This window comes from Amaranthus tricolor, chromosome 13, assembly GCF_026212465.1.
Source record: "Amaranthus tricolor cultivar Red isolate AtriRed21 chromosome 13, ASM2621246v1, whole genome shotgun sequence".
NCBI lineage: Eukaryota > Viridiplantae > Streptophyta > Magnoliopsida > Caryophyllales > Amaranthaceae > Amaranthus > Amaranthus tricolor.
In genome coordinates this window covers 7,625,311-7,691,674 of record NC_080059.1, presented here as the reverse complement: position 1 = coordinate 7,691,674, position 66,364 = coordinate 7,625,311, and the positions used below count along the sequence as shown (strand labels likewise).

General features: G+C 30.6%; 5 protein-coding genes across 8 annotated transcripts in view; 3 read left to right on the top strand and 2 right to left on the bottom strand.

Moving 5' to 3' along the window:
- The window catches only part of LOC130798668 (flocculation protein FLO11-like), an 8,713-nt gene extending 8,693 nt beyond the window's left edge, over nt 1-20 (bottom strand). The window contains exon 1 of the transcript XR_009039094.1: nt 1-20. This exon is cut by the window's left edge and continues 574 nt beyond it. The gene's annotated coding sequence lies outside the window, so the exon portion shown is untranslated.
- Nucleotides 21-5,511: 5,491 nt separating this feature from the next.
- LOC130798667 (cytochrome c1-2, heme protein, mitochondrial) lies at nt 5,512-14,415 on the top strand. The gene is made up of 8 exons (XM_057661758.1): nt 5,512-5,854; nt 6,043-6,118; nt 11,178-11,386; nt 11,474-11,753; nt 11,849-11,920; nt 13,560-13,676; nt 13,808-13,873; nt 13,951-14,415. The coding sequence occupies exons 2-8, from the start codon at nt 6,059-6,061 to the stop codon at nt 14,065-14,067; spliced, it is 921 nt and encodes a 306-aa protein (XP_057517741.1). The 5' UTR covers nt 5,512-5,854; nt 6,043-6,058; the 3' UTR covers nt 14,068-14,415.
- A 12,171-nt stretch (nt 14,416-26,586) lies between these two features.
- Nucleotides 26,587-29,859, top strand: LOC130798768 (PKS-NRPS hybrid synthetase cheA-like). The gene is made up of 5 exons (XM_057661866.1): nt 26,587-26,628; nt 27,027-27,978; nt 28,061-29,125; nt 29,203-29,663; nt 29,770-29,859. Exons 2-5 carry the CDS (start codon nt 27,567-27,569, stop codon nt 29,857-29,859), a joined length of 2,028 nt encoding a protein of 675 aa, XP_057517849.1. The 5' UTR covers nt 26,587-26,628; nt 27,027-27,566.
- Nucleotides 29,860-30,355: 496 nt separating this feature from the next.
- Nucleotides 30,356-31,025, bottom strand: LOC130798767 (protein MAIN-LIKE 1-like). Its single transcript, XM_057661864.1, has 3 exons — nt 30,717-31,025; nt 30,434-30,629; nt 30,356-30,378 (listed from the first exon to the last, which is right to left on the bottom strand). Exons 1-3 carry the CDS (start codon nt 31,023-31,025, stop codon nt 30,356-30,358), a joined length of 528 nt encoding a protein of 175 aa, XP_057517847.1.
- An 11,089-nt stretch (nt 31,026-42,114) lies between these two features.
- On the top strand, nt 42,115-50,193 carry LOC130798666 (nucleobase-ascorbate transporter 6-like). Of its 4 annotated transcripts, none has more exons than XM_057661756.1 (15): nt 42,115-42,454; nt 43,096-43,240; nt 44,015-44,112; nt 45,187-45,363; nt 45,690-45,790; nt 46,812-46,887; nt 46,985-47,044; nt 47,156-47,340; nt 48,057-48,153; nt 48,303-48,389; nt 48,507-48,565; nt 48,826-48,917; nt 49,005-49,082; nt 49,176-49,336; nt 49,434-50,193. In XM_057661756.1, the coding sequence occupies exons 2-15, from the start codon at nt 43,135-43,137 to the stop codon at nt 49,650-49,652; spliced, it is 1,596 nt and encodes a 531-aa protein (XP_057517739.1). In that variant the 5' UTR covers nt 42,115-42,454; nt 43,096-43,134; the 3' UTR covers nt 49,653-50,193. The 4 variants fall into 4 exon arrangements, with proteins under 4 accessions (XP_057517739.1, XP_057517738.1, XP_057517740.1 ...); XM_057661755.1 differs by having other exon boundaries at nt 42,115-42,461; XM_057661757.1 differs by lacking the exon at nt 42,115-42,454 and adding an exon at nt 42,549-42,567.
- Nucleotides 50,194-66,364: the final 16,171 nt, after the last annotated feature.

The following is a 66,364-nucleotide window of genomic DNA, read 5'->3' as shown; positions in this document are numbered from 1 at the left end:
ACTCACCTCACAAACAAAACAGAATGTGACTTCGTCTTGTCTTATTTTCACATGTTAGAAATATTAAATAATTGCCACGTGGACAGTTGACTGAGACATTCTTATTTCTCAACTTTTTACAAAAAAATAAATAAAAATTAAATAATAAAAGTATTGAAATTTTTAAAATTTTTGAAAAAACGGAAAATAAATTGCTGCTGAAATTTGGGGTCAGTGAAGAAAATGATTTTTGTTCCATTATGCAGGTGTAGGTTTTTCTTAGTGATGTGGGGTCCTTATAAATAAGAGCAAGAGGGGTATAAGGGTAAGTATGGGCCTACTCACACCCTTCATGTCATTCCTTCTATAATAGTACAACTAGTCTTTTGACAACTAGTCTTTTGAAAGACGTATTTCAAATTCAACCTATTAAAAATTAATGTGTATTTGTCGTATTTTTAATATTTACTTATATTATCCTTAATGATATTTAACGTATATTAATGTCTACTTTTAATATCTCAAATGTTTACTTATATCATTCTTAATTCCTACTTATTATATTTTAAAAAATATATACTGAACCGACCCAATTAAATATGGTCTCTCAAAGAGACCGTTTCTCACAAGAATTTATGATAATAGTATGTCCCTTTAACTTTATAACGTTTATATTTTAGGCGGTGTTTTTTTAAGTTATTATTCACAAATTTCTCACTTTTAATTCTACTCAAATATTTAAATGGTCTCTATCAATTTATTAATTCTTGTATTAATTAGTAATATTGTTAAATTAAGCTAGATTTATTATCAATTCCAACATATATGGAAAACACGAGGTGCACACACTTCATAAGCAAAGAGGATTTCATCCCAAAAACATATAGGAATGGGAAAAATGACTCTAATAACTTAGAGAATGTGTATGTCATCTTTAATTCATCGATGTAGAATAAATTATCCTAACAAATATTGCAATCACTTTAAGAATAGAGGAAAAACATTTTCCAAGTTCCAACTATATAAACTCCTCAAATGTGTTGTTTTAAATAGTATTTTCTTGTTTTTGTTAGTGTGCAATTTACACTATATAACTCAACAAATTATTATATATTTGAGTGGTATGATGTATCCATGATATGGTTTTGTTTTACTTTCTTCACATGTGTGAGAGAGTTGATGTTGTCTTAATTTATCTTCACTACGTAAGTAATGAGTTTTGCATTTTATCTCAGCCATGATTAGTGTGTGTTGTTATTAGTATATATATTTTTGGTTTATGTTATTATTAGTCTTTGTTATGTTATTTTTCAGGTTTTGCCTTAGACTTATTATTTGTCTGGTTTATAGTTTTTTTTGATCTTTTATTTTTCTTTTTCAGGTCATTTTTTAGCTATACGTCGCTACTTTTATTTTTCTTTGTTAAGGGTTGTCGCTATCCAATCTTCTTTATATCTTGATCATACTTTAATAAACGAGATATACTGAATATGATAATGATGAACTAGTAATGAGTTTAGATAAAATATATTCTCATATAACTTATTATATTAAATTAAAACATTGTAGAATAAAAAAATTCACAAAGATAGATTTTTTTTTTATAAATAAGAAATTTATATTTACATGGATGATAAACAAGAATTATTGATAAATGGATAAATATATGCACACGAAAATAGGTGATTATAAGCTTATAGCTCTTTGAGGTACAAGATTCCAAGAGCAACTACTATGTAAAAGTATTTTAATTGTTAAGAACACACTTTTATTGTAAAAATTAATTACTTTAGTGGTTATGTTTTTTTTCTTTTTATCATTGTTTGAGAGTTTGATTTTTATCATCAATAAAAAGTTTATATTTATTTTTTCGACTCGTATATAAAATTCTCTATGTACCAAATAAAAATAACATATTTGAGGTGTAAAATAGAAGTATGACATTTGGAATACTTGACAAGTCAATCCTAGAGAAGAAAAGGAAAAGGAAAAGGAACAAAACCTTTGAGGAAAATTATATTAGTATATAGTATAAAATTAAGTGAGGTGGTGTCTTTTTCAAAGAGAAGTTTGATTTTATGCAAAAACTTGTTGCATTGTCCCACTATCTAATTATTAAGTATTTGGCATATGAGAATACTCCTAATGGGCAGTAGCTAATGTCGCTTGCCTATTCATACACAACACAAGTCACTTTCTATAGGAGCTTGGGTTGTTTATAATCCCATCTTTCATTGTCCATCCACTTAAATATTGATTGATTCATGAAAGGTATTTCTTGACAATAATGGAAACTTGCTTTTATCAATTAGGAGACATTTTTGGTGTGTTTGGGACATTTTTCTTGGTGGGCTATAAAATAATTTTTATAATTTATTATGTCAGTTTTAATTATGTTTGTGTTATTAGTAATTGATCAAATAGTTCACGTTGGAAATAACTTTTTTCAAAAAACTTGGGTATCAAATTGTTTTAACATTTAACGTTGTATTAATAAATATATATTGCTTGTTACGTTATTGTTATCTTAAGATCATGTAAATATAGTTCTATTAGTTAGAAAATGAATAGTTGTAGGTTGTTATGAAGTTCAACCTATAATCTAAAAAAACTTAAAATAATTTATATTTGTAGTTTTTAAAAAAAAGTAAAGCTACTCTTAAAAAGTAGCTAGTTTGAAATAAACTTATATGCCATTTATTTTCTTTACTTTTTTATTTTTGTTACATCTTCTATTTTAGGTTGTCCATCATATAATTTTATATATGCAACATCGATTTTCTTATTTCTTAAACAACATTGACAATATCTTTATTTTGACAACTGGTAGTAATTATAACAAATCTTTACCATTAAGGTAGTAGTATGAACCCTTTTGACCCACATTGTACCCTTTTTCAATAAAATTTCACAAGCATTTCAAGACAACAACTTTATTCCAAAGCACAATATTTTTGAAATTAAGCCCGCCCCCCCCCCCCCCCCCCCCCCCAAGGCAGATTTGAGACCAGAAGACTATAACTTTGCGAGAAGTGGTATCCCTTTCAGTCCAAAGGAGGAACCTCTATAGATCATAATTCATTTAGGAAGCTTCTTGGGAAGACAAAGGATTTGAGCCTAAAAATTCACAATACTACCAATAAACAATTCTGACAAGTTATACTCGTCCAACATAGGAAAGAAGCTTAGAAGTCTAAGAATGAAGTTACATAATAATATTAATAATCTTTCATCACAATCAGCAAAATTGAGTTTTTGGAGTGTAGAATATACCAAGGTATCAAAAGGAAAAAGTTTCTTTTTTTTCATATGCTGGAAATCAAGTAACATATTCAAGTCCTCCGTATTCACCCAACCATGTAAATATTGCTTGAACTCATTTCCAGCTAAATTGTTTTTAGACATTGTTAAATGTAAATAAAATCAATATCGACTTTGCAGAACAATAATATAACCTCCCACCCTAGCACAATAACAAAGAAGAAGAAGCTCACATTGTGGATGCTTAAGTTTGCTAATGACTTCCATAAGATCATGTGTTTTGGAAACTCTCTTTAAGGACAGGGATATTTTAGGTTGAAAAACGCCAGCCTCGTTACTTCTTGGATCCTCATTAGGACAGAAAATTTTTGTCTTGTCCTCATTAATAAATCAATTAAGAGGCCTCTCATCTTTTCAAATAGTATGTAGGGTCTTAGTGACCACAAAACTTTCATCATCGAGGTATCATTCTTGGATGTTAACTTACAAGATTGTTAATTTATAAAACTAAAGGATACAGAATAAGGGTGAAGAGTAGAATACCTAATTGATCTCCTTGTTGTACACGTTGGAACGATTAGGGAGCAACGTCCCGAAAATACAATCTAGCAGGATGAGAATAACAAAACTCCACCCAAGAAGCAAGACAATGGTCCTAACCTAGTTTAAACAACACAACACTCCGGTCAACAAGGTTAAATGCATTCTTTAAATCCGGCAAAAAACATACCAACAACATCATCTTTGCATTCAACATGCCTATTAAACAGAATGAAGTATAGCCCTATCCTTCTTTGTGTGTCAATACCAGTCTAAAATTTCTCACGATAGACATTTAAGGATTTCCCAATAACTCAAGTAGTAATCTTAAAAACAAGCCTATGCCATACCGTACCAACGGATGACGCCCCTAACGTGACCAAAGAAATTAGAGGATTTATAGTTATATACTCCCCAAGATCGATGAGAGATTTCCCCTTAGAAAATAGATTGACTATCCTAATGATATAACACAATAAGTCATTAGCAATCGCGAAAAGTAGCACATCTAACATATCCAAAAGATGTTGATGTCTAAACCCTATTGACCATACAAGTTTCCTTTCAAGAAAGCTATAAGTCCTACTCAACACCAAATCTTTGGTCATAAAAAGTGCCTCCTTATTAAGAGGAATAGACACTACAAGTAAAATCTTTTTTAGTGACAGTAATATAACCAGAGGGGTGAAATGGTGTTTTGACTTTAGATCTTAAAGGGTGTCAAAAGAAAAAGGTGCTACACTAGATGAAAACAACACCTTAATGGTGACTAGTAAAATGCCCTCGCTCTAGTTTACGTTTGCATGAATAAAAGATTTATTTCTTTAAGGCTTCTAACGTTCTTAGCATTGACAAAAGAGAAGACACCTTAGATAAACGATCTAATATCAAAGAAACTTTGTCGCTGGGTACCCTACACCTAGGAATGGCACATGAAATGCAATCAAAATGACAGTGTTCCCTTACACCCCCCTCCATTTGGATCTGATTTAGGAAGGAATATACTCAAAATACAAAAGGACAAAATATGAAGTTGCACCCATGCAAATAAAACACTCGAACATGCTAGGACCACATCAAAAACATTAAGGAAAACCCTAGCAAAACCAAGCCACAGTCTAGGAGGCTCATAGTCCGAAATGGTTTTGAATCACATTTTTAAGAAGGTCAACATTAAAACCAGACGAGGTGCCAATTGAAGATGCCAAGGAACCTTGCCGACCTCACAAGACAAGAAAGTCAGGGGATTGATAGATCGTTTATCATATGGGAAAGGGCAAGGGTCACCATGTCATTATCATACTTACAATTCTTACTTAAGTGAGTACAAAAACACTCACCTGGAAGTCAAATACCTGCTTTTTTAAACGTTACATCCAGAGATGAGAACAAACAAAGGTCACTCACAATGATGAGACCATGACATAAACTAGAATAATTAACATATGAATAATTCTAATGCCTAAAATCTTTTATGTTATCATAATTCATAATACTAATTAATTTAGCAGTGAAATATTTGTACACTTATTAGTGTCAACTATTCGTATTCATATGGACATTTGCATAGTTTATCTTTGACATGATAATCCAAGATACAATTTAATTGTCCACATCATTTTCTTGATATTTGTGCAATTACGGAGTGTTGCAATGTCAAGGCCATAAAAAAGTCATTATGTAGATTGAATGGCAATCTTAGATAAATGAAATATCTTTGCTAAAAGTTGAGCTTATTACCACTCCTTCTGCCTTAGTTGGCCAAGAATAGCCCGTGCCACGCATGAGCTCTCCTCATCACATTTTACTTACAACCACTCGGGCCTCAACCTTCCCTGCGATCGGGCCGCCTGAGTTCGAATACCGTCCAAACCAATTTTTAATTTTCCAAATTTTCCCCTCTAAGATTGTAGAACTTACTGAACCCTAAAATAAATAAAATCCTCTAAACCAATTAACCAATCCTCATTTTTGCATACTTCTTCCTTCCCAAATCTCTCGACTATTTTTCATTCCATCGCCGTGAATTCCACCCTTCTGTTTCTCCGGCGACTTTTCCCTCTTTTTTCGCCGAGTAATTTTCTCTCTTTCTCTCTCTTGCGTTCTTATTGATTTATGATCTGGAAAATTAGAGTGTATTCCGATCTAGGTTTTTGATCCGAAATGGATGATAAAGTTTTATTGATAATATCTTTTGTTTGATTATTCTGTGTAAATTTGATTTGAAAATGATTTTTTTTGTTGGATTCGGTTTGATTACAGAGAGGTTAGCTGCGAAATGGCTGGAGCTCGATTAGTTCAGCAGATTTTGAGGAGGAACCTCCAGTCTCATTCAACTGTAATTATCTTTTTATTTTTTTCTTTAATTGTTCTGTCAATTGTGGGGTGAAAATGTGCTATTTTGACTGCTTTATTTGTGTTAATAGTTTAGGTTGGTGTTGTGATTTACTCTTGTTGATTTAGATGAACAAAGTTAGCTTTTGTGGTCTATGAGTTTTTCTAGGTTGCCAGAATGTTATGTTAAGGATGCAGCGATGTTGAACTTTCACTGTTACTCGATAATATGGTCTATGAACCCGAACATTTTATGCGTCAATACTCAGGAACTTTCATCTTTTTTGTTGGTGTATTCCATATTATATATTGTAAAATTTTAGTTAACATAATTAGAATTCTGTTGATTAAAACTCGAGCTTCCTCCATCAACTATAAAAAATATCTGATCTATTGATCTACAAGTTGATGATCAGGTGAAATTTCGCTCTTCATTTTTGCAAATCAATATCTATTATTAACTTTGGTCTTCATATGACACTTTGTCTAATTACAGAAACATTATTATATGTAGTGTTACTTCGTTCCGATGTTTATCGATTTCTAAATTTTCTGGATCCCAAACTGTATCTTCAATAGGTTGTTTTGATTGATTATTGTCGTTTTTTTTTATTTACGTTGTAGGATGATGCTTATGTTTTATAATTTAATAGTATGGTTAGTGATGTATATGGTCTTTGTTCTTACTAGAAGCACATATTGATTGTTGGTATCATACTGGTCACAGATCTTTGTAAGTAGGTGGCTCCTCTTTGTTACTTGTTGAAACTATTCCTTTTTGCTTAAGGTCACCCTATAAGTATAAAACAAATACTTCAAATCAATCGACCACCAGTGCTCTTAAGTGCTAAAAATTTCAAAAACCAAATCAACTTGTAGGGTGGACTCCTTCCTCAATTAAATCAAAATAAATACAAAAATAAATTTGAATAGAAGATATAGTTTACTTATGTTTTTTTGTATGTTTGGATGAGATTATTTTGCTGATTTTGGGTCTTTGTGCTTTTAGTTGTCGTTGACTTTCCAGTCTCAAATTTTGTCGCCCACTAGGTTAGGCTCAAAGAACAAAATAACATAGTTAGCTTACGCTGAGTACACAAATATATAGCTTAATTTTGTAACTATATTATATTTATATATAGTTATTTCATTCAATTTCATTGTTTTGATTATAAATCCTAGGAGATAGATTAGTGTCCTAGTAATAGCTTAATTTTCCTCATAGCTGACTAATTGGTTGTAAAGGTTTGAGGTCCTCACCGCAGAAGTTTAGCACTTGCAACTTTGCAAGCGTGCCAAGCTAGTCTCTCCATATTCGCATGTAGCCTAGGGTTCTTATGACCAAAACACACTCTCACTCAAGTTCATAAAAGAATACCATCGCTTTGGACCGATACTTTTCGTCTGGGTGTGCTCGCATTTTGCCCCACATAGGTAAATTGACACGTTTGGTCCCACTGGAAAAGCCCGAACACGTTCGGTCCCATTGGAAAAGCCCGAAGTACTGTAATTCTAAAGTTAACATTCCTTTACGACCTCGACCTTGAACTGATATTATTGTCTTTTTGTGAAAGTTTTCGTTTTCTTGTAGTTCTCTACATGTGTTTATGTCTTTTAATAATAATTCTAGAACAATATTCACTCTCTTGAGTTCTTTATTTATTGCTTGAATTAAATTTTTTGATGATATGGATTCATACTTGACTATAGTCCCTTTATTATTAAGTCTTTAACATTCAAATCATTTCTTCATACATTCTATTTATCCAATACCAATTATCTCAAATATCAATTGTTCTAAGTACTTAATTCAATGTTTCTTTTAAATCCTTCTTCTATGTCACATACTACCACTAATATCATACACATACTAGTAAACAAAATAATACTTATAATTTCTTTCATTTTCTCGCAAATCGTGAATTGAAAATTTTTTAATTATGGTTGGTATTTTTGAGAAGTTTTAAGTGAATCTTGTATTCAAAAAACGAATTTACTAGCAAATTATGGAACACTAGTCCTAAGTAGGGGTAGGCCGGAGGGGCCACCACCCAGGGCCCAATTTTTTAAGTCAGAAATTATGTGTGTATAGGGGCCCATTCAGGATAGTAACAAGTGAAGAAAGCACCATAAAAATTGTTCCAATAAGTGAAAGGAGAAAAATCGTTAAAGAAAACTTCAAAGACACCTTGGGAAGTAAAATCATTCGACCTTTACTTTTCGTCTTAATTTCGAGGAAGAATGAGTCTCTTCATTTTCATTCCTCTTTTACTTTGGAAGTTCATTGGTTTCTCACTTCCATATCAAAATTAACTCCTTGAAAACTTAGCTCTCTCCTTCTTGAAAATTAAAACACATTAACTCTCCTCTCTACATTTTAGGAGATATGAGGGGTTTTAAAAAATTACATCTCTCTTCTTGAAACAACCATTTTTTTGAAGAAATCCTTGGATCTAAATTAACCTTTAGCTTTTTCAACATCGATTTTCTTCAACAAGTTTTTATTATTATCTTGTCAATGTGTTTGGTAGTATTAATTCTGGGCGATTTATCTTTGGTTTGAAAACACCTCTATTCAGTATCAATCTTGGACTCAATCCATCTAACACGATTGATTGGTGCTCGGGGAGAAGAGAGGCGATTTGAAATCTTATGGAGCAGGGGAGCCCAAAACCTTGATCCTATCTATCTTGAAGAAAAATGAGAACTAGAAGTAACCATTAAAGCTCATATATGTATGTATGTTTGTGTTTACTATAGTACTATTAAATGGCTAAGTTCACTGTTCGTTTCTTCAACTTTGATTTCCATATTCCAGTGGCATGTAGCTTATTTGCTTAGTCTAAGCTGATGAACATCTACAGACTACTACCATTATTTGCATATGTCATGTCACTATTTTTTTTTTTGGTTGTTTTAATTTTTGAGTCATGTTTCTATCAATTTAATTGTATGTTTGGGTGTATGTAATTTGGTATTGTTTGTATCAAAGTAGCAACACCTAACGCTTAACCAAGCTTGCTTTGAAATATTCCCCACACTACATTTTGTATAGCTTTTATCTTTATGTTTACGTTAAATTCATATTACTTGAATAAATCTTTTCTTTTAACTCTTATGACTTGTTTGGTTGTTGGTGCTTAATGGTAATAAAGAAAATGAGTTTTTAGTGTAAATTTTTATAATGAGTATCATGTCATTTTCATAAAAATTAGCGGTGGTCAAGGGGTTAGATCCCCATTTTGAGCCCTAAACCGGCATGTTTTTATAAGGGCTCTGTAAAGGTTGGGTTGAAAATAGGCAGGGCTGAAAACGAGCTCTACTACATTTGAAATGGAGCGGACTATAAAAGGACTTAATAAGAGCTGAAAATGTGCTTTTATTAACAGAAAAAATGAGCTCTACTACAATTATTATAAATGACAATGCCAATGAGGATTATTAACGTTTCTACAATTTAATTATTATAAACAATAATTTAATTATTATAAGGGAAAAGTGTCAAAAAATACCTAATAAATTTTTTTTTTCTCAAAAGTACCTAATAAAAAAAGTTTTGTCAAAAAATACCTAACAGAGTTTTTTCTTTTCCAAAGAGTACCAATTAACGTTTTCCTTTAGTTGACCGTCAAATTTAACGGTTGACTGGTCAAAATTGAAAATTCTTCTTTATCTTCAATTTCTTTTTCAATTCAATTTTCTCACTTGTTTTCTTCCAATTCTTTTTACTCAAAATCGAAGTTAAATGGGAAAAGAAATTGAAGATGAGGAAGAAAAATTTTTGATTTTGACCAGTCAATCGTTTTATTTAATGGTCAACTGAAGAAAAACATTATTTGGTACTCTTTGGAAAAGAAAAAAATTTTGTTAGATATTTTTTATCTAAACTTTTCTTATAAGGTACCTTTTGGGAAAAAAAATTTTATTACATACTTTTTGACACTTTTCTCTTGTTATAAATTGATCAATATGGATAATAATGATTTCTATTTATGAAAACTAGCCGGGCCAACCTTTTCAAGCCCGGACCAAATAAAGCCCAAATTAAATTTTAAAGGCCCTTATTCGGCCCGGACCATAATTAATTAGGCCCTGCCTTGCCCGTATTCGGCCTATTGAACACCCCAATGGTGATATAACTTTGATCACAAAAAGGTTTTTTTGTTCACAAATTTCATTAACACCTAATACCACCTCTCCAAATGGTAATACAATATGATGAATTTTGTAAAGAAAATGAGATGATTGAAGCAGGAGTATGACTATCAAACTTGAAATACAAGATTTTCCAACCTAAGGTACACTAACTTTACATTACCATTTTCTCCATTTAATATCAATCACCAAATGGACCGTTAGAGTTCTAGAGATTAGAAAATATGGGAATTCGACAGAAATTTTTCTAAATATGTATAACTGGAATATTAACGATTGAATTGCTGTTGGGGCGTGTGCAATTGTACTTGGATGCCAGTAAAAAAGAATAAATAGAGGAAGTATGTTTTAATATATTTTTAGAGGGCCTGACATTATTATTTTATCCAGGGCCTCTATAATGTTAAAGACAACCCTGGTCGTAAGAAGCTGTACTGGTAAATTAAGGTTATCTTCTGATGGAAGTTATGCTTCTTGAACCGCAATAATCCTTACTTCTTTCACTATTGTGAGTTGATGACAGTTTTGAGATGATGGATGTTGGAGATGGATTGTTTTTTGGAAAAATTATACATTTTCCATGCAAGTTCTTTGCTGGTCAAACTAACCTTTTTGCTTGGAGGCAATTATTAATGCATTCCAGAAGGTTTTGGTACATATAAAATTATATAGATATTGGGTATGTAGAGTTTTCTTGCGAGTGTGCTTATTTCGGGGGGTGGGTGGTTGTTACTGATTTATGATCAGTTCATTGCAATGTAAAGGATGTGCTTCGTTCTCGTTTTGATTTGATAAATTAATAGTGCTTAGCTATTTGTCACTCTATGGTTTGCCGACTGCAAAATTTTCATTTATTAATCAATGCGATCACTGTATGTATTTTTATTGCGGTTTCCATGTTTGATCAGGCAATTCCAGCTGTATCGTCCATTGCAGCAAAAGACCAAGACAGCTCTGGTTCAAAAGTGCTGAGAGCGTTTGCTCTCCTTGGAGCTGGTGCTACAGGTCTTTTGAGCTTTGCCACTGTCGCATCTGCAGATGAAGCTGAACATGGCCTGGAAAGCCCAAATTACCCTTGGCCTCACAGTGGCATCCTCAGTTCATACGACCATGCCTCGTGAGTTCATTTCGCTTTTCAGAATGCTTTTTATTGTTTTTGTTTTTCAATTTGTGGTTGATTAACAGAAAATTTGTCGATGTATAGGATTCGTCGTGGGCATCAGGTCTACACTCAGGTCTGTGCCTCATGCCACTCAATGTCTCTGATTTCATACCGTGATCTGGTGGGTGTAGCATACACAGAGGAGGAGACTAAAGCTATGGCTGCTGAGATAGAGGTGGTTGATGGACCTAATGATGAGGGTGAAATGTTTACTCGTCCCGGAAAACTCAGTGACAGATTTCCTCAGCCATATTCTAATGAAGCAGCTGCTAGGTTTGCTAACGGTGGGGCCTATCCTCCTGATCTAAGTCTTATTACCAAGGTATTTGATTCGTTTCAGATATCCCTTGAACATATGCAGTTGTTGCGGGATAGGTAGCGTTGGCTATATGTTGACCTTTTATTTTGCTTTTGCAGGCACGACACAATGGTCAGAATTATGTATTCGCCCTTCTTACAGGCTACCGTGACCCACCTGCTGGTGTTTCGGTTTGTCCATCTATCTTTAATATCATTTTAGTCTGGTGAACATTATGCAATAACTGTCTAGAATTCGGTTGATCAATAGCTAGATTTTCTACTAGAGTTTTATCAGGCATATAGCACAGTATAGCCTAACAGGGGAAAACAAAAGATCAGTTTGTATCTTTGTTTTCTTTCCTGCCAATGCTTGAGACATGGAGTTGAAGCTTGTGTCTTATTTGCATTTCTTTGTAGCTTAACATCTTCAGAGTTGCTCTGTGTGAACTTCTTACCTGCTGAGACATGCTCTGCTGAAGTGGAAAATTGAAAGTGTACAGGCTACTATGGAGAGGATTATGAATTTATGATAGTGTTGGGAATGGGATAAAACAAGAGCGTAAAAGGGCTAAATTTTCTCTTGGGGTTGATACAAATGCTTAAGTGTTAGATTTTTCTGATAAATGGAAAGGAGTTGAGTGATTTGCTGGATTAGTTGATTAGAGAGAGGATAGTGGGCCAAAAAAGGGAAAATACGAAGATGTATGAAGCTCACTACAAATGAAATTGTTTTTCTCTCCTTGGATAAGTAAAATGCGTTATTAGTGACCAAATGAAATTGTGTTTCAATCCTTGTTCAAGAAAAATGCATCATTTTTTAGGATTGTTTCTGAATGTCTAGAAAGAATTTGGCTGTTGATCCGCCTTGAAATGTTGGAGAAATGTGATTCCACATTTCCGCCACCTGCTGATGTATTTTCTGAATCGTAAAACTTATGAACATATAGATGCTTTTACTCCCATCATGTGTTCTCCTAATTGCATCGATTATAAGTTGTTGAGGGCTGAGGCTCTTTTCATACTCTTTTGCCTTTTATATCTATGGCAACTAGTAGCAGCTAGAATATTACTGGAGAACAATGGCTTTCGGAATTAGTAGAATTGTACCAAAAAGTGTGATACTTATTGAGTACATGTATGGAAATTTATAGAAAAGCCAAAATTCTGAAATCATTAGTTTTTGCTTGTTTGTTTATTTACTGAGAAAAACTATCAAAAAATAGTAAAAATTACCTAGTTTTTCATTTGGTATCTTCAATTACACTCTTGTCATTTTAAGAGAAATCAGTAGTAGTGAATTATAAGTACTTAGTTTTTCAGAATTTGTCTATTAGTGTTATTTTCCACATATTTTTGTAAATTTACTTTTCCAGTGTTTTCACTTTTAACTAACAAACATATTAAACCTGAGGAATCCATATCTTTCATCACTTTGTTTGGTTCTCATCATTAAGATCAAGTTGTCAAACACTGTAAATCATTTTATGGAAGAGTTTGAAGAATTGTGGGAAGCTCTTTATTTGCGGAGTGCAATGTTAGGGTTATCTTTGTGCTTTTTTTATAAATTTAAAAGTATGAAATCACGTGGTACTCAAAATGGATTTTTTTCCGTCAATTGTTGTAGAGTTGTGCATTTTCTGGTTTTTTTTCTGATTAAATGCATAGTTGTCCTATCAGTATTGTCACCAATGTCATACAAAGCATATGATAGGTCCAGGTTTCTTAAGGCTATCATCTTAGTTTGGTTATGTATTGGTATTGTCATGCTTAACCCCTATTGTTTTGAGTACTTATCATCGTTTATTGAGCCTTGTTCACGGTATTGTAGATCCGAGAAGGGTTGCACTACAACCCATACTTCCCTGGGGGTGCAATTGCTATGCCAAAGATGCTCAATGATGGTGCGGTTGAGTATGAAGATGGTACTCCGGCTACAGAAGCTCAGGTAGGATTTTTACCCTTTCCAGAATCTTGTTTGCTTGTACCCGTGATAGTGAACATAGAACTTTTACATTGCTGTGTGGCCATGTTTGCATGAAATGCACTCAAGTCTTTTGCTATTGAGTATTGATACAGATGGGGAAAGATATTGTTACATTCTTGGCATGGGCAGCAGAGCCGGAAATGGAAGAGAGGAAGCTGGTATGCAACGTTCTTCATAGCTTTTCTTAATGGTTCAATCTCTTGACTGTCTTGCTAATCTTTAGATCCATATGCAGATGGGATTCAAGTGGATCTTTGTACTTTCTCTGGCTCTACTTCAAGCCGCGTACTACCGACGGTTGAAGTGGTCGGTTATCAAGTCTCGTAAGTTGGTCCTTGATGTTATCAATTAGAGACCGACCCTTTTTTCCCTGTATTGATTGTGGTTAGTTTCAAGTGGAAGAATAATGTTTCATCGGATATTATATCGACTGCCATGGCTGATTTGCTTCAATGAAGTAGCTTGGGGCGTTATATTTTGATTGCCAGGGAAGATAATAAACTTCCCCACATAGTAGATTATTCTTTGTTATAGACTATTTTGATTGTACTTCTGCATGTTCAACATGTCCATGTGTTATTCGTACGTTTTGGCGCCATATTACTGCATGCTTCAACTTTGTTTAGCCAATTTTGCATCTGTAAAACAAACTGTTAAGAATAAATCTGAAGAACTAAGGCTATTTTCGGTTCTTACGAAACTGAAACTATTGTGAACTTACGAAAGTAATTCATTGTTTGATATATTTCAGGGGTGTTTGATGTCTTTTTTATTAGCTTTTGATTTTTGATGAGTCAGAATAATTAATAAAAGTGTTTGTAAATGACTTTTAAGCTAGCTCAGTCAAAACCAAAAAGTTACTCTTTGCAGTCTTTTCATTGGTTTTTGGGAGTTGGCTTAATTTTTTTTGTAATAAACAATTAACATCTAACAAATGTTTTTTTGAGCGGGTCATTGATAAATACAAAAATACAATGGTATTTACGATAAAAATATCATATTCTTCATTTGTTTTGCACTTAGTTTTTATTTTGGATTGTCTCATTAATTTGTACTTTTTCTCTTTTGATAATGATTTTCACTATTCTTTTAATTTTATTTATAAATTTAATTTTTCCTTAATTTCATTAATTTATTTCATGATCCCACTTGATAAATCAATTATAAGTTAACATTTGCACTCGTATAAAAGCAGTGCAAATCCAATGGAACAGAGTGACTATCTATTTTTATAAGATAATGAAAGAATAGATAAAGCATTAGACCGTTGTTAGTTTGATACCCAACAGGGACGCACATTTTCTAAATCCAATTGGTGTGTTTATGTTGTAGCAGTTAACAAACTAATTTTTACAATGATAATTGAAAACTTTACCACTTAATGAAGTCTTTAACAGTGGATCTGGCAATAGAGTATGAGTTTTTTTATTTATGGTGGAAATCTTTGTTTAGCTTTTCTGTCTCCCAAGTCTACCTCAAAAGTCCAAAAGATAGTCCCTAAAACAGTATTTAAAATTAATTATTTTGATAACCATTTTCATTGGACTTTAACAACACTTCTATTTTTTATATCCTTATAAATTTTGAATGAAAATATCATTATTAATGACGAATTTAAACGTGCTCTCATCTTAAAGTAACAGAGAACATGCACAATCCAAATGTTTCTCCATACAAACCTTTACACCGGCATATCCATTTTTTTTTAGGCTATAATATCTCTACAGATAAGTGGGGACGTAATTAGTCTTTCAATTTAATATTATATCTTATTCTATTTTTTTTATTATTTTTTTTTACTATAGTTCACTAAAAAAGATAGACTATTTTTGTTTTTTTGATTTTACAACATTTGTTATATTATTGTATGCCCCTTATTTCAATGAACCAAAAATATAATGTTCTTTGATTTTGGATTGAAAAGGATCATTAAATCATATGTACTTTATATTTTTATAAAATTAGAGATGATGTTTGCTACAAACAACTTTTTTGTTATTGTTAATAAGGGTAAAATTGCTTATATTTAATGTATAAATTTCATTGAAGTGAAAGCTACTTAATAATCTCTAGGCCATGAGTTATTATTTTAGAATGCTCAAAGTTAGCAATGCCTCTAAAACTAAATATTGGTCTCATTTTTTTCAATAATCACGAGTAAGGTTAATGGTTAATGGTTTTCTCTTTTATTTTTGTATAAGGGGTTCAATTCTTATTAATTAGAATTACTTATCCTATAGGTAAGATTCATTTTTCACCTTGTTAGTATTTCTAGCCTATCTTTGAATAAAATTTATTCATTTAATTTACACAAATTCTTGTATGAGACGGAGATATGTCTTATAATTGGGTTAAAATAGCCTAACAATAGAAATTTTACGCATAAATTTTGAGACGGTTTAATACTCTTGCATTGAAAGAAGTGATCGAACATAATCTATTAATATGATTATATGATGTTAAAAGCAGCAAAGGGATGGATTGATAAGAAAGAAAGCGACGCAACAGCAACGCAAAGTGCCCTTAAAAACGTCAGAAAGAAGGTAGAAGGAAAAGAAAACTCAAGAAGTTGCATTGAGAGTTGAAACGTATATTGGACCACATTTGGATGCATCTTAGAACCTATAGATTGATAATCCAGCCCATTTTGGGCCCCATTTTCATACATATTTCTCGGACTATCTTCTATTTGAATAATTTATAAAAACTGCTATAAATTTTATGTTATTTATAAATTATAGAAGAAAATTTATTATTTATAAGCAATAAACGGTAATATTATAGTTATGTTGTCAGATTTCGATGACGATGGCCCGTTAAAATTTAAAATTACTTAAAAGTTTCTCAAAATTAACCTAATCCAACCTTTAACCCAACTATTCTCAAGGTTAGATAATGTGCTTCAAATTTTTTTGTATTTTAGTAGTGAATGTTATTAGAAGACCATATTACCTACTAATTTAGTTAATTATGAACTTCTTAGTTTTAGGGTAAACTTGTTTGTAAGCCTATTATATGTAGATTGCCGTAGGTTTGTTTTTAATGGATTAATGCAATCTTAGTTTCCTTCATTTTAATATTTTACTCTCTTTGCAAATAATCCCATTAAATTGGTATCAGAGTCAAGTTTTTTATAAGTTTATCTCTTTTTTTATTTTTTCGTGGTATCTAATCATTTTTCAATCTCCATCTTGAATTTAATGGAGAAAATTATCACTCTAAGATGAAAGCATATAAGCCATGAGTTTATGAAATGTTATTGAAAAGGATGAAAATCCAACGTCCTTTCCACATAATCGAACACTCATGACCTTCTCACAGTTGACTCTACCGCATGAACAACATGAGCAACGACTCATGCATGGTCCAAAAGAATTAATATATCTGATTTTCAATTAAATCTTAAATATTAGCAACACATGTAAATCTTCATATAATTTATGTCAATACTTTTTCATAATTAATGACGATTGATTAGCTTGATAATGACTATTTATTTGATAATAATTATTGATTTTGAATTTCTGGCTAATAGGTACGGTTTGACTTATTTTTTCATTGATAAATTCAATTTAAGTGAGTAGTGCTATTATTCTTATAAAAAAATAGTGCTGTTATAATCTTGTTGTGTTTTCTTCTTTAATTATTTTAATTGAATAAATTAGAACTTTATTTTATAAAAATAAAATAGTATAGTTTATTATTGTCAGTCAACTAATGAAGATACACGTTTGTAATCAATAAGTTCATATTTAACTTTGTTTCACTCATGACCCGAAAACCACTTTGCCTTCGCATATTCATCATTTTTTCAACGTTAAAGCTTAAACAATATCAACTTCGCTCTACTCATACTCTTCAATCTCAACGATCTCTCTTGTTATTCTCTTCCTTCTAAATCAAAACCTCAGAGCCCTTAATATTTAATGCGATTACTAATGAAAATAAAATTACATATATTAGACCCTTTTAAACTTAACCTTAAATCAACAAAACGGACAAACTTGTTCAAAATATGGGCTGGAGTAAAAATTAGAAAATTTTTAAAAAAATTTTAAAAAATATGATATTTTTCTAATAATTTTGTATCCTTAAACACTAAATATATAATATATAATTTAATATTAAAATTTTAATCTTTAAAATCCTATATAATCAAACATATTAAATATGCTGAGAACGTCAGTTTAAAAATGCAATATGCATGAAAATGTCCATATTGGAGGCTCCTTTATTTGATTAGGTACTGACAGCAATGACCATGTTATGCCGCTTGTCTTCTTCTTCACTATGCAGCTTCCTCTCTCTAACTACTTCACCGTTATCGAGTATCCACTCCAGCAGCGCACACTCCCACTACTTTCGTTGTCTCATGCTATTCTAATTATTCTAATATGTCTTATTTGACCTTTTCCCATTTTTTAGGTGGTCTAATAAAATTGTATGTGTAAGAAAAAAATATAGTATTTTAATTTAATAAGAGTAAAGTGGGATTAATAGGTATAAAAGCGTGAAAAAGTTAAGTTTAGTAATAGTAAAGTAATCAATAGACAAAATAGATTTGATATATTTAGGATGACTTAACTAAATAAAGAAATAAGACATTTAAAGTGAATTGGAGAACGTATTTTAAAGTAATTAAAGAATGAAATCAAAATTATTTTGATTAAAGATATGTACCCTCCAATTATTTTTTATAATATTATAATTGTTAATTAAAAAATACATAATATAATGTGAAAGATAAATTGCTAAATGATAGAGTGATGTATTTTTAGGTGTAATTATTATTAAACTTATTGAATATTTTTTTTTTTTGAAGTTTGATAATCAGAGACAACAATTTGTTATAATTTACAAATCTATTGTTTTAAATAAAGTGGGAGTAACTTGTATATTCTTTCTAAAAACTTTTGCGATAATTTATGGTGCTAACATATAACAAATTACAATAACAAAACTTGTGATAAAAACAAAGAAGTGAAGCTTCAATCCTTAGACATATGTATTTAAAAATATTAACTTAATCATGATCCCAACAGTTATTAAACAGTTTAATATTATCGTAACCGCGACAATAACAATTATATTAGGTTTTTAAGGTGACATTATATACATTATATCAGTTAAAAAAAGTTTGAGGACACAACGTTACCTCTCCCTAAAAATTACACTATAACTAATACTTCTTCATATTTAGCTTATGTGTCTCATTTTATTTTATGGTCAAGTCATTTTAATTGTCCTATTTTTTTTTTTGGTATAGGTTTTTGACTTTTATGCCTTTAGTAGCTTTATCCTATTTTCAATTATACCCTTCATTACCCATGCTAATTTTCTTCCCTTACATTAAAAAACTCATAATACCACTCTCTTTCCTATCCTTAGGGTTCCACTTTTGACTCTCCTTAAAATCCGTAAAAAGTCAAATGAAACTCCTAAGGTAAATAAGAGGGAGTATTAAGTATGTCTTCGTTACAACCTTTTCATTTTGCACCCACAATTTGAAAATCTTGAATCCATCAACGTTAATGAGTCGTGCACGTGGTGCATTATATGCCATGGTAAAATTGACCTGATAACTCAATAAGGGTATGTTATGCCTAAGTGAGTTTCATAAGGCTGAATAATACGTTTACTTCGTCATTACAAAAATCCTCTAAGTTATCTTTCATATTTTTTTAAAAAATTTATTTGAAGTTATAATAAAATAAATTGCTTAAAAAAGTAATATAAATTGTAATGTGACTTGGCATAGATCAAGTCACACATTTTGCACGAATTGCATTTTTTATTTTTTTTCAAAAACATTATAAAATTTAGTTAATAACTTAAAATTAATGCTTACCTCGATATTTTTGGGTTTATATAGTGTATTTTAAAAAGAAATTAGAGAGAAAGCATGGTCAATTTTAAAAATTTAATAAATAAAAGTTGGCGATACTGTCATCTTTTATGTTGCTACTAGACCAGATGATCCTAGTAGAAATAACCTCATTTTGTAGTTGAGCTTGGTGGTGCGGTTTTATTTGACTGTTTGTTTTTGTTGGTTTGGTTGTTTTTATGGCTTTCTTGTTTGGTGTTGCTTTTCTTGCGTGTTTTAGAGAAGTGTTTCTTTTATAGCGTATTGTTTAGAGTTAATGTATTTTTCAACAAAAAAAAATGTCAATACAATAAAAAATGCCAACAAAAATCAAATTCCAAAATAAAATAGCAAATTGGTAAAACCATGAATATCACTAGCAAGTTGTTTGATACTTCTATCTGTTTTATAATATTTGTTATATTTTCCTTTTTAGTCTATTTTATTATATTTGTTATATTAATATATATATTTAATAAAACAACTTACAAACTATAATATTTACCTCTTTTTATTCTTACTCAATATTACATTTATAATGTTGTACGTCATATTTAATGATAATAATAATAATTTATTATGAATGAATCGTTTCATTAGTACTCGTGTGAGTATTATGTAACAAATGAATGAATGTGACTTAACATTGAAATCTAACCAACATCAAGTAAACATTAATTGTGCAAATCTATTGCCGTCACAACCTCCTAGAAAGAATAGAAAATAGTACTAGTATTTTGTCTCTATAGTTTAAATGTTCAATCAATTAAAAAGTTTCTTTAATTGCAATTTTCCTTATTAATTTTTTATTTATTTATTTTCCTTATTAATTTTAATTATTCTTTATGATGTGGGGTTAATTAATCTTGTTTGTTGATTAGGAGTAGAATAATGACAATTAACCTTAAGATAATTGTCAGGATAAGAGAGTTTGATTCGACAAATTATGCCTTTGGGCTTTGGCTCTTGCATCTTCACTATTTGTTTTTTTTGGTTGATTTTATTTATTTATTTATTTTTTTTGCCTTTAACCTTTTGGTAACAAAGGGGCAAATGGGTTTTCAAAATGCCTTATTGAAGTGATTTTAGGTCACGCAAAAAATTATTTCAATAATCATATTCATCTTAAAAATTAACATATTGAAAAATTATGAAATTATATTATATTCTATTACGTCCTGTCATTTGAACCCTTTAGACTAAAAGTATGAATACAGCTCATATTTTTCTTATACGTGGTGCTTAATATTTCATTTAAAATGAGGAGTGAATGAAATTCAAGCTTGTGACTTTTTTTCACCATGTTAATGATCACTTAACCAAAAGTTAAAATTAACGGTTGAAGTCTGGAAATATCATACAGGTTAAAATGTGATTGCATCATTTAAAAGAATTTTAATACATTAGTATGATTTTAAGTATTAAAAGATAAATTTTCTGAACAATTTTATTACGTCAAATATGTATAATTAATTAGAATTTTTTAAAAGACTTTACATAGCAATGCATAATTTGATGACAACTCGTTTACAAGCAAAACTGATTATAAAATATAAGCTATTTTACTTAACAATGCATATCTTTTGTAATATAAACTATTTTATACAATTTAAAGAATTTCAGCATCATACATATTATTAATTTTGTTGGAAAATAACAATGACATGTTCTAAGAGTTTTGTCACCTATTTTAATTTTACTGGGAATGAGTAAATTTTGCAAGCATGTCCATTTCAATGCTGAAAATTTTCAAAAATCGTCAATTTATGAAAATAACTAAATTTGAGCGTAATATGTATGTAGTTAACAATCAACAATTATTTATTCAATCATGTAATCATTATGTTGCTATAAACAATTTATATGAATTATTACATTTTAATAGAAATATATTTTGTAACAAGAATATGTAATTGTATTTTTTGTTTAAATTTATATCTATATGTACATCATTCCACACTAATAAATTCGGCTATCTTATACTAGTATAATCTATTGTAAAACTATGGTAAACTCCATAAATTATTGCCTATCTCTAATTATATCTAATGTTATCATAAAAGGAACGTACTGCATACTATTTATTTATTCTAGGAAAATTTTACGTGGTAATTCTAAGATTTTGAATTTTCCACATGGTAACCAAAACTTTTAAAAAATTCACACGGTAACCCCAGAGGTTTACCAAGTTGTTGCACTGTGACCTTTTTGCACATAAAACGTTAGCAAACGTTAATTTCGAAGCTTTAAGGCTATTATACGCCTATGTATGCGACTCACCATCAGTTTCAATCTTTTCCCCCAAAATATAAACCATAACTCTACCAACTTTGGATTTTGGGGAAAAAAATATGAATTGGATTAAAAATGGTTGAGTTGGGGTTTATGTTTTGGGAAAAAAAGATTAAACTGATGGCATTTGAAATGGTGAATCGCATAAACACTACAAAAAAAGTATTTTGGGCTATACCTAAGTATGTCGCCCAATCTTCCATTTATGTCGCCCAAAGTTAGGGCGACAAATCTAAAAAGTGACACGACAAGTGTCGCCCTATCAACTTCGCACATATTTAGGCGACACACTTTAGGTACTGACGCGGTGACGCCCATGCTTACTTTTGGGTGACACATATTTATGTAGCCCATAGTTGAATGTTGAGCAACGCTTAGGTCAACGAAGCCCATAGTTACTGACTTTGGGCAATAGATCTATATGCAACCCATATTCGAGTGTTGGGCGACACTTAGTTCTATGCAGCTCATAGTTAACTACTTTGGGCGACATATTTTATGTGTAGCCAATAGTTATATGTTTTAGTCGACACAGTATATGTGTAGCCCATAGTTATATGTTTTGGGCGACACAATAATATGTGTAGCCCATAATAAATATAGCACATAAATCACTTTATAATTATTACTTATATTGTAGCTTGATTATCATAAAGCCCATAATTATTAATTGCACAATAATAATAATAATAATATATTGCTTCTTATACAAAATAGCAAGTAATTTGCTTGTATGCATACACATTTAATTTGAGTTCTTTTCATAAAAATTCGACTCACAAAAATATACAAAAATTATAATGGCCATGTACTTGCTCAAGTTGGACACCATTTTGTGCAATTTCCTTATGATGAAGATCCTTTAATGCTTGAAGATTGGCCTTTGCTTCAGGGTCTAATCCGGTGTTTGCATGCCTATTATTATATAGGGATATATTTAAATTCACACCTGGTTTTTTGGATCACTCCAATAGTGATCAATTAGCCAATTCCATTCATTAGCATCAATCTCAGGAGGCTTATTAGCTTTTGCTGTTGCTTTTGTATAACCAGTATAATATCTCTCCTTCACCCGATACCGCCAACCTCGATACAAAGCTGCACATTGACTGTTCAATATTTCTTTCACGTCGACTCCATCAACATATTTTGGCAAAGCCCACTCTCCCTATAAATATATCAAATCTTAGTTCAAGCATTTAGCAAACCAAAACATTAACAAATAAATGTATTGTATCACTGCTATGTTCTTCTCCATTTGCTCAAGAACTTCCTTCTTAACATCAAAGAACGCAGGAACAAATATCCTTTCAAGTTTACTGAGTACTGTCACTGCTATGTTCTTCTCCATTTGCTCAAAAACTTCTATCTTTAATGTTTTAAGACTATAAAAAGTTATCACTTTAAAAATAAATATATATATGGCTAACTCAATTAAAATGGTCTCACCGTGAAACTGTCTTATATGAGAATTTGTGGTAGATTAAAGTTTGTGAATCTGAACCATTAGATTTGAGTTGGTTAGCTAGATCCAACTACAATTAAAAGCCATTTCTCATTCTTAAACACTATGTTTTTAGGGCATTACTATACTTCGCAGCCCTTTTCATTTTGTCGCCACCCCTTCTATATTGAACTTTCAAAATTGTCCCTGGTTACTTATCAAACCTTCAATCTCTAACATCTTTCTAAAAACTCTCTCCGAACACTCATTGAACTAAAATAAGCTTAAAATGAAAAACAAATTACTATGAAAAATGAAAATAATCACCAAAATGATTCGGTAAGCATCAATACCGATCGTTAATTTAAAAAAACGTGTGTTGAAATTTGATACATGTTCATTTTTTTGCTACAAATTTTAATTGGAAAATTACATAATTGCAATGTTTGCGGAATTAGAACCTAGACTTCAAGATCTTTCCAATGATATATTATATGCTCAATTCTAATAACCGAGCGAGAAATGACGATCGTTTAAAGTTTGTTTGTGCTGAAATTTGATATATGTTCAATCTTTTAGGAATACCTTTTTATAGAAAAATTTTATTAATGCAAGGTTTGCATCATTAGAAACTAAGCTTCGAGAGCTTTCCAATGGCATATTATATGCCTAATTCCGACAACCGAGCAAGAAATGACAACCATTTAAAGTTTGCAGGGATATTTATAATCGATCCGTTCACGCACAACTAGATGTTAGACATCACTGCAAAGTTTAAATGATCGTCATTTCTTGCTCTATAGTTTTGAAATTAAGGTTTTGAACGACATATTTTTATTTATGCGTAGCCCATACTTTCATATTTGGACGACACATTATATTTGTCGCCTAAACCCACCTTTGTGCTTCATGCATTGTGGGTGACGCCTTAAGTAACTCATGTGCCACACACTTGTATATGGCGCCCAAAAGCTGATGAAGTTGACGCCCAATATTATTTTTCTGATAGTGAAATAGGCGTATAACAGTCTTAAAGCTTCGAAATTAACGTTTGCTGACATTTTTATGTGCAAAAAGGTCACGGTAGAACAATTACGTAAACCTCAAGGTTATCGCATGAATTTTTTAAAAGTTTTAGTTACCACGTAGAAAACCCAAAACCTTAGAGTTACCACGTGGAATTTTTCTTGTTTTATTTTTAACAATTCGTTTAACCTATGTCACAAGATATAGGTCAAAGCATTAATATCTTTTTAATTAAGAGAATTCTTTGGGATATTCTCTTCTCTTGAATAAAGTAATTTCTTCTCTATGTAATCAATGTAATACACAATATATTCAAGAGAATGTCCAATAGAATCATCTTAATGGAGGTTGGTTAATGAAGGTTTTTGATGTCTTTAACTTATTCCTATAAACCTTATTTTTAATGGTGCACCTTTCTTAATTAAATTGAACTTACTTTTATTTAGATAGAATTTTTGTAAACTAAATTAAACTTATTCATATGGATAAAAATTGTATTTGTTTATATTGGACTATACTAACTAACGTCCAGGCGATAATATATATAATTATATTTTAAATAAAAAATTGTACCTTTGTTAAATTTAATTAGAATTATATAAGTAATAATCATATTATCTAATATAATTTAAAATTCAATTATAACCAAAGCAAATATAAAAATATAATACTATGTTATTTATTCTTTTATTGTGTTTTTAAGTTTGCACTTTGAAATATTTTATTATTCTTGTTAATAATGTCATGAGAGCGTCTGTTAGCTTTTGCCTTATATATTATTTATATTCATTGAATTAAGTTTTTTGTTGCTGAACAATCTAATGTTTTTTATAAATATTATTAGTTTAAGGTGAATTATCTAAACATTAAAACCATCTATTTCTGATTATAACTCATGTTATATATAATTATATTGATATTTTGAAGATTGTGAGTAGGTTGAGAGGATGAGAGGTCTGGGTGATAATCAAATACTTTCATTTTTAATTGTTTTTTTTCTATACCACAATTTCCTATTACGAAAATATTGATATTTTTTTAAAAAATTCTATCCACATATATATTTCAACTTTTCTTTAATATTATCTACACAATTCAACTAGTCTTATAATTTTTTAATCTTTATGTAATATATAATTGTGGTATTTTTTTTTATAAGAATAGAGAGTATATTTTATCAACGTTCAAACGTGTATCCTTTTAATGTGTTTTGTCAAAAAGGCACATTGTTTTGCTGGAAGCAACTCATCCATCTTCTTCACGTAGTATTGTTTGCTATAAATAGTAGCTATCTGTCATATGATGAGTTTTATGAGGAAATTTTCACCTGTCGCACTTTAGGACATTTATTAAAGTTGGATTGGTAGTTTGATATTTCATTCGTTATAAATTAGTTGCAATGTCAGTAAAAATGACATGTTTAATTTTTAATTTGTGATTAATTTTTTATCTATAAGTTAAAATATAGTCAAGTGAGATTTTGCTTGATTCGTCTCATTATCAAGATTATTAATATTAAATTTTTATAAATTTTCATTATACATGATTAGAGATATTAAGGATTGAATTAGTGCATCGGACTGCGTAAAAAAGCAAGCATTGCGAGTAAATTGAAACGGAGAAAATATTCTTAATGATGGGAATGGTAATACATTTTTAGTGTAATTTTAGTTGAAAAGTCTCGTAATAAGTTTAGTGATCATATTTATTTAATTTAATTATCTCGTTTTTTTAAAAAAATAAATTACAATGTATCACAATTTCTAAATATAGTATCAGATAGTAATAAAACTTGTGAACTAAAATATTTTTTATGATGAAATTTTAATCACCATAAAAATTAAATTAATTGGAAGAACAAGATGTAAACATCATATCATTATATCAATCAAATTGTCCAAGATTTTTAGTTTTCCAACAATCAAATCACAAATTCAATACTTCTAGGAAATTATTATTTGTCGCCACCTTTTTCATTTTATCGCCACCCCCCCTTCTAACAAAATTACCATATTACCTCTAGATTAAAAAAAATTACAAAAATGCCACTTAAGTTAAAAAATGTTTAAGAAATGTAAATGGCACTTAATAACATTGTTATCGCTTAATAACATTATTATCGGAATTATATATATATTGAATTTTCAGAGGCTTTATGGTAGTATATTCGAATTCAAACACGATACCTTCTCTCTAAAAACTCTCTAAAAACAATACGTAAAGTTAAACAAGCTAGAACTCTATATCGAACATCAATGGCATACCAAGACGTGCATGATAACGATCCGGTAAGTAATTAATCGGTTCGATTTTTGCAAAAAAAAAAAAAAAAATAGGAACGTAGTCGCACAAACCAGTCGCACAAAACGTGCGACTGGGAGTCGCACGTTTTGTGCGACTGGTTCGTGCGACTGCTTCATAATTTTTTTTTTTTTTTTTTTGTATTTGAATAAAAAAATAAAATAAATAGAAGTCGCACAAAACGTTTTGTGCGACTTCTATTTATTTTTTTTTTTTTAACTTCGAATTATAAAATTTATTTTGTTTAATTAAATTATTTTATTTTAATCTATTGTTGTGCTATAATAATGGTATTTTATTATAATTATTTTGTAGAAATAATTATTTTTTAAGTTATTATTATTTTGATATATTATGATAATGTTATTATAATTATTATTTGCAGGACTTTGAAAATTTAGGAGATAATATAGATTATTCTGATAGATTTGTTACCGATAGAGAATTTGATTCTGTAGATGATTTACATACTTGGGCTAATGAGATAGCACTAACAATTGGATTTCAATTTACACGTGCTTCATATAAAAAAAAAGAAGGGCGTTCTAGAGTGAGTCTGTACTTAAGATGTCACCGTTACGATAAAAGAAGTGTTGATTTGCATAACTTAGACAATGCTCCCCGACCAGGTTCCAAAAGTAGGGGTTGTGGGTGTAAATTTATGATTTTAGGAACTAGTCGTAACCCAAAGGAAAGACCTTGGACGGTTAGAGTGTTTCCTGGTGAAAAAGGAATACATAACCATCCGTTCTTCATGTACATAGATGGTCAAATAAGAGTAAATAGGATGACTGTGGATATCAGGCAGCACATACGAGATCTAAGTGCAACTGGCATGCAACCAGCATTTATAATGTCTTCAATTAGAAGAAATTTTCCTCGTTTTTATGCTAGTATGAATCAAATTTACAATGAGAGATAGTCAATGAGGAGAGAAGAGATGGATGGTAGGACTCCTCTTCAACACTGTCTGTATATGGCCACGGAGCATAATTATGTAGTTTGGAGGGACTTGGATAGTGAGGATCAGTTGACTAGATTATTGATTGCGAATCCAACTTCTATCCAGATGCTACGTTCGTGGCCCCATGTTGTGTTGATAGACACAACGTACAAAACGAATAAGCAAAAGTGGCCCCTTTGCGAAATCATTGGAATGACGCCAACGAATCATAATTTCTTGGTTGCATTATGTTTGATGCGAGATGAGGCGGCTGTGTCTTATTCTTGGGTGTTGGAGAGGTTGAGGGATATTTACGGGACAGTGCAGACGCCGGATGTAATCGTAACGGATCGGGATGAGGGTTTGTCTGCAGCTATTCATGCTGTCTTTCCAGGTAAACATGTTTTAATTATTAATTATCGTCAATCTATGTATTATATATTTCTGAATTAATTTTAAATTTATGTTTAATGCAGATGTACGACATCTATTATGCGTATGGCATATTGGCAATGACGTGGAGAACATGGTCGATAAATTGTGTGGCGGCAAGAAAAATCAACAGGGCCAGTTATTCAGGCAAACAAAATGGAACCCCTTGGTTAACAGTATGACGATCGCCGATTTTGAAAACAGATGGGAAGGGATTGTGTCCACTTGGTCGACTAGGAACCGGAGAGTCGTGCAATATTTGGCAGGAACATGGATTCCTCACAAAGAGAAATTTGTGCGTGCGTGGACGAATGATTGTTTGCACTTGGGTAACCAGACTACCAGTAGAGTTGAAAGTCAACACTCTTCCTTCAAGTACTACTTGGGTAGCGGTAATAGCTCATTCGATACGCTGTTTAAAAGGGCGCACGCACAAATTACGAATCAACAATCAAAAATAAGACAAGCTCTTGAGGAATCTAAGAATTCCATTTCAAGAACGTCGCGACTAAATTTTCTACGACCGTTGTATCGTCATGTTTCTATATTTGCCTTGGAACTATTGATGATGGAGCACAACCGGATGCTAACCCTGGGCAGTTGTCTTTTAGAAAAATGCGGTTGTGTCATTCAAAAAACCCACGGATTACCATGCGCGTGTTACTGTTACTTGTCTATCAGGTCTAATGGTGCTTTGTACTTGGACGATATACATCCGTTTTGGAAAACGTTAAAGTATTTAGATGCAGAAGAAGACGCGAACGAAGAAGTACGGCACGCAAACGCCGATGATAAAGAGTACTTTCAATCGTTGGTGGATGAAGTTTTAAAATCCGACCCCTCAGTACTACGACGCGTCTCTCAGGTACTTGAACATGAGCTGCACCCCGATGGTGACGACATACCTGAGCCCGAAGCAAGTCCACCGAGGAAAGGAAGACCAATGACAAGCAGAACCTTGAGGAGAAACAAAAGTGCGTTTGAGTACAGTAGATCGTCCTCAAGGGGTCGCGGATCAAGATCATCATCACGCGGGAGATCCAGTGGTAGATCAAGCAGCCGGTCGCATCAATCGTCAGTTGGAATTAACTTCAGTTTCAACTTATCAGGTACTCTTATTTCTTTTCATTTAATCTTATATGTTTTATATCAATATTGGCGTAATGATATATTGTTATTTATTCAGATGGTGCAGCAGGTCGTGATTTTTCACTTTTTCCGTGGCCAGATCACATTCCATTTATTCTTCCGCCATATCTGTTTGATTGGATTGATGTTATAGGTGACGGTAATTGTGGATTTAGAGCTATTGCCGCCACAGAGTTAGGGGGTGAGGAAGCATGGCCTCTGTTACGACGTGCAATGAGTTTGGAAATGGAAACGCATAGAGAACAATATGCACGCTTATATTTATCAGCAGATTCGGTGGAGGAAGCTATATTCAGAGTTGGTGCCCACAATAAAGGACCTGCTCCGTACGATCACTGGTTGGAAGCGACAACACTGTATTCTGCAGCAACATTTTTAAACATAGCAATTGCGTATTATGGCTCTGCGGATGGTCATCCAATGTACAATTGTTTAGTGCTTCCTTTAAGAAGAACAGGGGGAATGCATGGCGTAAATAAACTTATACATATTCATTGGGTAAACGGGAATCATTATGTTCAGCTTTTAATGAACGATGATTCATCTCCACTGCCGCCAGTCCAACAAAATTGGAGAGCAGCTAACAATTCATGTGTAGATTTAGAAAGACAATATCGTAATAGGATATCACTTTGGAGTAGAATGTGCAACATACAACGACAACAGCATAATAACACCGCCGGAGACGCGGTGAATTTAGATTCTCCATAGTGTTTATATATAATTCAATTGTTCAAACGATTAAAAAGTTGTTCATACATAAAGATTAAATACAACAATTGTTCATGCATTACAAAACAGGTAAATGTCTATTAGGGGCTGCGCCCTCTACACTGTTGCCATTCGGAAAACAACTCTCTAAGATCCTCTAAATACATATCAGCAGCATCTCTTTCCCGAGGCGTCATTTGAGCAATAGCTGGCATCCTGAGCAATGGTGCAAGTCGAGTTGGAAATTCAGCAGCAAACTGTAAAACCAGACAATTGCAAAGTCAATACATGTTATGAAACATAAAAATAAAATACATAATTAGGAATACTAACATATTCGACTCTGTTATCAGCAGCACCAAACGCAGCAGCAGGTCCTTCACCTGGGATGAGAAAACAGTGGGAAGACACTCTAAACCAGTCCACGTAATCCGGGGCAGCCTCTGATGGAACTGATGCGCGACGCTGTGCCTGCTCCACTACGCGGGCACAGTAAGGGAACCTACTCCACATCTCCGTAAACATACAGAAAGAAGCGAATGTAACTGAGTAGGAGCCCTGTGCTGGTCGCAGAGCTTGGGTAGGTCTCAGCGGAGCCGAGGGAATCTCCTGTGCAAAACCGAGCTGCCTCACTGTCCTCTCAGGCAAATAGACCTCCACGATATCGAAACAGGTGATACCACCGATATACGAGGTACGTGGGTGCTCGTTCAATAAAGACCTATCATAAGTCAAGTACGGAGTCCACTCCACCTGCTCACAATGAATATAATACATAATCAACATAACATCTCTGCCCTTGACAAGTTAAACAATTAAGTTTGAAGTCATGTACAAAACCTGTGCCTCTGTCATGGCATCCAGTATGCTCCTACAGTCTATCAGTCTGCTCAGCTCGCGGATTGGCTTCGGCGGGGACCACATCTCTGCCCTTGTCTTGTTCGGCATGTCAGCTTGACGCGGATGGGGGCGGAAGGCTGGGAAGTACTCGTAAATCCATGTCTGCAACAGTGTCAGGCAACCAGCAATAGTCTTGCACCCAGTCCTTGTCGCCATACCCAGTTGGCGATACATGTGAGCAAGCGTTACTGCACCCCAATCAATATCAGCCTCATCAGCGGTAACAGTAACAACAGGGTGAGGACGCATCCCGACTCTAGTCTTATCCACGAGCAACGTGGAACCTACTATAGCCATGTAGTAGGCGGTACGTTGAGTATCCATAGACTGAGAACGGTGGCATAGCTGCAACAGTGCACCAACATTAATGCTGCCGCTTGTGAAGTGCCCCTTCGCACGCAGCTCCGACAATGGCATACCAAAAAGGCCGGCCAGGCCAAGCTGCCATTCATTATCAGACGGTTGCACGGGAAGTGAACCGTCAATGCCAATTCCCAAGATGCGTTGCACGTCATGCAACATTATGGTCATCTCCCCCCACGGCATGTGGAAGGTGTTGGTGTCAGGCTGCCACCTTTCCACAAATGCCGTAATGAGAGCACTGTCGATGTGCTGGTGCATTATATACGGCAGCCGACCAAGGGGAGTACCAGGTAACACTCTGTACAATTCATCAGACATGTCCTGAAGTCTAATGATTGAATCCAACGTTTTCTTCCGAGCACGACATTCCAAAATCGGAGGGGTGCGCTCCGATCCCTCAAATATAGCCTTTGCTACGTGCCCACCGTAGCTGGGTATTAAAGTAGTATCAACAGGGCCCCCGGGCTGGGCTGATGTGATTAACCAGTCCGTGTCCGCGGACTGCGATCGCCTCCTCCCCCGTGGAGCCGCATCCTCAGCCTGGCTTACTCCTGCCCGATCAGAAGTGCCACTCGAGCCCTGCCCTCTACTCTTGAACTTAATAGCATGGCCTCTTACGATCGTCCAATCAACAGGATGACATGCAGACTCATCCTGACTAAGAGACTCTTCCCGACTAAGAGACTCGTCGTAATCAGTATCATCGTCACCTGAGCCGACCGTATGACTATGTAGGCTACTTTGGCGCTCAAAGCGACTACGCACTTGCTCTAGGGTACTTGAACGTTGGGCCTGACTATGTATGGCCGCTTGTTCTTGCCTTGCTCGCCTTGCAGATCCCGTAACCCCCCTCTCATGGGGATCACCTCTCAGTAAAGTAGGCCTAGATCTATTGCCGCTTAATAAACCTCTAAAAAACCCTTTTCCTTTACCTTGATTTCCAGCCATTTACTAGAATTTTCATAATTTAAATTAAGACAACATTTTAAATTACTTAAAATCAAATAAATTAAAAACAAGCAACACGTAAAATATTTCACATTTACAAATAATTAAACAATTATTATATTCATAAATATTTAAACAACTCAAATTTAATAAATTAATTACACTAAACAAATTCATTACAATAAAAAAAAAAAAAAAATTAAAACCGGTCGCACGAACCGGTCGCACAAAATGTGCGACTGTACAGTCGCACATTTTGTGCGACCGGTTCGTGCGACCGGTTTTATTTATTTTTTTTTTTCTTTTTCGAATACGTAAATCAATAACTACTTCTTACAACAACATTATCATAATACATATTATTACAACATTTACTAAATAACATTAACTAACAACAAACTCTTTCAAAAATTTTAAAAAAAAAAAAAAAAAAAAAATTTGTTTTCGGCCCAGTCGCACAAAACGTGCGACTGTACAGTCGCACGTTTTGTGCGACTGGGCCGAATCCAAAATTTTTTTTTTTTTTTTGCTTCGATTGATTTAAAAAAAACTTACCTCGAATTTTTGTTGACGATTTCGATTCCAAAGTTTTAGCTCCGCTTAATTTTATGTGAAGAATTTGATTTTATGGAAGTGATGAAAGTGTTATTGAGTGGATTTGAAGTGTTTTTATATAAGTTATAAGCTTAGTGGCATTTTCGTAATTTTTTAAATTTCAGGGGTAAAGTCGTAATTTCATTCAAGGGGGGGTGGCGATAAAATGAAATTGGTGGCGACAAATAAGAAATGGTTACTTCTATTTAGAAAAACTGCTTAGTAGCAAATTCAAAGGCCAAAGATGTATGATGGACTTATATAATCGAACTTGATTCAATCTAAAATCAAATTAGGACTGATAATTATATAAAAATAAATATGGATACAAGATTCGATTTTAAATCGACTCGAAAAATCTGATATGAAATTACCCCAATGACCCAAGTGAATGTCTTTTTTATTACACAGCATTCTCATAACTTCTTACTATAATTTTTATAAAATAATAAGCAGTAATTTATGTTTTTACACTATCCAATACTTCGTATATATGATGAATTAATATTTAGATAAAAATTATAATATATTAATATTATAAAAGTATGTAATAGAAAAATCTAACCAAGGTTAGATAAATATAGATTATTAGAAAGATAAATACCGTACAAATACAACTAAAAATGAATCGTGGAAGTGTATATGATTCTGAATTTATGTTTTTCAATTAATTAAATGTTTATTTGAATTGAGAGTAAATATTTACGGGGTAAAAAAGTCAAATTAATAGAACAAAGATAATTATAGATGCTAATAAAGTAACTGAAATAATTGTGAAAGAGATAAAATGAAAATAAACTAAAAAAGATGAATAAAAAAGAGATGATTTTCCTCATTTGGAGGAAAAGAATTTGTTGAGTCAAGCCTCAAATCTCAACATGATGGAGGTGAGTTCGATCACCTCGTAGCTTACTCCTTGGCTTGCAGTGAGTGCAAGGAAGTATGAGGGCATATGTTTTGGGTCACTTGATCAAGTGATAACTGATGATGAGTTGATGTGTTGTCTTATGGAAGCAAAGACTCGAAGAATGGAAGGGTTTGAAGGTTGCTCAACCCATCGAGCATGAGTGGCTCGATTGAGCCAAGCAGCAGGAAACAGGCAGAAGGTTCTAGTCAGTGGCTCGACCAGGCGAGCAAGAACAGCTCGACCCGAGCGAGGTCCAGCCACGTATCAGAATGCGTTTCTGTTTTATGTTCGGTTTTGTTTGGGCTTTAAGCCCTTTTGTCCTAGGTTATTCTAATATGTTTTAAGGCTATATAAGAAGTCTTAGAACATCATTAGAGATAGGGAGAGGCATATACAAGAGAGTAAAACTAGGATTCACACCATAAGAGTTCTTCCTCTTTATATTTGCATGTTTGTGAGAGATTGAAGTAAAGGTTCAATCTTTGCTTTGGGAGATTGTTCTTAAAGCTTTGCAAGGTGAGTCATTAGTGTAATGAGTTTATATTGATGATAAGATACTTATTTTGAGGGGGAGGTAATCAATAGATACCTCATATATTCTTATGTTTTTCCATTGTTGTTGATTGCTCTGTTTTTATGGTTTACTTTGCATTAGTTTGTTTGTTGTTCTTCATCAAATATCATAGCTCATCCCCAACAGAATTCCTCCATAAAAAAGTGAGAAAACTAATTGCTATTTTATCCGTTTTTCTTTACTAACTAACCAATTCTTCCACTTCTCTAACGATCATATTCCTTTAATTATCTTTCTAACTTTATTTTTCTACTTTGACTTTTATAACCATTAAATATTTAGAATCAATCCAAATTGACCTTACTAAAAGTATTAATTGAGTACTTTTTTCTATTGTTAAATTAGTTCAACCTAATTTTAATACAAATAAATTATTTTCATTTCCTCACATTTATTTAGGTGAGCCGTTTAGTCAAGATCAAATTTATCCATTGTTGACGTTGAATTGGGCAATTTTTTCTATGTAGCAAAATATACTGGATTTGATAAAATTGATGATGATAATGATAATCTAGTTTGAATTAAAAGATTCCAAAGTAAAGGAAAATAAGGGATTTAAAGGGATTGGAGTAACACAATATTCTTTGCATAAATAACAAATTTTAAAGAGAGGGATTTAGAAGGAAGAGATTAAAGCAATTAGATTTGTAAATTTGGTAGAAAACCAATATATTCTTTCTTAAAATAGAAAGGTTTAAAAGAATAATGACATATCCTTTACTTTCTAATTCTTTTCCTCTTGAACAAACAAGATAAGCTGTTCTTATTATACCCTCCCTTCCTCCCCCATTCCCTATTTTTTAAATACCTCCTAAATTCTTATTTACATGTGGTGTTAGTGGGGCATGTTCTAGCTTCCATAAAAGAGGGCAATATCGAAGACGAGAAAATGGAGCAAAGAACTTGCGTGTATATTGCTCGAATAGTGGATTGCTCGATTGCGCAGAGGTGTGCTCGATCGAGTAGAATTACATATTATTCACAAAAGGTTAACTTGACTTAAGATGCTTAGTCGAGCAAGTGATTTGCGCAATCGAGCAACATGCATGTCAAAACATCAATCCTCTTGAGAATTTCTTTCTTAGTCGCATCTTAACACCTCGAGTCTTTAAAGAATGTCTTTTGGGTCAGAGAGGATCATGAAAAATTGGAGATAGGGCAAACACATTGGAATTAAATTGTTGAATATAAATAACGTTTAAGACCCTATTAGACCCGCATATATTTGTGAAGTTTTGGATCTAATTTATTGAGAATCATCGGACCTAGATCCATAAAAATTAAATAGAAGTAAGTTCGGGTCTAGGTCTGTGCAAACCCAAACTCTTTATAGATTCATTTAAGATTCAGATCCACTAAGCCTACTAGATCAATTTATCTTTATCTATTTGCATTTTATACTTCTATTATTCAATCTTTATATAATCTCCACTTATAATTGAATTAAAATATAAATATTTCTACTATCTTCTTTAATATTTCTTCCGTTATGAAATACTTGCTACGTAATGTTTTTCGATACTATTCATCATTCAAGCTTATTTTATATATTGTGGCTAATGTGTAGAAAAAAATATAGTCAAGTGGGATCTTGTTTCAATCGTCTTAATTTTTAGATGTGTATAGTGCAATATATATATCACGTTGGATTGCATAAAAAGTCAAATGTAGCAAGTATATTGGAACAAAGGAAGTAATACTCTAATTAAAAAGATTTAATTTTTTTAAATTTCTGTAAAATTCCTTATGATATCGATACTCCCTCCAATTCACTAGTAATGTTCCCATTTGCTTTTTGGATATTATTCATCTCTTACTCTTAATTTGTATTTTATTATTAATCTATAAGTTAAAACATAGTTAAGTGGAATTTTGTTTGATTCGTCTCAATATAAAAATTATTCATATCAACTCTTCATAATTTTAATTATGCATAATTAGATATATTAAGAATTGAATAATTAAATTAAATAAAATATATGGAGCAAATAAAATATAAATAGTGGATTGGAGTAAGTATTTAACAACAAATAGAGACAATTAGTGCCTTAGTCGAAAACAAAGTGATTACGTGGCTTTGATTTGAAAGAATAAAAAAAGTGATATGTGGCCTATTGATGATGACAATACGTTACTCGATTTACATGCATGTGTCATGTGTGATGAGTGATGAATACTCGAATTTGTAAATCAATCAATCTTCTTTAGTGTAAATAAAGGGTGTTATTAAATATGGATATTCTTTTTATTTTATCTTTACCCCTCCCTCAATGAAATTATGAATTTACTTTTGGATTATAAAAAATTATGAATTTGTCACTTGATTTAAAATTTGCTTAATAAATCTAAATCGCACTTAATAATACTATTATAACTTTAATTCCGAACATTTTTATCGGGACCCTATATATATTAAATTTTCAGACACGCCCTTGTATGATATACGATTTCAAACACGATACTATCTCTCTAAAAACGTTCTTTAATCGATTTGAAGCGGTGTATTTAAAAAAAAAAAAAGTGGCAAAAACTGGGCGAGTGAACCGTTGTCCAGTCGCACGTTTTGTGCATTGAACCGTGGTCCATTAACGGTTTTTGCACGACTTTTTTTTATTTACATTATTATTTAAATTATTATACATCCTAGTAAGTTATTATTATTAATATTATTATAATATTATTATTAATAATAGTAATATTATTTGTATTTTATTATTATTATTATTATTATTATTATTATTATTATTATTATTATTATTATTATTATTATTAATGTAAGTAATTTATATTATTAACATTACTATTATTTTGTTATTATTTATTTAAATAATTTATAATTATATGTTATTATTATTATATTATTATTATTTAATATTAATTTGTTTTATTATTATTACAATTATTTATTATATTTTTTGTATTGTTATCATTTTAATATTAATTATTTAAGTAATTGTTAAAGTAATTTATAATTTTTATTTATTATTGGATGTTTTTATTATTAATGTTTGTATGTATAATTTTTAATGACCTAATGTATGGTTTGTTTCATATTTCAAATTTACAGGACTTTGAAAATTTAGGAGACAACATAGATTACTCTGGTAGCTTTGTTACGGATAGGGAATTTAATTCCTTAGATGAATTACATAGTTGGGCCGATGCGATAGCAATAATAATTGGTTTTCAATTTACGCGTGCTTCTTATAAACAAAAAGAAGGACATTCTAGAGTAAGTGTGTATTTAAGATGTCACCGCAATGATAATATTAGGGGTTATTTACATAATTTAGATAATACTGCCCGACCTGGTTCTAAAAGTAGAAGTTGTGGGTGTAAATTTTTGATTGTAGCAAGTAGTCATAAACCAAGAGAAAGACCTTGGACGGTAAGGGTGTGTCCTGGTGAAAAAGGAAGACATGACCATCCGTTCTTAGTGTACAGAGATGGTCATGTAAGGGCAAATAGGATCAATGTAGATATTCGGAAGTACATACGACAGCTTAGTGCAACCGAAATGCAACCGGCCTTTATCATGACTTCTATTAGAGAAAATTTACCTGGCTTTTTTTACTAGTATGAATCATATATATAATGTTAGGCAATCAATAAGGAGAGAAGAGATGGACGGTAGGGACTCCCCTTTAACACTGTCTTTATATGGCCACAGAACTTACTTACGTGGTTTGGACAGAGCTGGATAGCGAAGGGGAATTGAGCAGATTATTAGTTGCAAATCCTACCTCTATCCAAATGATACGTACGTGGCCGTATGTTGTGTTGATAGATACAACGTACAAAACAAAAAAAAACAAAAGTGGCCACTATGTGAAGTGATCGGAATGACGCCAACCAATCACAACTTCTTGGTTGCGTTCTGTTTGATGCGAGATGAGGCGGCTGTGTCGTATTCGTGGGTGTTGCAGGGATTGAGAGATATTTTTGGCACAGCTCAGGCTCCTAGCGTCATTGTAACCGATCGAGACGAAGGTTTATCTGCAGCTATTCTTGACGTCTCCAGGTAAAAAGGTTTTGTTGATTAATTATTGTCGTTCTATCTATTGAGGCGCGTATCTGTAGGCCCCGGGCTGGGGCGATGTGACTAACCAGTCCGTTCCAGCGGACTGTGAGCGCCTGCTCCCCCGTGACGGCTCATTATCGACGAGACTACATCTGGCGCATTCTGATGCGCCTGAAGAACTAGGGCGGGACGTGTGAATCTCCCGTTGGACCCCCGGACAACAGTTCAGTCCACTGGGCGAACAACATCGCCTAGGTACTCAACATCATCAGCATCATCATCATCACTAGAAACCCCCCAACTACTCTGGAGGCTGCTAGCCTGGTCATCAAAAGGAGAATGCACTTGGTTCAGCGTACTCGACCGTTGGGCCTCACTGTGTCTGGCAGCCTCTTCCTGCCTAGCCCTCCTAGCAGAACCCGTTACCCCTCCTCTCATGAGGGTCCCCTCTGAGCAGGGTAAGCCTAGAAGTACTACCACTCAACAAGTGTCTAAAAAACCCTTTTCTTTTCCTTGATTACCAGCCATTTACTACAATTTTTGATAATTTAATGAACTATTATTAATAAATAAACATAATGAAACGTTAAGTTAAATTAACCACATGAACAAAAGACAATAATTAATTAACAACAACAATATTTAACTAATCATTATCAACAAATATAATAATTATTATTATTGTTAATATTATTGTAATTAATTTTCTAAATTGACAATAATCATAATAATAATAACAATATTAACAAAAATAATAACATTACTAATAATCATAACAATAATAACACAAACAATAATAATAATAATCATAACAATAATAACACAAACAATAATAATAATAATCATAACACTGATAACAAAAATAATATTTAAAAATAAAATTAAAGAAAATTTTACTAACAATGACAATAACAACAACAACATCACCAACAAAAATAATAAAAATAATATTCAAAGGAATATAAAAAAGTTAATAATAATAATAATAATAATAATAATAATAATAATAATAATAATAATAATAATAATAATGAAAATATTTTAAAAAATAAATTACATATAATAATTATAACAAAAATAAAAATTAAATAATAATAATAATAACAATCACAATAATAATAATAATAATAATAATAATAATAATAATAATTATAATAATAATAATAATAACAATAATAATAACAATAATAATAACAATAATAATAATAATAATAATAATAATAATAATAATAATAATAATAATAATAATAATAATAATAATAACAATAATAATATAAATAAAATTAATAATAATTATTCATGAAAAAAAAAAACTGAAAGTCGCAGGAAAACCGCGAGCCAGCCGCGGTTCAGTTGCAGGAAAGCGACTGCAAAAATTTTCTTTTTTTTAAAAAAAATTTTAATAATACGATTCGAATAAAAATTACCTCGATTAATTGTTTGCGGATTGAATTTCTTAGTTTTTGCTCTAAAAATTTTATGATGTAATTTTGTTTTTTGAGTATGATAAAGGAGTTGTTTAGTGAGATTGGAGTATATATAGGAAATTTTAAGTCCAGTGGTAAATTTGTAATTTTTTAAAGTCCAGAGGTAAATTTGTAATTTTATTAGAAGGTGGCGATAAAATGAAAAGGGTGGCTAATGTTTAAAAATTGGATAAAAATATTGATGTTGTGCCAACAATGATAAATGTTCCCATTAAAGAAGTTATCAATCATGAGTTTTGCAACCCATGATTGACAAATGGATCATTAACTTTGTAGTTCTACTCCAATATAAATAATCATCTAATAATGTAATGTACTAATCGATATCTTTTTCATTGCGTTATTATCATAAATAATATAAATAATCATCGAATTTTAATTTATCAAATTATAAATTAATATTATCATAAATTTATTGAATTTTTAATTAAAAATTTTTGGAAACAGGTTAAGTCGTACAGAATGTGCAATTGCATTTAGGTATAGTAGCACGTTTTATGAGACTTGACTCTCTATAAATAAATAATTTTAATTTTACATTTTTACGAAATTTAATGGAAATTAATCAACAAGATTTATAAAATTGTGTTTAAAACATTTACGAAAAATCATATAGATAGCGTTTATGTTGAGCGAGCATTGAGTTTGATAAATTGGGAAAAAATCAAGCTTTTTACGGTGAGAGAGGTAAAATTAAAAATTTTATGAAAAAAATATGAATGCACTTAGATATTATTTAGTATGAATGTTAGCGCAATTAACAAATTTTCTAATAATAATTTTAATGAAATCTAATATATATTCAAAGATTATATGCTGAAGCAATGTACAGACAATTTACAATCACAAACACATTTACATTATTTAATGACCTTAATAATGTTTAACAAATTTTGTATTATTTGTTGTTGAGGGTGATATTAAATTTATCCTTTGACGATCATAATTAAAATTTGAAGCATATAGAAGTAATATAAAAAGAATATAAGTTTTTAGACGTATTTACTAAAGAAAATTTCCCAAACCAATCAGATTATCACATTAACATCATAACATGCTTATCACACCTCAATAAGCTCTCTCTTTTAAAAATTAAACATATTAATTGTGAATTGATATTTTATAATCTCAAACAAGAAAAATAAAATGGCCAATTGGACTAACAAATTTTATTTTTTTTTAAATTAGTAGTCCAAAATCCTATTCACTCTAGCTATTCGGTTGTATTTGCTATAAAAATAAAATTTAAGCAAATTATAATAAAAGAGATAAAAATAATTAAAAAAATATATTTTACGAGAAAGTGTTGAATAGATAATCTTATTGTGTAGATGATAATTAAAAATAAAATGTAAATCATGACAAAAATAGAATTGTAAAATGTATAATATAGCCTATAAAGTATAATATAATTAGAAAAAAATGTCATAATCACCCAAATAAAAATGGGATTAAAAAATACTACTCTTAGTAAACAATATCACACGAAAGTTGAAGTTGGTACATGGGACTTTACTTGAGTCTTACATAATTAAGCTACCAGGATCCAGGAATTAAGCTCAGAATTTTGGAAAACAATTTTAAATCTTTTAACTTTATTACTTAATTCACTTTCTCAATTACTTTTGTTAGCTAGATTACGGTTATTGACATTACTTATCATTCAAGTATAATTTATATATTATGGACTACAACTAATGTGTAATAAAAAATATGGTCAAGTGAAATCTAATTTGAATCGGAATTATATACTTTCATAATATTAATATTTTATAATTATTAGCTACGCATAATTTAATATATAAATAATTAAAAAATTTAAAATAATACATTAGATAGTGTATAAAAAAACAAATGTAACTAATACTTCCTTTGGATTTTACTACAGTCATTGTAGTAATTACTGTACATCAATTGATCTTATTTGACATATTATTCTCTATATTATAATGTAAAATATTATCATGTGAGGTCTTGTTTGATTCGTATTAATACATTTTTTTATAATATTAATTTTTTAAAATTTTTTTATAATATAAATTAAAAATTAAAATATATATTAGATAGCGCTAAAGCATAAATATAACAACTATTAAAATACGAGAAAATATATATAATGAAATGAAACTGAGAAATATTTATTTTTAAACGATAGTCCATTAAGACACTTACATGTACCGAATAATAATATTCTTCCATACCAAAATGGTACGAATGAGTAGAAATAATTACAACTGTCAGAATAGTCAAGATTTTGCCAATTACAATCCAATAATGTAGTTTGTTAAACCAATTTTGTCAAAAGGATAAAACTGTCATTTGCAATATTTAGTTTGTCGAATAATTTTAGTTTATATAGTTAAAAATAGATGATTCAGTGGTCAAACCAGCTCTATTAACTCGTGTAAAATAACTGATCGAAATAATTCATTATTATGAATGAACTAATTTACAACAAACAACTGCTACTCGTGTGTCCATTTGTTAAATTATTTGGTCTCACTCTAATCTGCTATGAATCGTTTGAGAAACACTCATTTAAATTATTCTCCTACGGCGTCGTTTTCATATAGAGCGGTGTCTGCTTTATTAGTTTCTGCTGGTGCTCCAAAAATATTCCGTCCAGATTAAATGTAAAAACAAAGGAATTTAATTTAATTTAATTTAATAAATTTAACTAGAAAAATTCAAATCAGGAACTCAACACATGGGTCATTTCTCGAGAGAGAAAATATTGTCTTTCTAAGCTAAGCTGAGCTGAGAAGAACATACTTCTACATTGTTGTAACTTGTAAGCTACACAAGCTTTTTTTTTGTTTTTTATTTTTTATTTATTTTTTCAAGTAAAGAGAAACCCAGAAAGAAGAACAGCTATACAAGTTGAAATCTTTTGTGGGGTACTGAAAGTTTTGACCTTTTTATATCTCATCTTTCCAATTTTTTCATTACCACTTTATTTTGCTTCTTTTTAAGTTATTATCAAAAACTTAATTCAAGCTTTCTTTACATACTACATTTTCAATTATTATTTTTCACCATTTTTTTGTTAAATTATTTGATTTTTAATGTCTTTTTACTCTTTTTTACTCCACTTTTTTTTTTTTTTTTTTTTTTTTTTTTTTTTTTTTTGAGAAGATTAGCAATCAATTGTAGTGCTTATACATGTGGGTATGTTCCCTTAGAGTCAAGTATGTGACTTTTTTGATTAGTTAGGTAAGAAAATGGAGTTTTCTAGCTCTTACTATTTTCTGGGTAGTGAAAGTTCTATTCTTGGTTCTTGCCTTCTTGGTGTTTGATAAATGTTCTCAAACTGTTGTACTACTAAACTATTGAAATGGGTTTCTAAAATAGGAAACTTTTGGATCTGGGTTTTGCTTAGATTTACAATTTTCACTGATTTGTGGCTGTTTTCATGTCTGTTTTAGTGATTGTTGAGTTAGAAGTGAGTAAGAAAGTGTGAAGAAATGGCAGGAGGTGCAGCACCAGCAAAGGCAGAAGAGCCAGCTCCACACCCACCAAAAGATCAGTTGCCCAATGTGTCTTACTGCATTACAAGTCCTCCTCCATGGCGTAAGTTTCTATATTTGTTCTTTCCAATTTTGGGTTGCATTTCTATTTTTAGTTGATGTTCTTTCTGCATTAATCGTAGTTGTATTATATAAAGTAAAGTAATTAGGAGTTTTGTGAATGTGATCTATGTTTATGCCAAATTTGTCATGAATTATTGAAGCTTGCTTTCTTCTTTTGATTAAAGTATAACATACTTTTCTTTATATCCTTCATGTTGATAGATACTCTTGTTTATTTTTGGTGGGTTCTCCTATTTGCTTTACTATCTTTATACTAATAGTGAAATTAAATGTTTATGACTTGTTTTTATAACCTTCTTTATTTGGAAGATGTTGGTGAAGGTCTAAATGTGGTTGTCTTGTTGATAAAAGAATTTTGTATGTTGTAGACTTATTCTGGGTTTTTTTTGCATAATTCAAGATATAAATGATCAAAATTACCCATTAAATTGCATAATGGAACGGTGGAAGTATTTAGGATTGCTTGTGGCCTTGGTATTTGGCCACCACTTGAAATCCCATACCTTATCACCTAGTAGCTAGTTGATGATATACCCAATACTCCTCAAATGATGCCTTTTTTGGGACCATGTTCATGCAAAGAGTATCTTTTTTTCTGGGTGAACATGGAAATTTCGAGAGAAATATTAGCACTTCTGACAAAGTGTGTTAAATTTGTGTCTTTGGCTTTAAACGAGAGGTTTTAACAAATAATGATCTTTTTGAAAGAATGTGCACTGCTTTTTATCTAATGAAGTTCGTCATTGTTTTCCAGCGGAGGCCATCTTGCTGGGTTTCCAACACTACATTGTGATGCTTGGCACAACTGTTCTCATTCCTAGTTCTCTTGTACCTCAAATGGGAGGTGGAAAGGTAGGTCATAAGGATGATATTACTAATACCTTTGCAATGAGGTTCTCGATGAATTACTGTTTATCAATCGACACATTTGATAGTTGAATGTGTGTAGGCACTAAAATTTTATCAGTGTACTATCATAAAATACATAAATTAAATTTTGGTTGTTTGAAATATATTAAGCCCACTTTATTTAATTTTAGCCTTATTAAATGAAAAATCCAAACAAGCCCATATAAAAGTACTCCCCCCGTTTTCATGTTTTTCTCAAATAGAATTACGAATTTTAGTATTAAACTTTGACTATGATTTCTCATTGATCTATTTGAAAAAATATTCATGTGAGATCTTGATAGATTCGTCTCAATATATACTTTCTAAATATCAACGTTTAAAATTTTTTTAAAACTCACAATTAAAATTATTTGACTTTTAAGTTTGCATTGAGATCTGTTAAAAAAGTGAAAGGGAAGATTAAATGAAAACAGAGGGAGTATTTGAATTATATATATTGAGTGATTGGATTCGTTTGTAGGATAAAAGACAGTGTGGAACTCTCAAGTATAGACCAAGCCCTTACCTACCTATTAAGTCCAACAAGCAATAATTTTTGTTGGAAAAATAGCTCACATGTAATTCCACATTAAATAATTAGAGAGAAAATGACTAACATTTAAGCTCGATGGACTACTCATTGATTTAAGGATGGAACCTAATCAGGTTTGTGTACAGTCAACTTTCCTCTTGTATAAGTTTTGTTGTGTGCAAGCCTAATAACAAATATATCAAGGTATCAAAGACGATGGATTCTGATCAATTGGAAAAAAAAATTGTCGGCCTTACATAATAAACTTGTGGATTCGAAAAGAAGTACGTTCCCTCCCCATTGAAAGAAGTTTTCCCAAATTCTCTCAAACTCTTTGAAGTGGTTATCAAGCACTTTCAAATACGTGCCACGTGCTCAAAGAAATTCATACTTATTTGATTGCGATTCATGCTTTCCAACACTCAATTAAAGACAACCTCAGAAACCTTTGTGCATCGGTTGATAACAATGTCTAAACGTTTTAATGTTTGCATTTTTGACAGAAAGAGAAGGCTGAAGTCATTCAGACTTTGCTTTTTGTTGCTGGTTTGAACACACTACTTCAGACAACGTTTGGAACTCGGTTGCCAGCTGTCATCGGAGGATCTTACACGTTTGTCGCACCCACAATTTCCATAATTTTGGCTGGTCGTTACAGTGACATTCCAGACCCTCAAGTGGTTTGTGCCTGAAAACTCATTTTTGTGGTTATAGGAGTAATTTATCGGTACATGCAAATCTGTGGAACGGAAAATGAGAGTTATACTACTCTTTCAATAGATTGGTATCTTGTGGCATATAACAGTTATAGAAATATAAGGGAACATAACTGTTAGGTCTGATAGTCCGAACGACTGGTCTTGTTTAAGCAATAAGCGCCTTTAAGATTTTAGCGTTCGGTTGTCTTAGTGTCCATATGAACAAGAATATTCGCTTAAACCATTGTGTTACGAAAAACTGTTGTCCATTTGATACAAATTGCAATAACCTTCTTACGTTTCAACAGAAATTCAGGAGAATAATGCGGGGAATCCAAGGGGCACTGATTGTTGCTTCAACACTTCAAATTGTCCTTGGCTTCAGTGGTCTCTGGCGTAACGTCACAAGGTGGGTTCATGTTCAAGATTATTTCCTATAATTAATCATACGGGTATTCTTTCTGCTGCCAACTGTAACGGTTTCATAGTTTATTGCATTAAAGAACACTGCAAAGGCACCCTTATATTGTGCCCTGCAAAGAAGTATGATTATCATAAAAGATCTAAAATTTCCGATTTAAGTGCCTTTGGAGTTATATAATGTTGTAGCTTACCATGACCACTGATTTTGTGTTTCGATGCGGAAATCAAAGATTTTACTTGTCCTGAATTACAATTGATTACATAATTGTATATGCAGTACCTTGTTCAAACGTCTTTCTGTCTGACCTTAGTGTTGCTTTCTGGAAGCTGAGTTGGTGCTAAACATTTAAGTGCTAGTTGATACCAAGACATAAGTATACATGATTTTTTTTTTTTTACAGATAAAGCATACCACTGACTTTCAAACATTTATGTAATGTTGACTTCACAATTGACTTTTTGAATCCAATAATATTTCATTGCCCCAACGCCATTAAGTGGCTCCCGCCTAGGATGGGGTCGGGAGGTTCGGATGTATACAGCTTACTGTCGTTATAAACTTCACACTTGTTAGTATATATTGTAGATCCGTCATGGGGAGTACATGATAAATTTTCCTAGTTGCATGCATCTCTTGTTGGCCCCCACATATTTTAGTTCTACTCCTGATAAGTTTTCTTTTAATGCCACTTAAACTGAAATGAAAATGAAGGCTTTTTAAATTTTTTTTTTAACATTTAAATATTTTTGCCTGTGTTGATCATCATTGAAATTGATTATCTTAGTTGTAGATTAGTATTAGCTACGACTGAATAAATAAAATCTAAATTATTATGCCAACGATCTTTCACACTGATTGGTTTTGGTCCATGTAGCCAGTTTCGTATGTTAGGACTAAGGCTTTAGCATTGTTGTTAAACATTGCTGCTTGGATACCCAAAATATACCGTTTCTTTTAGTGTCGTGTTCAGCAAGTAGTCTTACAACTGTCCCGTGGAATCATGCAGGTTCCTGAGCCCTCTATCAGTTGTTCCCTTAATATCTTTGGTTGGCTTCGGACTCTATGAACTTGGTTTTCCTGGGGTAATATCTTCTCCTTTAACAAATATTGTTTTCTTGCTTTTCTTCGTTTGCTTATGCACAATATATATCATTGCTAACTTTTTTTCTCTGTTCTTAGGTGGCAAAATGTGTGGAGATTGGCTTGCCTCAGCTTGTGCTTCTAATCTTTATTGCAGTGGTAAATTTATCAAACAGGATTTTATTATTGTTATTCGGATTTGGGCTTCCAGTCATCATTTATTCCTTTAGCTTCTTATAGATCGATTCAGCCTGGATAATTATTTTGCAGTATGTTTCACAAGCAACCAAAGTCGGAAAGCATGTTTTTGAGCGTTTTGCCGTTCTAATCTCTGTGGCTATTGTGTGGCTATATGCACACATTCTTACTGTTGGTGGAGCATATAATCATGCAGCACCAAGAACACAAGTTACATGCCGTACTGATCGTTCCGGGCTTATAAGTGGTGCTTCATGGTAATTTGTTATTACTCTTTCTAGAGTTGCCTTTTTTTTGTCTTATCATATGTTTCCCATGTAAAGCCCATACTAAGTTTAATGGACCCTTATCCAACCCGGCCCATATTTGCTTAAGCCCAGCATGGCCCGTATTCGGTCCATTGAACACCCCTAATAATGACTTAAGGAAAATAATCTTTAGACTTGTAGAATATGACTTCCACAGAAGAAGCTCTCCAAGAGGCGAAGGAAAATATACTGTTGTTTTTTACCGGATGAAAGAATAAATGAGTTCTTTGTTTATAAGGGAAATTAATCTTGTTAGTCTAGAAGGGAAGGGGAAACTTTGTACTCCATTCTCGGTGGAGACTGGAGCTAAAAATTTACAATTCTTTGAATTCTGATTATAACGACTAGTAAAATAACTTATTAAATCATTCACCTTTTCTTTATGTAAAGTTGACGATGATGTTTGCGACTAAGGGTCAATCGAAAACGATCTATTTGTTATTACAAGGGTAAACTCGTCTAAATCCGACACTTTCAAACCCTACCTAGGTGGGAGCCACTTGGCATTAAGTTGATGGTGTTTTTGTTGTAATAGAGGGGAAGAAAGAGCGGGGAGGATAAGCGAGCTTGTATTTTTGTCTATTTAAACGATCGTTGGATGTAAACCAAACACGTTGTATTATAAATTTCATATAGACAATCTAATGTTATGTCTCATTCTGCAGGATTAGCATTCCATATCCCTTTCAATGGGGAGCACCTACTTTTGATGCTGGTGAAGCCTTTGCTATGATGTTTGCTTCATTTGTTGCACTTGTTGAGGTTTGTTTATCTTCTCTATATAATATTTCCACTGGATTACGCAACTGATAGTGGTTATGAGCCAATTATTTTATCTTAACGCTTTTTAGCCCTTGTTAGGTAAAAACAACTTTCTTTATTATTTCGTACTAATGTTCGTCCATCTGCAGTCCACTGGTGCGTTCATTGCCGTTTCAAGGTCGGCCAGTGCAACGATGATGCCTCCATCTGTTCTTAGTCGCGGAATCGGTTGGCAGGTATATCGCATGGATTTCTTTGCGACCAATTTGCACGAAGAATTATTTATTTGATTTTTTCTTCAAAGTAGCTTTTATCTAGATTGCTATTAGCTAAAGACTCTTTCCTCTTGACAGGGAGTTGGCATTTTGTTGTCAGGGTTGTTCGGAACCGGAATCGGGTCCTCCGTTTCTGTGTAAGCCTATAAACCTCATTTGATACTTCATTTTATGAGGCTGAGGCCCACTGTCCCATGATTCACTAATCTTACGAATCGCGAATCGAAAAAAGCGAATCATGGTCAATTTTAGGCTTTTTTAGGCTCACTTTGAGCGAGTCGCGAATTCAAAAAGCGAATTAACTGGTGAATTATGTTATACCGGGCTGAGCATTAGGTGACTTTTAGCGTGAATTTGTTAAGGAAAGTACCAAGTTCATCTTCGGTGTTTAATGCAGGGAAAATGCCGGGCTTTTAACACTGACACGAGTTGGTAGTAGACGGGTTGTACAAATATCAGCTGGATTTATGCTGTTCTTCTCCGTTCTTGGTTTGTATATCTTATATTTGCGGTGTCGACTTGTGTTCGATTTTTTTCTTCTATCTTCTTACGCTTCTTGAATCACGAATATTACAGGGAAATTTGGCGCTGTCTTTGCCTCTATTCCTTTGCCTATTATCGCGGCTTTGTACTGTCTTTTCTTTGCCTATGTTGGTAAGCACTTGTAATTCAAGCTCTGCTTGAATATTGAAAATCGATATGCAGCACTCAACTGACTTGTCTCATCTATGTTTTTAATCTGTTCAGGTTCTGTCGGTTTAAGTTTCCTTCAGTTCTGCAATCTCAACAGCTTCCGAACAAAATTTATACTAGGATTCTCGATTTTCTTGGGTCTGTCTATACCTCAATACTTCAATGAGTATGAAGCAATTAAGGGTTTTGGCCCGGTCCATACTGGCGCAAGATGGGTAATGCTTTTGTCCGCTAAATTTCTCTATTACTTTTGATCGTATTTAAGAGTTCGCTAATGATGGATTCCGCGTTTATGCTTTCTTAATACGACAGTTCAACGACATGGTGAATGTCCCGTTCTCTTCTGAAGCGTTTGTAGCGGGAATTTTGGCGTATTTCTTGGACAATACGGTCCACAAAAAAGAAAGCACGGTGAGGAAGGATAGGGGTAAGCATTGGTGGGATAAGTTCCGTTCTTTCAAAGGAGACACAAGGAGTGAAGAATTCTATTCCCTTCCCTTCAACCTCAACAAGTACTTCCCGTCTGTATGATTTTCTGAAGAGATGCCGTCTTGAAGCATGAGCGTTCCTCGAGTATGATACTTATCATTGGCTCTACCGTAATCATTATTGAATCATGTATCTTACGACAAATATGTTATAGTTCTCGGTATAAATTACTAGTTTGTTACTTTTTTTGTAGGTTCCTTATAGGACAATTGTTTATTTCCTTATGTGTTTGTAAATCATTGTGTTAGTTGTAACGAAGTGAAAGCAGCTAAGGCAATAGCAACGCCATTGGTTTTTGGTTTCCAACCGTTATCGTATCCTTCAGCTAAACACACAACATCTGCTCTCATATGATGTATAACAAAGATGTTGTAAGATGTTAATGCGATGGATTTGCCCTTTTTTGCTCAACGGTCAAACAAAAGGTGCATGTCCGTGCCATTGCTGAGAATGTTACTTGAGCTCGAGCTCGAGCTCAAGCTTGGTGCCTTATTACGGCAGACGGCAGTAGCGTCTTTGTGTTGAATATTATGAAAGTTATGATCAGTTTTAATGCAGGGTTTTCAAATTCATAAAGTTTGCATTTTTCAGTGAATTTGCTCTTTTTTGAAATATTGTATTCAAGTACCAATTAGCCTATATGATAAGGGTATTATTTGCTTAAACTTTTAGTTAAGTTCGATTTCTTGATACGAAATTTTTTTCTAATTTATAGTATGTATGGAGCATATGTTGGAAACTTTATACCCTAATGAAAAAATAACATAATAACATTACAAACTAAGAGTTAGATTTAATTTATCTAAATTATACTACATTCCTTCGAGTTGACCCCCTTTGTTTAAGTCAAATGAGGTAAATTCCAAGAAAAAAAAAAAGTACGTTTTAGGTCTTATTGAGTTGTAATTTCTCAAAGGCTACCCTATATGTTGCGATGGACGAAACACAAACCTTTAACTTGTTGGCATGATTGGTGTGATAGATTCGTAAGATTAAATTTTATAACTATTTTTGTGACAGATTGCTTCTCAAACAAACGACCTCAAAATAAGAAGTCTATGTCCTTATTTTGTCTTTAATTTGTATTAATTGGGTTATTTAGCCTATATATAGTGCGTCTCTCGGAGAGACCGTTATGATTGTTACCAAAATGAACAAGCAAAATGACAAAATCTAATCTAGGGTTCATATTTAATTTATATTTCCATTCTTTAGTTTAGTGTATATACTTCTCTAGGTCCATGATTATCCGTTAGTCTCTTAGACCATCTCTTTGAGATGTGTCTTTCAAGCCCAACACATTAAAGTAACGCCTACTTAATGTATTCTTGATGCCCATTTGCATTATCCTTGATGATTACTTACTGTATCCTTAATGTCTACTTATAATATCTTAAATGTCTACTTACATCATTCTTAATATCTAACTACAAAATTTTAAAAATATATAATGAGCCGGCTCAATTAGAGATGATCTCTCTAAAAAACCGTCTCTCACAAGAATTTGTGCATGAAAATAGCTAGCACCAATGCACCATGTTGAATACTCTGAGTAATTTGCTACTTGCTAAGCCTAAATGTGACCTTTCACGAAAGATGGTCCTTATAGACGTGGACCAGCTTAGAAGAGCCCAATCTTTTTAGCACCTAGGCATGGACCCACTTGGAAAAGTGGAGGAGGTAAAGGACCAGGCCCAGTCTTATTGATCCAGTCTTTTCAAGCTTTTTCTAAATTATTACTATTATTATTGGCACTATTATATGGTCCTAAAATCTAAACGAGTGAATGAAAATTTATGTAATAATTAAAAAAGAAAAATTTAGAGGCAAAAAAAATTATGTAGATAGTGACAATTGAATCAATCGTCAAAAGAGTAACAAAAAAAATTATCAATCATTACAATAAAATTAACTTTTCACTACATAAGATTTAGCGAAATTAAAATAATGTCATTGATTTATATTTTTAATGTAATAACTGTTGGTATTTACTTTAAACTCCACTATAAAGTGATTTAGTAACACTTTATATGCGCTTTAGTGACATATGTAATTGTTATTATAATCTATAGCCTATAGTGACATTTATGAGAAATGTTACTAGTTCCTATGTCGTAAAAAGTTTTTGTATGTTTTTTATTATGCTACTAAAGGGTCTAATAAATATAAATAAATCATTCTTTAAAAAATGTCACTAAATATATCCCACTAAAAGTATATAAATGTTGAGTGGCAATAAAGAATTCCACTAGCTCCACATAGATATGCAAAGAGATAATAGATACGAAGATATATATCTTGCTTCTACAAATTCAAACAATAGGAAATACTAAACAGTGTCCAAACACACATATAGCATTTGTTCTTTCTAATAAATTTTCGCCCAATAACTTTCATAATATAATACTCCTAGCTGTATACTAAAATATCCACAATTTTTGTCTTTGAAAAAAATAACTTTATGGCTTGAAAAATGTATTTTAAAAATATCACCATTTATATATATATATATATATATATATATATATATATATATATATATATATATATATATATATATATATATATATATATATATATATATATATATATATATATATATGTTTATTCTTGTGGAGAAAAAACAATTGAAGGAGACTTCTTTTTAGGAGGTTTCTTGCTGATTAAATAATAGATAAATCTTCACAAATATTGTTGAATGGTCGTTATTTAAGATAATATTGAAAAAATAAAATAATGATTATTTTTTTTGTTAAAAATGTAATTTTCTAAAAATTTTCTATTCAAAGATGAAAGGAAATTGAGAGATGAAATAAAGAATTAGGTATTCTTTTAATTAGAGCAAATATTTTCTTTTTATGTAAGGTTCTGGGATTGATTCATCCAACTTTTCATATACCTAGTAATAAAATAACATAAATTGTTTTATGACACAATATTATCGAGAGAAGCATCTTATATATGGGCTAAATAGTACACCTAATACATATTATAAAAATATAAACTTCTCATTTAAAATCGTTTGACTGAGAAATAAATTCTCAGAAAAGTAGCTCATAAACAACCGCGTCTACCGGTGTCCCCTGTCCAAGAAGGAAAAGAATTGGGTTTGAAAGCGTTCATGGGCCCTCAATTTATTAATTCAATAGATGGGCCGTTTATATTAATTGCACATTTATTTTCAGTTCTTTTTCAAAATTCAATTCCACATTTGTTGACTTAGCAAAAAGATGGAAAACTATATAGGATGGGGCCCATGTGAATCTTATGCTATTTGTAAAATGTGTGGTTTTCCACATATGAAAGCAATGCCAACATGTTAGTAGTTGAGTTCTACATTCAAGTTTATGGTGTCATTTAGGGTATGAGATGTAAGTTGGTTTAATTTTGATTTATGTGTAAGTGTATATATTTTGACAATTTTATTTGATTTTTATGTGTGAATTATAGTGTATCGAATTAAATTATAATAAATTTTGATTAATTTAGTCAATTTTAAATCTTAGTGATTATTAGGAAACTAAATAATAATACAATCAAGTACTTAAGTACTTATAGACCTTGCTATGTAGGGAATTCTTTCAAAGTTGTGGTTGAATTGGTCTAATCAAACTTAATGAAAATTCTATTTGCTATTTGATCCACAACAAGCATTAATTGCGATTTTGATTTTGAAATTTGGCAATCTTCAAAAAAATCCTTAAAAAAATTTGGCATGAAAAAAACTTAATTGATCTAGCTGGGAAATTACGTACTACTATAGATAAATAAAATATATATTTTTAGTGAATTGAATTCTACTATTTGTTGATGTTTATTATTTTGATTTGTTGCGCTTCTTCTATTTTTGTTAATAAATAGAATAAATGACAATTATGATTGAAATGGGTATAACTAATTGAGTTATGGGTATTATGTAATTTTACTAACATAAATACATGAACAATCTTGTATTGAGATAAATCAAATAAAATTTCACTTAATTATGTTTTAATTTATAAATTAAAATTTAATCACAAATTAAGAGTGACGGATAATTAGTGCATAATTTAATGCTCCAAGTAATTTGAAATAGAAAAAAGATAAATGAAAAGGATAGACACGCTAATTTCCCAAATTTTCTACGTCAGCTAGGGAAGGCGCAGGCGATGAGTCACTGAGCCGGTGACGCTACAACTACCTTGATCTAATCTTGCCGTGGAAATAAAGGAGTCAAGAACATAGCTAACTTGCTTTGACCTTCCTTAAATCCTGCACAAATGGCAAATCATTACACTTTTCATTACTACATCATTAACTAATCCTAATACCTAATAAGAGTTCTCTTTATTTGTCTTATTAATATAAAATAAATTAAATTATAAAGATTAAAGTGTAAGTGTAATAGTGTTATTAAATTTCTTAATTTGTATTAAAAGCTCATAGTATAGAAATGTAAAATATTGGCAATTAAAATGTAAGTTAATTTCATATGTTGATTTTGAGTTAGGTATTTCAGGTCGGTTTAAAATCTGGTCTTATATCCATATTGATTTTTACATACTTGTAAATGTATAAAGTCGGGTCAAAATCGATTTTAAGATTGAGTAAATTTCAATTTGATGAGTCTGGTTTGAACACACGGATAGAAGTCTTAAAAAGTTGTCAAATAAATTTGATGAGTGTATTGTATGTGGATTGAAACAATTTTTCTTTTCGTTTCAAGTCATACATACAATAAATAAGTAGGGCATGTAAACATTGATGGCTGACTTAGCTTGCATCAAGCTACTATATTGTATACTCCATACAAGTTCTTTTCAAGAATAGTAGACTAGAGATATGTTAGATACACTACTCCTTGAAATTACCCATTGGCAATTGCTCAGAAATTTAAGAAAAGTAAATAATATAATATTTTATAAAAAAATGGAAGAAATGCATGGAATGAGAAGAAAATGTAAATTAGTTAAATATGTTGATTAGAATCGTGTAAATTTAATAGAACAAACTAGAAAAATGGGGCAATTTTTGTGTGATAGAGTTGGATTTAGGGGTCGTTTAGATTGAGTGTAAATATTTAAAGGGTAAATAAAAGTCAAAGTAGGAAAACAAATTAATTAGATAGAAGTTTAAGGGAATTTGATTGTTAGAAAGGTGGGAGAATTGGTTAGAAGATAATGAAAATGGATAAAACAACAATTATTTCCCTCATATTAGGGGTATAAATTTACCCCAGGGGAGGGTGGGAAAATATTTTACTCCAAATTAGGGAAATCATCATCTTTATTATTTTGCTCTCATTTTATATTTTTTACAAGTATTGCAATTACTTCATTTGCATCTTTACTTACCTTTATTTTATTAATTTAACTTTTTTTACCCCTTAAATATTTATACTCAATTCAAGCCACCGGTTAGTATTAATATAGTTGTGCGTTCTTCTTCCCAAAACCACAAATTATGATATGAGGACCACTAGCTGCGCTGTCCTTTAATTAATTTGCAAGATGATTTCACTTATGTAGTTGAACAACTTAGGTTTTTATATGTTTTAAATTAATTATTCAAAACGTAAATGTCTGTATTTAGCTAGCATTTAATTCATGATTATTTAATTCATGATTAATCACTTAACTGTCACATATATGTAGATAATTTGATTCTACTATATTATGGAAATCATAATGAAAAACTTTTGTGTATTTATATAGAAAAATCAAAGAAACAACGAGATTAATATTTTATTTGTATACAAGTCTTTAAAAGGATCATAATAGATTATCATCAATGGTAAAATAAACATGTTACTAAAACTTAGAAAAAGAGCTATGACAAATGTATGTCTTGTTTGTTTAGGAAAATAAGACTTAAGGGAGGTGAGCAAATAGGACTTTAAAAGACTAAAGGGGAAAAGTCTTGTGAAAAATGTGTTGGACATTGAAGTGTAGGGGCGGATCTAGAACAAAATTAAATGATTTTGATAATGTATTTATATGGCAAAGCTTCTACCAACTAAACTAGCACATACATTTATATTTCTAGGAATATAAAATTATACATAAGTTGAATGTTATTAGTATACTTTGTTGACTTTATTGACTGAACTTGAATTTGCCGCAGTTGGAGTGGGGTGAGTTATATATTTGACTAGACTTGAAATTTAATTTTGCCATTAAAAAAAGTAAAAAAAAATATAATTAATAAAAGTATAATTATAATTTTCTCATACTTTTTAAATTTATTTCAATATATTGAATTTCCCCGCAAAGAGAGTAACTAATAAATTTAAATTATTCAGCGAACAATTCCCACTTGAGTCTAACCCTTGACGAGTTTCACAATTTCAATCTTTCCCTTGCCGATCACATTTTGAGGTCTCTGTTACATCCTTGTAAAATTAAGATATTGATAACATTAAGATATTTGTAAAAAAATTCATCATATAAACCATATAAAACAAAGCTTAAATGAATAAAAGTGGAAGATGCAATTGTAAATGATGACGGTAAAAGTTTAATTCACAAAGTTAAATTTTTAACAAACATTTTTTAAGAGCTAGCTCAAATAGCTGGCTTAAACAACCAATACTTAACAGTTAATAATCTAATATTTCTAGCTGATCAAATCAGACAACAGATAATAATTTCAATTAACAACCATTTACCAAACGGACGGATTATCTATCATATTACTAATCATATCTCAAAATTGGCGAAGCTATGAGAGTTAGTAATATTAATACTTAATTGATTCGTTTCAATTTAAATTTTATTAATATTAATTTTTTTATTTTAACCAAATATAATTTAATATATTCAAAATGGAAATAATGCATGAGCAAATAAACAAAATCAAATAGTACATCTAATATTCTAATTAAAATAGAAGGTGTAAAACTTTTAGTGCTACGTTCAATTTATGCCGATATTCTTTGCTTTTATTTTCTTTGCTCTTCTATAAATCTTAGAAAAGGTAAAATCATATCCGCAACATGCATGGATCACTTAAAAGTAACAAACAAAGTCTACTTTTTGCATTAATCAATCTTTATATTAAAAATTGAATATTAAATAATAATTAATAATTTTATGTAACAAGATAAAACTAAATTTACTTTAACTTCAACTTTTACAATTTTTTTTATAAATTTATTTAAAATTGGGTGGTGTAATCTTTTTCAGAAATGATAGAAAGAGCAATGAAAATATGATGGACCAGCCATTTGAGGATGAGCAGTACATTGAATGAACTATTCACTTATTGAGTGGTTAGAATCTTTTCTGATCACATCAGATTTTGGTTTCTCCATTTCATGCTTATATTATTGCTTTTTGTAATTCTAACAAAAAAAAAAAAAAAAAAAACTGTCATATAATTAAATATAATTGCTCTTTCTATACATGTATGTAAAAGAAAATAGAATTAATATTGTAGAAATCTTTTAGTTCAAACAAGGAGGTTGGATGATAATCATAACTAATTGTAATTATTTGGGTCTCATAATTGGTTGGATTTATGATCAATTTATGTCTAAATTATTAGGCCTGCAGGGTAAAATGTAGTGCAAGATTGAAAAATTGGAAATTTTCTTCATTTTATGTTAATATATTATATATACTACTTTAATAACTTCCGCCACAAGTATAATTTATGAGTATTATAAGTAAGAAAAAAATATTTTATAGAGAAAGAGAAATATATAGATATATAATATGAAAAAAATGTAGTAAAATCTATAAAAAAGACTAAAAGGAAAATATAACAAAACTCGTAAGACACAAAAAAGTACTTTATTAGTTGGCCAAGTTTAAATTTTTAAACACTCCGTTTATCCCTCTCGAATTAAATCAATTTCCAGTTTGGGTTGTGCACTAGTATTAATGACATAGAAGCTCATTTTAATTTGTTTTGATTTATTTATCTGACTCCTTCATATTCAATAACCAAACTTCGATGAAAAATAAAGGAAATAAAGTTAATAAAGATAAATAAGATCAACAAATCAATCAAAATAAGTCTTGATTGATGTATTGACCGTCTTGAGAATATATATATATATATATATATATATATATATATATATATATATATATATATATATATATATATATATATTATATTGTAATTATTCAAAGATTATTTCATTTCATGTAATCTTCATTATATTATTAGTTTCTTTTATTCTATGTAATATTTTATTTATTTCTTTTATAGTACAAATACATTGTAATGTTATGAACTTATGATTAATATTAACAATTATTTTCTAAACTCTCCAAAAACTCTATAAAAGTTATTATAACATAAACTTAAATTTAAAAAACATAATGGCAAAAGTTTGACCTCTTGAATGTCAAAAACTATCTTCACCACTAAGCCAATTATCATCAAACTAGATAGATTCCGGTGTAAAATACGGATGTAATAAATATTTACTTATATGAATTATATAAGTACATTAATATTAATTTATAAAATCAATTCATTACGACATAAACTTAATCTATAAATTTTTGTATTTGTTATATTAATACACTAGTCTGGATAAAACATAGTCAAGTGAGATCTTGTTTGATTTGTTTTAATGCACATTTTCATAATATTAACATTTCGTAATTTTTATCATATGAATTTAAAGATATTTAAAGATTAAAATCGTGCACTGGATAATGTCAAAAATAGAAGTGTAGCAACTGTTAAAAACCAGAGGAAGTAATTGATAAAGCGAAGAAATAATTTATTATGCAATTATATTAAAACATATATGTGAAAAAATAGACAAAAATTACCATCAATCAATAAAAATTTTATCAAAGTAATTATCATTAAGCTATATTATAATGATAAAATCACCTAAGTAAATCAGAAAATTTTCGTCAATAGTTGTTATTAAATTTTAATTACTACAATTTTAAGATGCAATAGAATACTTTGTTTATTATAAGAAAATTATTCTTTTGTCTATGATTCCATCATTGAAAGATTTTAGATTTTTCATTAATATATCATATTTTAATCTAATTTGTAGATTTTTTATCATGTATGATAATAAAATATTTTTTTAAAAAAATAAAATATATAAACTGAATATAAAATATAATATGAATAATTTAGTTTAAGACTTAAGGTTGTGTATATGAATGTAGAAAATTAAATTATTTTAGTTTTTTCTTTTTATGGTTAAATAACTTCTTAATGAAACAAACTTTAATTATATTTAAGATTTGAGATAAAAAAATTATAGATTTATGTAAGGAAATATATTTATAGTCAATGTAATAAAAAAATATTTTATTTTTCATGAGTTAATTATTTCATTAAATATCAACTCAATCATCAAAAGTTTTCATGTTAACAATAGAAAAAAAGCGGAAAAAGTTTTAATGAGAAAATGACACGTGTCCTAAATCGTTTTTGCATTAGTATATTTTATTGATTATTGATTATTGATTGATTGATGCTTCTTAGGAGTGTCATTATGTATATACTTTTTATAGAAATATTAAAAAATAATTAGTAACGGAACATTCCTTCCTACCTAATATTTAAATTAAGACTTTATCATTGTTCTTGTAAAGTTTTTTACCATATTTTATAGAGATGATGAGAATTAAAAAAAAAAAAAGAAAAAACATGGTTGAAAATAAAAACATCATAATTCAATAGTTAAATAGGAAATCTCATGTAACCACGTACCGGATATAACAATTGTTATTTCCTTATACTAATTACCTACTATTAACCAAGCTCACTAGTTAATCAATACACCTAATAATTCTAACTTTATTTTCTTCATAGACATCTCCAAACTCAAGACATAAGTCATAATTCAACTGTGGCGTAATTTAGGTAGGACAGGAGGTGTGTCGCCTACAAATATATTGTTTTTGGAATATCGTATATATTTAAGGGCACTTTGTAAATTTAAATAGAAGTGGTAAGCTTAGTGGTCACTGGTCACACACTCAAACCTTATTCTATACTCTCTCTAAAACAGCACCATTTAACTTAAAAATTTTAGGTTTTTTCGGTCAAATGAGTGCGTGCTATTTCATATGAACAGAGGAAGTATTTTATATCTTAAAATTATATTATAAATTTTTACCGTTAATTTTTAACTCAAATTTCGCCTATAATTTAACAATTCAAATTTCAACTGCAGAACATAAGATGAAAGAATAGAAATGTACAATTTGCAAACAAAAAGGCAATCAAATCCTGCTTCATGTTCTGTCTTATTCAAGCAATATGATCTTTTAAAGGTATTAAAGAATGATCTCAAAAACATACTCTCCATCCTCTATGGTCACTTAATAGTGAAAGACTTAAGAATGTTTTATTAGGTACACAAAACATTGGGTCCTACTCTTGTTCCTCACTCTCCTACCCACTTAACATTTCACCAAAACAATAAAAGTGGGTTGAGTCACAGTGCTCTTCCCATTTCTTATTGTTATTTTCCATATTTTTTAATGTCCCACAACTTTAACAAAAGGCCAAACCTTTTTCTTCTACTTGGCCATGCTAGTGAATTGGCCATTGGTTGTACTAATTTGGTACAAAAGAAGAGGGACTCTTCAATAATTTTCATTTCATGATTCTTCAATTATTGATTAGCTATGCTACAATTTTCAAATTTAAGTATTACATCACATGCATTCATGCATATTTTATCATTCATATTCATACAAGAATTTTCTTAGTTTTTTATACTTATCTTAAGGTCTTTTCATATAAGTGTATAAGTGTCATAATATGATTGACAATTGTTTCATAACACTACAAGAAGAACTCAATTTGGAGATCAAATTGATATTTGAGTAAAGAACATTAACTACAAATATTTTTTTGCCGCTAGCTAGTTATAAAGCTTTTTTAGCTAATTTTGTGGCTAAAGGTTGACAACAAACACTTTTTGTAGCTAATTTTATCGCCAACTTTGTAGGCGGAATTTTCAAATTTCAAAGCAAATTTTCCCCCTCAAACAAATCCAATCCTAACCCATTTCTCTCTCATTTATATAAAACTCACTCCGCCATTTTTATTAATTTACTCTCACTTATTACCTCTTTTTTTTGTCTAAGTTTTAGATTTTTCATTTTTTATACTCCATTTATATTCCATCTCTGAATCTATATTCCATTTTTAAGTTTACACATAACCATTCTCTCATTTCTTTCTACAATTTTCATTCTTTAATAATTGATCAGCTGGTCTTGGACGAGACGGCCTCATAATGAGACCGTCAATTTGTGCCGGTCCAATTCACGTGTCTAACAACTTGGGCATTTTTCTTCATTTTCTGGGCATTTTTTAATTTTGATTTTAAAGGTATCAATTTTCAAAATTGATAATTTGATACCTTTAAGGTCAAAATTGATAAATGTTAAGAAAATTGAAATGTTATTACACGCGTGAAATAAGCCGCCCCAAATTGACAGTCTCATAATAAAACCGTCTCGTCCAAGTTTTGGTGTTAATTGAGCAGCTATGCTACAATTTTCAAATTTACACTACCAAAATTTTCATTCTTTAATAATTTTCATTCTTTCTTTCACTTTTTATTTTCTATTTTTAAGTTTACAGTACGAAAATTTTGATTCTTCAATAATTGATTAGCTATGCTACAATTTTCAAATTTGAGTATTACATGCATTTATTGCTTGAGTATTACATCATGCATATATTGCTTATGTAGTGTAAGGTTTTAAATAAATAGTAGTCAACATATCAATGCAATTTGATGTTATATCTTGTGAAAAAAATTTCAAACATATATTAGCGTGACACAACATATTTTAACACTCATTCATGATTTGTTCGTACTAATTATAATGTCATGTAAAATTTCTTTTAAAAAAAAAATGTCATGTGAAAATTTATCTTAATGCGTATTGACTTAAACTTAAATCTTTAAACTTTATCATACTATATTTTCACTAATTCTTGATTATTTTTTATAATTTAAATTCATACAAGAATCTCACTAATACTTTATCTCAGACTCTCTTCATACAATAAAAAGTATAAATTTATTTTTTCGATAATAACATGACTTACAATTACTCTATGGGTATGTTTGGATTGGGTGTAAATATTTAAGGGGAGAAATAATGTCAAATTAATGAATTAAAAGCAAATAGAGATGCATTTAAAGCAATTGAGATAGTTGTGAAGAAGGTAAAATGAGTATGAAATGAAAATAATAAAGGAAAAAGAAGATAATTTCCCCCATTATAGAGGTAATACATTCTCCCACCTTCCCCTATGATAAATATTTACCCTACAAAATTAAGAGCTTCCTTTATTTTTTTACTCCCTCCGAACCAATTTAGATATCCTATTTGCTTGGGCACGGTTATTAAGGATAGTGTGGGGCCCATTAAAAAGGGTAAGTAGTAAAAGATAAATAGTGAAGGGTAGTTGGGTAAGTAAAGTATATGGGGGTATATTCGTAATTACTTGTATGAAATAATGATATTTAGGTAAAAAAAGATTGACAAAAATAGAAATGGGACAACTAAAAAGACTTTGCCAAATAAAAAAATGGGACAACTAAATTGGTTCGGAGGGAGTATTATTTTGCAATCATTCTTCCACCTCTACAACTTACTAATTTCTCATTTATCAACTTAATTTTCTTGCTTTAACTTTTTTTACCCTTTTAAATATTTACATTTAATTCAAACATGCACAAGAATCTTATAGTGAGTATTGACTTTTAAAAACACCATTTAAGATTTTCTTTTGTTAATATGATATACTTCACATTATATATTATTGGTATATTTATTTATGACTGCCTTCTTTAAAACTAGGAATATTCACGCCCTTGTGTGTGGTTCAGATGCAACTCATAAACTATGCACATATAATGCATCTTAAATTCGTAATATTAAATTGGGGTTTTTTAAGATGTTATAATATCTATTATTTTGTAAGTCATAAAGTATATATTTGTTTATAAATCTTTCCAACCAAAAGTTAATATTTATACTACTTCAAACTTATGTTTACTAATTAAAATTACTGTTTAATGATTAAAAAATATTTTTACTTATTAAAATCGATTTATTGTACTTAAATATGCTAACTTGCTATAACTTCTTGAAACTAGCTTAAATTTGGAGCTATATGTTGATATGTCGCGGATGAAAATTATACATTTTTCTTTTATATGTCATAAATATTTGAGGTTTTTTCTCATATTTTGATTATAGTTGCTGTAAATAGGATACATTAAAAATAACGATGAATGATGATGATGATAATAATATTATTAATTAACATTAAATTTCTTATAATTGTAACATATTTAATTTTGTTACGGCATTTGTTATTCCCTTCATTCCTTTTATATAGCATCATTTTTTATTTAGTGGTGTTTCTTTGATTTTGTATTATTTTTATTTTTAGAAATGGACCCAAAACTTTCTTTCGATTACTTTCATATATTCTAATTTTTTTTAATTTCATCAATACAATTCATTATTTATTTATTAATTAAAAAATAAAAATATTTATATTTTCTTAAAGTAGCTTATTTTTATGCTAAATTAAAGTAAGATAGGAGTATTGACTTAAAGTGGAGTGAATAGTGTAGCATGGACTGCCTGGTAGAGAGGTAGTCATCTTGGAATCTGCAGCTTTGAATACAGAACTTGTTATCTTGGTGATACAAACTTACACTGGAATCGAGTGTGTAGTATTTTTACAGAAGTAAATGATGGGTACAAAATTTGCAAGTCACGCAACCTTAATTACCACTTAAATCAAGATAACTACCTTTTAAAATATATTTCCGGGTCTCTTTAAATTTATGCCATATATATAATTCAAAAAAGATATATATATATATATATATATATATATATATATATATATATATATATATATATATATATATATATATATATATATATATATATATATATATATATATGTCCCTCTCTTGCTTCCAAAATACACTCCTTATTTTTATTAAAATTAGCGTAAAAGAAGATTTGGGTTTGATAAATTAAGTTTGTAGATGATTTAAAAAATAGTTGAGACTACTACCAAATTAAATGGTTCAAAATCAATGGGTTACAAACAAAAATAGACAATGGTGCTAATTTAAAGCGACAGAGTTAGTAAATCTAAAATAAGTGATAATTTTATAATGATTCTCTTTTAAAATCAACTACTATGATAAATTTATGAAATAAAAATTTATAATATTTATATGAAATTTGAGATTTTTGGGGGTTACTTTAAAATGTTTATAAACTAGATAGTGCCTATGCGGTGCACGACTTTTTAAAAATGTCTGACATATTTGTTTAAACTAAAACATTAAAATTTTAAAAATTAAATTTTACATTGCAGTTATATTTTATTTCACTCTGAACAGTTGTATATATTACGTATATTGTATGATATTTTATATTGTGCACGTAGGTGATTGTGAAAATTTTGCTTAAGACAAATAAATCACAACAAAAGATAAAAAATATATTATGCTTTAACCATCTTCAAATATCCAATATATCAAATAATAATCAGTTAATAAATAAAATTGAAAAAGATTTTATAAATAATTGAAAAAATGAAATAAAATATATGATTCTCTAATACATTAAATGTTGTGACCTAGAATGTAAAAAATAATAATTAGATTGTAGTAAGTCAAAGATATAAAAATAATTTATGGGAGTAATAACAATGACATCATCATATAATTTTAGAGAAAAAACTTTCATTGAGGAAGTGACATTTCAGCAATTTTTTAAAATGATGATATCAGTTGTGTTTTGTTTTAATAATAGTTATTATTAAAGATTTGTGCAATGATATAGGAGCATTTCAAAGAATTCATTTGCTACTTTTAAATATTTAATTTGTACTGGGAAAAATAAATGGCTCACTTCTCAATATAGAATAATTAATGTTAAGATTAGATAATTGTAATGGTTGGCTTTTAAAATTAATTACTATAGAATTATCCAAAGTGCTAGTACGAGTGAAAATAAGAAGGAGAAGGAGCATTCTACATCCGTAATTTCAATAAGATAAAAAAATTTAAGGTCACAATCAAGCCAAAAACATTTAATTATAAAAGTCAATATGTTACACAAAAAGAAATTATGTCATAAATCTGAAAAATGTTCTAAATTTACAACATTGTATCATTTTCGGTATATATAGTGACTGAGAAAAAAATCTTTTCAGTCTTCTTATTTTAAGTACCTTTTTATTTGATCTTCACCCTCTGTATTTAATAAACATAGAAATAATATATTTAGGTTGTTGTGTTTTCTAGAAATTAACTCTTACCGTCAAGATCTTTAGTTATCAAAAATTGATATTATAAAATAAGGATTGAGACAACATCTAAAAAGATTTTACATGAATATTTTATTATTATATTTGAGATTAAATTTTATTTGTAAAATGTGTAAAAAATCAAAATTGTTAAAGTTTTACTATAGAGACAAATTTCAGACATAAGACATGTATAACATGACATAAATAAAGATCAAATAACTATTATTCATTTCAAAAGCTTTTTTTATGATTAGGTTAGGTATTAAGAGATAGAAAAATATTTGTAATAGGCAAGTGTTTAAAATCATTAAATAATGTCATATGTCAGAGAGATTAGTTGGTATGAGGTTGGATACTGAACTTGATGATGAAGCACACGTGTGTGTTGATTAGTCAAATTTACTTTTAATTTGTCTTCAAATCTAAGTCATTACTACACTTAAGCTATGCTTAAAGTATTTGTATGAACTATGAAGTACTTAAAATATAAATTAGTGTGTGAGATAGTTTTAAATTGAGACGTGATTTATATATGAATACACCCAATTATCTCCTATTTATCTTAAAGGATTTTATTTTTTTTATTGAGCCTAGTTATTTTAAATGTCTCATTTTTATTTTGGGTATGTTAACTTTATCAATTTATACTTAGTAAATTTAACCTTTTCACATCTTTATATTTAATAACCTTATTTTACTCCTATTAAAATTTAAAAACACTATACTTTTTCTATTTTTACCTGGGGTCCTTATTTGACTGCGCGCATTTCTCCTACCCTCTCCCTCGAGTGGGTACAAGTATGATCTGCCTGCTATGGTCTCTCCCCCCGGACTCCGACTTGTGTGGGATGCTGGGTTGATGACTATGACCATGACACTATATCTCTTTCACATGTTGTCCCATTTAACTACATAAAAAATGATGAAAGTCAAAAGAGACACTTTTGATGAATATGAGGGAGTACTAATTAATATGGACAAAGGGAGTAAAATAAAGTAAGTTATTAGTACCACCTATTCTAATTAAATAATTCATTATCTCATTTGATTTTGTACATTTGTTGATATATTGAGATAAATCAAATAAAATATCACTTAAATATATTTTATTTGATAAATTTAAAATAAAATACAAGCTAAAAGTGATTGATGATGACATGCTCCAACTTAATTCTTATTTTCTTGTTTTTTTGACACCTCATCAACTAACTGTGTAGCATCTATATATATACTATACCCATGCTTTGTAATTAATTAATTCTATTCTATTTTTCCAAATCAATAATACTTCTTTCTCTTAAGTCTTTATGTTCTTAAACACCTAAATTTGACATGGTATCAGAGCAAGTTACCACAAATTAATCTTCCTTCTTCTTTTCAATCTTTATTCTTCCCATGGCGAAAATGTTAACCAACACAGACGCTGCTGCATCATACACTAACCAAACACATAATCCTTCCTCTGT

Excerpts from the sequence above, each read along its gene's own strand:
- LOC130798666 (XM_057661756.1), top strand. The coding sequence starts at position 43,135 with ATGGCAGGAGGTGCAGCACCAGCAAAGGCAGAAGAGCCAGCTCCACAC. Across the intron at positions 45,791-46,811 it reads CTCTGGCGTAACGTCACAAG|GTTCCTGAGCCCTCTATCAG; the intron begins GTGGGTTCATGT and ends GGAATCATGCAG. Across the intron at positions 48,566-48,825 it reads ATCGGGTCCTCCGTTTCTGT|GGAAAATGCCGGGCTTTTAA; the intron begins GTAAGCCTATAA and ends TGTTTAATGCAG.
- LOC130798768 (XM_057661866.1), top strand. The coding sequence starts at position 27,567 with ATGAGGAGAGAAGAGATGGATGGTAGGACTCCTCTTCAACACTGTCTG. Across the intron at positions 29,126-29,202 it reads CTTCAGTTTCAACTTATCAG|ATGGTGCAGCAGGTCGTGAT; the intron begins GTACTCTTATTT and ends TTATTTATTCAG. Across the intron at positions 29,664-29,769 it reads AACTTATACATATTCATTGG|AAAGACAATATCGTAATAGG; the intron begins GTAAACGGGAAT and ends GTGTAGATTTAG.
- LOC130798667 (XM_057661758.1), top strand. The coding sequence starts at position 6,059 with ATGGCTGGAGCTCGATTAGTTCAGCAGATTTTGAGGAGGAACCTCCAG. Across the intron at positions 13,677-13,807 it reads CTCCGGCTACAGAAGCTCAG|ATGGGGAAAGATATTGTTAC; the intron begins GTAGGATTTTTA and ends GTATTGATACAG. Across the intron at positions 13,874-13,950 it reads AAATGGAAGAGAGGAAGCTG|ATGGGATTCAAGTGGATCTT; the intron begins GTATGCAACGTT and ends ATCCATATGCAG.
- LOC130798767 (XM_057661864.1), bottom strand. The coding sequence starts at position 31,025 with ATGCGTCCTCACCCTGTTGTTACTGTTACCGCTGATGAGGCTGATATT. Across the intron at positions 30,630-30,716 it reads ATGCCATGACAGAGGCACAG|GTGGAGTGGACTCCGTACTT; the intron begins GTTTTGTACATG and ends CATTGTGAGCAG. Across the intron at positions 30,379-30,433 it reads AGCTCTGCGACCAGCACAGG|GTTCCCTTACTGTGCCCGCG; the intron begins GCTCCTACTCAG and ends GATGTGGAGTAG.